Source organism: Podarcis pityusensis (assembly GCF_964106645.2).
Source record: "Podarcis pityusensis genome assembly, chromosome: 16".
NCBI classification, from domain to species: Eukaryota; Metazoa; Chordata; class Lepidosauria; order Squamata; family Lacertidae; genus Podarcis; species Podarcis pityusensis.
In genome coordinates this window covers 5787352-5848299 of record NC_138041.1, presented here as the reverse complement: position 1 = coordinate 5848299, position 60948 = coordinate 5787352, and the positions used below count along the sequence as shown (strand labels likewise).

Below are 60948 nucleotides of genomic sequence, written 5' to 3'. Positions count from 1 at the left end.
GCCTGGAGAGCGAGAGGGGTCAGTGCGCACTGACCCCTCTCGCTTTCCAGGCTTCAGCGAAAGCCTGCATTTGCCCCATAGGACGCACACACATTTCCCCTTCATTTTTGGAGAGGAAAAAGTGCGTCCTATAGGGCAAAAAATACGGTAAGTTTGAGAACCAAGGTACCACTGTATTAGCATTCTAAGCTGAACGTGATGTGACCCTTACATTTTAAAAAATCTTCCCTTGACCCCTTCTGAATGTTACAAACCATGAGTGTAGATCTGCCCCTGATTGCCTCACCTGGAGAAGAATACTGTGGAGTTGTAAAAGGATTAGAAAAAGGCAACCGATAGGATCGAGTGGGTGCAGGGCCTCTCTTGTCAGGAAAGATCGCAGAGACTGGGGTTGAGAAGAAGCAAATAGGAAGTGGCAGGATCAACCTCATAATGTGAAATACAAAGAAAATTTCTGGATAATGAAAATAACAAAAAGTAAAATGTACAATGTGATTAATGTAACCAATGGTAGTTGTAAATGAATATAGACAGACAATAAGAATTGCGTATACAAGAGGATTTATTTGACTATAGACACTATGGACAAATACAAAAGCAGAACAATAATACAGTCATACCTCGGGATAAATACGCTTCAGGTTGAGCGCATTCGGGTTGCGTTCCGCGGCGACCCGGAAGTAATGGAGCACATTACTTCCGAGTTTTGCCGCTCACGCATGCGCAGACAGTCAAAATGACGTCATGCGCGGAAGCAGCGAAACGCGATCCACGCGCAGACACGCTGTCGCGTCTTACGTTACGTTCAGGATGCGAACGGGGCTCCGGAATGGATCCTGTTTGCATCCCGAGGTACCACTGTATACAAAACAGATGAAGACAATGAGAAAAAGTTAGATGGGATATAAAAGGCCAGAAGAGGGAAGAAAGGAAGTCGGCTCTGGGGAGCAGGTGTAAATGTGAAATGCAATACAATATGTGTATGTGGAGTGCGCAAATGAAAACCGATAAAGAATATTATGAAAAGAAAAGAAAAAGAGAGAGAGGTGCATGATCAAAATTTATGAAATAATGCATTGAAGTGGAGCCAAGTTGAATAAAATATGAGGAATGATCACACACACACACCTGCCCTGCCCCTCCAGAAGGGCACTGGAAGGAGGGAGGAAGGCCAGAGTCAAGCACTTCTGAGGCCTGGGCAGCCCAGGCTCTGGGTGCGGGAGGTGGCGCTGAGCTGGCGGGGGATGTCAGGAGCTCGGCCTACACTCGAGTAGGACCCTGGTAGAGACGCATGCCCTACTGGCATGTTCCCTCCCTCCTGGTCGGTCGTTCGGGAGCTTCAAAAGCTTTCTTCTGCCCGAACATCACAGCGACCGATGCCAACCGACACCGGCACATTTAGGGATCCGCAGAGTCTTCGCAGCTTGTGTGACAGACCTTGGCAACTCAGCATTTTGGCTAATCTACTTTATTTACATATAAACACACACAGAGCACTGCAACATGGCTCCCTCTCTCTCTAGCATCAGACAACAAAGAGAAAGAACAAAGGACAATAGTCCCACTTCATGGAACACAGTAACACAAGCATCCTGTCTCCGTCACTCCCCACTCTGTGGAGTCAAGACAGATAGCGTCATGTGATAGAAAAAATCCCATGACTGCAATCTTGGAGCAGGAATTCTAACAGGGGACTGGCAAGGGCACAACGGCAGGCCCAGGCTGTGCACAGCCCCCACTTCTCCCTGCCTGGATGCCAGCAGGTGGCGGCGGGCAAGTCCCCTCCATGTTGAGGGATTTGTGGGGCACTGGGTCTAGACCAAGGTCATTGGAGGGGAGGACAGGGCAGGAGGGAGGGCTCCCCGGGAGAGTGGGAGGCACTCTCACATAGCGGTGGTGAAAAGGACTGGGGCAGCTCGCCACGGTCAATGGGGGGAGCAAATATTTTTGAAAGGCCAAGGGGTCTGGGCCCCTTAGAGTGCCCATGATGCACGGCATGGAGGAAATAGATAGATAATATCAGGATCGCAATACCTCAAGGACCGCCTCTTTCCATATGAACCCTGAGGCCCTCCTTCATATGCCTCCTTCTCAAGAGGTCCGGAGGGTGGCAACACGAGAACGGGGCCTTCTCTGCAGTGGCTCTCTGTCTGTGGAATGCTCTCCCCAGGGAAATTCACCTGGCGCCTTCATTATACACCTTTAGGCGCCAGGCAAAAACGTTCCTTTTTAACCAGGCCTTTGGTTAATCTGTTAAACCTAGTGTACCATTTTAAAATGTAGCTCTTGGGGGGTGCTGTTATTGGGTTATTGTTTTGATTTTGATTTTATATGCAGTCGTACCTTGGATCCCGAACGCCCTGGAACTCGGACGTTTTGGCTCCCGAACACCGCAAACCCAGAAGTGATTGTTCCGGTTTGCGAACGTTCTTTTCGAACCCAAATGTCCGACGGGGCTTCCGTGGCTTCTGATTGGCTGCAGGAGCCGCAATTTGGTTTTTGAACATTTTGGAAGTAAAACGGACTTCCAGAATGGATTCCATTCGACTTCCTAGGTATGACTGTATTGTGATCTTTTCTGTAAGCCGCTCTGAGACCCCTGAGTATAGGGCAATATATAAATGCTCCCCTTCTTCTTCTTCTTCTTCTTCTTCTTCTTCTTCTTCTTCTTCTTCTTCTTCTTCTTCTTCTTCCCCCCTTTCTCATAACACTAGAGCTCATGGAAATCCCACGAAGCTGAATGTGGGAAGATTCAGGACAGATAAAAGAATGTTTTTTCTTCACACAGCTTATCATTAAACTATGGCACTCTTCCCCATAAGAGACTCTTGATGACCACTAACCTGGATGGCTTTAAAAGAGGATTAAACAAAGTCACAAAAGGGAAGGTTAGCAGTATCAACAGGGCCTGATTTAGGTTTGATGAGGCCCTAAGCTATGGAAGGTCATGGGGCCCTTTATATGTCCAGCTGTCCTTTGTCAACAACAAATGGTCGCTGTTTATTTTGTGTGTTGATTATATGCTATATGGTAATTTATGGACCTAATAGGTATCTAAAGCCATTTGCGCATAAAAAAATATGTATTTTAGCATAATAATTGTTGAACTGAAATACAATTAAGAAGTATATTAGTAGTGAAATACAATTAAGAAGAAGAATATTGGGGGGGCAAGAAGGTGGGGCCCTAAACTATAGCTTGTTTAGCTTATATGTAAATCTGGCACTAAGGGACGCGGGTGGCACTGTGGGTTAAACCACAGAGCCTAGGACTTGCTGATCAGGTCAGCGGTTCAAATCCCCCCAACGGGGTGAGCTCCCGTTGCTCAGTCCCTGCTCCTGCCAACCGAGCAGTTTGAAAGCACGTCAAAGTGCAAGTAGATGAATAGGTACCGCTCCGGCGGGAAGGTAAACGGCATTTCTGTGCGCTGCTCTGGTTTGCCAGAAGTGGCTTAGTCATGCTGGCCACATGACCCAGAAAGCTGTCTGTGGACAAACGCCGGCTCTCTCGGCCAATAAAGTGAGATGATCGCCACAACCCCAGAGTCGGTCACGACTGGACCTAATGGTCAGGGGTCCCTTTACCTTTTATATGGGGGGGGCAAGAGAGTGGGGCCCTATGCTATAGCTTGTTTAGCTTATAGGTAAATCTGACGCTGAATATCAACGACTACTAACCTCACGGGTGAAGCTCTGCTTTCGTTGTCAGAGGCTAGAAACCACAGAAGGAGAGAATTGCTTTTTAGTTTGAGGATTTCCTACAAACACCTGGCTGACCATCAGGTTCTTCTCTTCTCATGTTCCTGGAGGGTGTGGCAGGCCGAGAGAGCATGCACAAGGTATTAATTGAGAATCGCAACAGCTATATTTTATCATCATCGTTTATCCATTGGAAGAAACAGGCTTGGTTGCAGTCACCCAGCTTTGGCAACCTCCAGATTAGATCATTACAACATGTTCTACAAGCGGCCGCCTTTGAAGACGGCTCGAAAACAGATTCGGAATGCAACCGCACGCCAGATGACAAGTGTGGGCTGATAAGCATGCAGGTGTCCCGTTCTGAAACATCTACATGGAGCCCAAGGCCAAGTGTTGTTTCCTTCCAGTGAAAGCACAAGGATGAGGCCCTTTTTCAGCTCGGGGAAGCACAACTGGCCCTGGGAACATCTCAGGGGTTGCATAGCAGTGGTGGATGAGGCCAAAGGAATTAAGTGGGTGGGTTCAAAGGTGAAAAGGCTGCGTCCCTGCCATGGAAAAGCTATAGTAGGAAGTTTCTGGCTCACAGGCCAATTTCGAACCACAAGTGGGATCCTAATTGGCCTGCAAAGCCGTTTCCCTCCAAATCACACCCATCAGATGGTAGCTGATTGACAGAAGCACAGGGTTCAGTTCTGAAACTGGCTGCAGACACCCCTTTCTAGGAGGGAACAGGCGTGTACAGCCAAGGCAGTTTTACTGAACATCCTCATCATGAGGATCATCTTCCATACCCTCCAACATTATTCCAATAAGGACATCTGTGGTCTAAACCACAGAGCCTAGGGCTTGCCAATCAGAAGGTCGGTGGTTCCAATCCCCACGACGGAGTGAGCTCCTGTTGCTCGGTCCCAGCTCCTGCCAACCTAGCAGTTCGAAAGCACGTCAAAGTGCAAGTAGATAAATAGGTACCACTCCGGCAGGAAGGTAAACGGCGTTTCCGTGCGCTGCTCTGGTTCACCAGAAGCGGCTAAATCATGCTGGCCACATGACCCAGAAGCTGTACGCTGGCTCCCTCAGCTAGTAAAGCGAGATGAGCGCCGCAACCCCAGAGTTGGTCGCGACTGGACCTAATGGTCAGGGGTCCCTTTACCTTTACTTTAAGGCAGGCATAGGTAAACTCGGCCCTCCAGATGTTTTGGGACTACAACTCCTATCATCCCTGACCACTGGTCCTGTTAGCCAGGGATGATGGGAGTTGTAGTCCCAAAACATCTGGAGGGCCAAGTTTGCCTATGCCTGTCCTAAGGAAAAGTGGGGCATTCTGGGATCAAATCAGAAACCAGGATGGCTTCTGTAAATCCAGGACTGTCCCTGAAAAACTGAGATACTTGGAAGGTCTGATCCTCTGATCTGTAGAGTAGCCAGCCTCACACAACCAGCATACTTGAGTCTAATAAATGCCTCAAGGGGTTAATGTCATAGAGTAAGCTGTCCTGCCAGCCTTGGCTTATGTCACTTCCCCTCACCTTGGGGGGAAATGGGCAAGCAAGCCTTTTGTCGTACTCACTCTATATGTGGGTTCAGTATGTGAGGAGGGCTGCACTGGTTGCTTCTGCTCAGCCGCATGGCTTTAACCAGCCGCTTTTGTTTCAGACGTGGATGGAATCTGAAACTAGGGCTTTTTGTATACCAATATTTTAGGGTCTTTTACCATTTTGTAACCAAGCAATGTTTTACTGTCTGGGCAGCTTTTTCTGACTGCTGTCTGGGTGTTCAGAAACCATTTCAATGTTCCCATGCTGGTCTGATAACTACTATAGAGACCTCCTCATCTGAAGGGAGCTAATTCAAATACTCATGGTGTTCCCAGGCCTTGAGGTGATCACACATGTGGCCAGTTCTGAAGTCCAGTGGACCAATGACATCTGAGACCAAACTGCTAGCGGACATGTGGGACATTTTAGGGCTAGCTATGAAACTTGACGAGGGACGTGGGTGGCGCTGTGGGTTAAACCACAGAGCCTAGGACTTGCTGATCAGAAGGTTGGTGGTTCGAATCCCCGTGACTGGGTGAGCTCCCGTTGCTCGGTCCCTGCTCCTGCCAACCTAGCAGTTCGAAAGCACGTCAAAGTGCATGTAGATAAATAGGTACCGCTCCGGCGGGAAGGTAAACGGTGTTTCCGTGTGCTGCTCTGGTTCGCCAGAAGTGGCTTAGTCATGCTGGCCACATGACCCAGAAGCTGTACGCTGGCTCCCTCAGCCAATAAAGCGAGATGAGCGCCGCAACCCCAGAGTCGGTCACGATTGGACCTAATGGTCAGGGGTCCCTTTACCTTTACCTTAACAAGAGACTTGGCCGCAGGAAACTAACCCCATGCATCTGTTTAGGGAAGTTTTAAATATTTGATGTTTTATTCTGTTTTTTAATCTGTTGGGTGCCACCCAGAGTGTCTGGGGAAACCCAGCCAGATGGGCGGGGTATAAATAAATTATTATTATTATTATTATTATTATTATTATTATTATTATTTACCAGTTTAGTCTCCCAGCAGTCAAGAAGTCTTTAAAGGGTGAAGAACGAGGGCCCTGACCATCTGATCTAGCTGGGGAAATTATTGTAGTAGAGTTTGGCTTGTTTTATAAATATTTCCTGCCATTGCAGTTTAGTGTAGTACCAGAAGGTTCATTTTTTCTGCATTAGCATTTGGTTGGATCTGACAAAACCTCTAGAACAGTTTATTGTGAAATGTCTGCTCAGATTTCAATGCCTGCATTGGAGGCAGCTCAGAGGGAATTACACTACCAGGGACAGGGGCCTGGCAAGGAGGAAATCTTCCTCTTCCCATGAACTTCTATGGACGAGAGAGTCAGTCATCAGGAACTGGAACTGCTGGAATGGGTCTTCCTGCACAAATTAGATAGATAGATAGATAGATAGATAGATAGATAGATAGATAGATAGATATAACAAAGATCATGGCCACTGGTCCCATCACCTCCTGGCAAATAGAAGGGGAAGAAATGGAGGCAGTGAGAAATTTTACTTTCTTGGGCTCCGTGATCACTGCAGATGGTGACAGCAGCCACAAAATTAAAAGACGCCTGCTTCTTGGGAGAAAAGCAATGACAAACCTAGACAGCATCTTAAAAAGCAGAGACATCACCTTGCCGACAAAGGTCCGTATAGTTAAAGCTATACTGGTTTTCCCAGTAGTGATGTATGGAGGTGAGAGCTGGACCATAAAGAAGGCTGATCACCAAAGAATTGAGGCTTTTGAATTCTGGTGCTGGAGGAGACTCTTGAGAGTCCCATGGACTGCAAGAAGATCAAACCTCTCCATTCTGAAGGAAATCAGCCCTGAGTGCTCACTGGAAGGACAGATCCTGAAGCTGAGACTCCAAGACTTTGGCCACCTCATGAGAAGAGAAGACTCCCTGGAAAAGACCCTGATGTTGGGAAAGATGGAGGGCACAAGGAGAAGGGGACGACAGAGGACGAGATGGTGGGACAGTGTTCTCGAAGCTTCCAGCATGAGTTTGACCAGACTGTGGGAGGCAGTGGAAGACAGGAGTGCCTGGCGTGCTCTGGTCCATGGGGTCACGAAGGGTCGGACACGACTAAACGACTAAACAACAACAAATATATATAAATTAATTGGGAGTCCAGATGACTCTTCTAACTGCCAGCTTACCTTTTTACAAAATAAGGGCGGAAGCGTCATAGACTACTTCGTTGTTTCGGCCTCGCTTTTCAACTTGGCAAAAACAGTTAATGCGCCGGTAAGAACAGAAAATGACCACTCCCTGTTTTCAGCGGCTACTTTAGCCTATTTCCTTGTCAATCCCTGGGTGTGACGAGAGTGAAACGGTCTCTGAACATGAACGATAAGATACACAGGATCCTGGCAGGTGTTCAAAGGATAAGATTGCAACACTATTTCATAAGCGATTTGTCCAATCCGCTGGTGGACTACATGCATATTACTACAGTTACCAGACCTCATCTGATCAATTCAAATGCTGCCAAGGGAATACAGGAGAACGAGAAAGTCTGGTTCTACGGGCAGTGCAGAAAAGCAAACAAGTGCCTGTTAAGGGCTATCAGGACTTTTCAGGGGGTAAACCCTTTGAAATTAACAAGATAAACATGAGTAGAGTCAGAGCAGTATAGAAGAAGTTCCTTAAGTTTCTTAAGTTCCTATAGTGAGAAGACAGTGGCAGTAGCTGATGCTAGTGGTGTCTGAGCAAAGGGAGGATAAATTTTGGGAACTGGTGTCCTGGGCCATGAACAACACAAGATCAACATTAGATGCCACCATAATGACGCAACATTGGGTGGATCACTTTGTAAAACTGCTGGGAGAGCAGGCCAGGCAGCCAGCAGTTGCTGAGATGACCACTGATTGGTGAAATTTACTGTGAGGGCAAGCGGAAACCCCCATGGAAATAAAAACTCTTATCAAAAGTCTCTTATCAAAGCACCAAGTGAAGACATGCTCCTTCTAGAACTTTTTAAGATACATACGGGTCGGTGGCAGCCCATCCTGAGTGGGCTTTTTACCCATATAAATGACACAGCAAAAAGTGCTAAAATCCTAGTCTAGTCTAGTCAAGTCAAGTAGCATGGGATCAATTCCAATCTGTTACCTCCGAGGATGTGGACAGGCTGCTTGGACGAGTGAAACCAACCACCTGTCTCCTTGATCCTTGCCCATCTTGGCTCATAAAAGCAAGCCGGGAAAGGCTAGACAATGGGATCTGCAGAGTGGTGAATGCTTCCCTCTGTGAGGGATCCTTCCCAGACCCACTGAAAGAGGCGGTCATTAAACTGCTTCTTAAAAAACCATTTTTGGACCAGTCTCAAATCTTCCATTCTTGGGCAAGGTGATTGAGCAGGTGGTTGCTGAACAACTCCAAGAACACCTGGAGGATGTGGACCATTTGGATCCCTTCCAGTCGGGATTCGGGCCTCATCATGGGACTGAAACTGCCTTGGTCGCGCTGGTTGATGATCTCTGGTGGGTTAGGGACAAAGGTGAGAGCTGTTTCCTAGTTCTGCTGGATCTCTCAGAGGCCTTTGATACCATCGACCACGACATCCTTCTGGACCGTCTAGAGGGGCCAGGAGCTGGGGGCACTGTTAAACAGTGGTTCTGCTCCTTCCTCCTGGGCCGTGTCCAGAACGTGGTGGAGGGTGTGTGTTGGAAAATTCCATTCCACCTTTAGTTGCAGACATGGAACTGTTGCATGTCACATGTCTGTTTACATACCAGCACAGCTTGCTGGGAACTTCCGTTGTGTGTATAGCTTCCACAAGCCTCACTCCTATTCTGTGTGCACAGTTTGATCTGCTGATATAGTGTGCCCTGGCTTTGAAGCCTGGTTCACTGATTTACGTCGGATTAGAAACCGATGGGTCTTTGCAGTGGGATGGCTGGAAGGAGGCGACCCAGCTGGGGCTAGCCAGCTGGCCTTGCAACCCTCTGCATGCCAACAGGGGGGTGAGTGTTCAGACCCCTGGGCTTTCACTTGTGGGGTGCCTCGGGGTTCCGTCCTCTCCCCCATGCTTTTTAACATCGATACGCAGCCACCGGGAGAGGTCATCTGGGGGTTTGGGCTGGGTATTCATCAGTATGTGGATGATACCCAGCTCTACCTCTCTTTCAAATCAGGACCAGTGAAGGCAGTGAATGTCCTGTGTCTGGAGGTGGTTGGAGGTTGGATGGCGGCTAACAGATTGAGGTTGAATCCTGACAAGACAGAAGAACTGTTTTGTGGGGACAGGGGACAGGCGGATGTGGGGGACTTCCTGGTCCTGAATCGGGTAACTGTGCCCCTGAAGGACCAGGTCTCCAGCCTGGGAGTCATTTTGGACTCACAGCTGTCGATGGAGGCGCAGGTCCAGGGCAGCTGTCTACCAGCTCCATCTAGTATGCAGGCTGAGACCCTCCCTGCCCACGGACTGTCTCGCCAGAGTGGTACATGCTCTGGTTATCTCCCGCTTGGACTACTGCAATGCGCTCTGCGTGGGGCTACCTTTGAAGGTGACTCAGAAACTGCAATGAATCCAGAATGCAGCAGCTAGACTGGTGACTGGGACCGGCCGCCGAAACCATATAACACCGGTCCTGAAAGACCTACATTGGCTCCCAGTACGTTTCCAAGCACAATTCAAAGTGTTGGTGCTGACCTTTAAAGCCCTAAAGGGCCTCAGCCCAGTATACCTGAAGGAGTGTCTCCATCCCCATCGTTCAGCCCAGACACTGAGGTCCAGCGCCGAGGGCCTTCTGGCGGTTCCCTCACTGCGAGAAGTGAGATTACAGGCAACCAGGCAGAGGGCCTTCTCAGTGATGGCGCCCTCCCTGTGGAATGCCCTCCCATCAGCTGTGTAGGAAATAAACAACTATCTGACTTTTTAGAAGACATCTGAAGGCAGTCCTGTTTAGGGAAGTTTGTGATGTTTAATGTTTTATCATGCTTTTAATGTTCTGTTGAGAGCTGCCCAGAGTGGCTGGGGAAACTCAGCCAGATGGGCGGGGTATAATATATTGTTATTTCATCCAGGAGGATGAAAATTGAATATTACCAGACAAGGCATCCCTGTACTGGGATGTTTTTTTATGTTTGACATTTTATTATATTTTCATATGTGCTGAAAGTCGCCCAGAGTAGCTTGGGAAACCCAGCCAGATGGATGGGGTATAAATATTATTATTGTTAATTACTACTACTACTATTGCCTACCCCTGATCCCCAGAATGTATCTAGAAATAATTTTGGTAATCAACCAGTTGTCTTTAGCACAGGTTCCCTTGTCAAAGAGCAAGGATAGTTTACATGGTGCCCTGCAGAAGTTGTGGCACACCAACCCTCACCACCTCTGACCATTGGCCATCTTGGGTGGGGCTGCTGTGAGGTGGACCCCAACCACATCCAGGGGCCCACCACTGAATATTCTTGTGATAGAAAATGAAGAGAAGTAGACAAAACCATTTTGCTCTATGAGATGCTGAAATTTTTATTGAGTATATAAAGGAAGGAGCCAGTGGAAATGACCTGTTGCAGTTGAAAAACATGCAGCCGTAACAGAGATATGAAACATCTTGTTTCTTGGAAAGCTGATATACATCATCATGGATTGAGGCAACAACAAAAAAGCAGAGTTGGTTGCTATTATGTGATGAGCCTCCTTCAGCCAAGCGTTGCTGAAACACATTTTGGTAGCGAATCCTAGCATAGCACCAACGGCTGGGATACAAGACGCCAGGAAACAGGGGAAACCAAAGGAATAAAGTCCAAGCATGAAGCGTTAACAGAAGTGCGGAGACCTCACAAATCCCACTGGCTGAACAGTAGGGCCTCTGGAGTGCTCAGCAATTCTGACTACTGTGTCCATTCATTCAGCTGCGGGTCAGAATCTTGCCTCTTCTTTCCTGGGTCATCAACGTTGCATCTGGACTTAACACGGCCACCTCTTGCCAGGGTAGTAACATGGCCAGCGACCGGGGCCATAATACTGTGGGGGGCAGTACTGTGGATATTGCCAAGTGTAGCCAGGACGCCACTTGGAACCATAGCCGCCGCCATAACCATAGCCATAGCCATAACCCCTAGGGTAGTAGCAGCTACGCTGACGTGGTCGGTAGCAGTACGGATACTGATAGAAGGAGTCCAGGCCTTCCATTTCTGGGTCATAGAAGTCCTCCATCAAGATACCATCGTTCAGCAGAGACATCTTGAAGCTGGTTGGGAAAGATCTGAAACGAGGTTTTTGCGGTATAATTTTGTTATTAACTTTTTCAAACATTTTCACAATCATCTTCGTATCAAGTGGCTACATCATTTCATAAATTGACTTCAACAATGTTTTCACTCAAACCTTTTCTACTGTGTTCTATCTTTATCTATTGAACAAAGTTTATTACAGTTATGAGGTTTATCACCAAGAATGAGGTTTTTGGAAGAGCGGGTATAATATGCAAAATTGGGTTAAAGCAGACGTAGGGAACCTCAGGCCAAGGAGCCAAATGCAGCCACTAAAGGTTCTCTTTCTGCCCTCAGAACTCTTCCTATTATTATTATTATTATTATTATTATTACTATTCCTAGATCAAACACCCCCTTGGCAGCCACGTCTCTTCTCTGCATCTCTCACAAAGCCCTGCTTCACGTCCCAAACCTTTTTTTGGTATGTGTGAAATGTGTCTTTCAACTCTGGTCATGCCTCTTGCATGCCTGGGTAGAGGACAGAGAGGGATTGTGTGAGTAGATACTAGACTACTGCATAAAGGTAATATTTGCACCTGTTGCTTCATCCACCTATTCCTCTCCCCGCCCCCTCTATCCACCCTGAGCTTCCAGCCCCCAGCCTCAATTTTCCCTCTGGTCCCAACCCACCACGGCCATGTGGCTTCCAGGAAGTTACCCAGAATGCAATGCACTATGTGTTAACTACTCTATTCCGAACTTAAAAATGGAAAGCGTAATGCTGGTGGTCATCAAAGGTGGTTTAAAGACCCTTTCAAGGCAAATCTAAAAAAATGTGGTATAAACACTGACAACTGGGAAACACTGGCCTGCGAGCACTTCAGTTGGAGAACAGCCTTTACCAAAAGTGTCATGGGCTTTGAAGACACTCGAACTAAGGACGCAAGGGAGAAACGTGCCAAGAGGAAGGCACGCTTGGCAAACCCTCACCGTGATCAACTCCTGCTGGGAAACCTATGTCCCCACTGTGGAAGGACGTGTGGATCCAGAATTGGCCTCCACATTCCCATGGGACTCATTGTTAAAACCGTGTTTATGGAAGACAATCTTACTCGGCTACGAGGGATTGCCAAAGAAGAAAAAGACACTATGTGTTACTTTCAGAGAAAGGGGTGGGGAGAGTGAAAATGGATATTTAAAAAAATTCTGGTCCTATGTTCCAAAACTACATTTCTGTTATAGCTTTTTGTTTTTAGCATATATATATATATACACACACACACACACACACACACACACACACACACACACCCCTTCTATGTTTTATCTGTGTTCTTTCAATTAAACTCAGCTGTCATTCAGTGCTGGCAGAACTTGAGCTAGATGCACCTGCAGTCTGAATCTAAAGAGGGCAGCTCCATATATTCCCCTAAAGGTAAAGATAAAGGGACCCCTGACCATTAGGTCCAGTCGTGGCCGACTCTGGGGTTGCGGTGCTCATCTCCCTTTATTGGCCGAGGGAGCCGGCGTACAGCTTCCAGGTTATATGGCCAGCAGGACTAAGCCGCTTCTGGCGAACCAGAGCAGCACACAGAAACGCCGTTTACCTTCCCGCCGGAGTGGTACCTATTTATCTACTTGCACTTTGACGTGCTTTCAAACTGCTAGGTTGGCAGGAGGTGGGACTGAGCAACGGAAGCTCACCCCGTTGCAGGGATTCGAACCGCCAACCTTCTGATCAGCAAGTCCTAGGCTCTGTGGTTTAACCCACAACGCCACCCGCGTCCCGTATATTCCCCTAGTGCGCTCCAAATCCACCAGAAGGTCCTCTTTAGGAAATGTTTGGTGCCAAGTTGAGTCCCCAAACATTATCAGTTACGCTAACTGGACAGACTCTTTTCTCCAGAAGATGTCCCCCGGGGACATTCGAAATCAGCGAGAAGCATCGGAACACCAAACCATAGCTCAACTGAAACACTCTTTATGACATTTCTCCAGAATTTTGCCCAGGGAGGAACTCAGAAATTTCCCTCAACATTTCACTTTGGGTAAAAGTTGGGTATGGAGGGGAGAGATCAAATCAGGTTAGTCTGATATTGAAGAACCTGCGGAGAAGAGAAGCATTTGCAGAACCATTTGCCCATTAAAAGGAAAGAAATTACCTGGTTTCCTACTGGATCCGAAGAGATGGTTTGAGAGGATTGGGTGCTTCTGGTGTAACCCATTGGGGGACAACCCTTTTTATACGGTTCGCTGGTGCGCATAGAGGAAATAATTATTGCTCAATTCTGGGAGCCTAAAATTAACAGTCAGCTGTTTAATTGTCAGCTGTTTAATAGGCGCTCTCTAATTATTTTCACTTCCTTGTTTCACAAGATGTTTTTCATCCCACCATCGCTTCACCTGAGGGTGGTAGCATGGGTGTGTGAAGATGCAGAGGCGGGGAGGAATAACTTAGGAAGGCTGACATTCTTTATCCTATTGTGTGCGGGTTTCACTGAACCCAATTAAGCTTACTTCCGAGCAGACATAATCTTAGAATAGTGCTGATAAAGGACTTTTTGCCGGAACCCCCCATCCTGCGCTGCTCTCTGGGAAGAGGCATTTGGTGATCCCAGGAGTGTACGGCCCTAGCTAAACCAATCTGAGTAATTAACTTGGTACTTAGACCCCCTAACTCCCCTCACCCACAGCCAGCATGGCCGAGACTCAAGACCAAGGGGTTCCCAAATGTGTTTGGCCTACTGCCCCCTTTTCTTTCTTTCTTTTTTCTTTTTTTAATATTTTATTCAATATTTTATTTTCAATGCAAAATTACAACAAAAATTACAAACATTGAATCCAAAATAAAACAGTAAAAACAAGAAAAAAACACAAACAAAAACAAAAAACAAAAACACACACCTACAAATAAAACCATATCATCATTCTAATCATTACGTACATATACACATATTGACTTCCTTCCTTTGTTCTAAGACCTCAAAATTTTTGTCGTTGTTGTTGTTTAGTCGTTTAGCTGTGTCCGCCTCTTCGTGACCCCCTGGACCAGAGCACGCCAGGCACTCCTGTCTTCCACTGCCTCCCACAGTTTGGTCAAACTCATGCTGGTAGCTTCGCGAACACTGTCCAACCATCTCGTCCTCTGTCATCCCCTTCTCCTTGTGCTCTCCATCTTTCCCAACATCAGGGTCTTTTCCAGGGAGTCTTCTCTTCTCATGAGGTGGCCAAAGTATTGGAGCCTCAGCTTCAGGATCTGTCCTTCCAGTGAGCACTCAGGTTTGATCTTCTTGCAGTCCATGGGACTCTCAAGAGTCTCCTCCATCACCATATTTCAAAAGCATCAATTCTTCCGCGATCAGCCTTCTTTATGGTCCAGCTCTCACTCAAAATTTTTACTCTTTCTAAATTGTTGTGTCTAATGTAGATTACCTATGTCTTTATACTGTTTGCACCATTTTTCTCTTTCTTTAACCCTGCAAAACTTCATTCGTCACATACCGATACACTTACTCCAGAACAATGTTTTTTAATATACTCTTTAGCACATCTCCATTCTTTTAATAATTTTTGGTGCAATTGTCCCCTTATGAATGCTGTGAGGCCTACTGCCCCCTTTTCAAGGGGGGGGGGGACTCAGTTTCCCCCTGGCTCAGTCCAATCAGTCCCAGGGGTGCAACTGGTGCTTGGGCCCGCCTGCCATCGGCCAAAGAAGCAGGCAAGCTAAGAGCCATTTCCCAGGCCTGGGTGAAGCTTAAAAGGGTTTGTCAAATCCCAGGAAAAACCCCTGCTTCTAGCACAACTGCCGGATCCACAGGAGACGTTGTTGCTGTCCCACAACAGCACCCGACCTGGTGGTAAGTGCAATTGCACAACAGATGAAACCTGTACGAATGGTTTTTCAAAAATCTCTTCTCTTCATTCTTTATGCTTCCCCTGCCCCCCTCCTTTTTTAAATCCAATGCCCTTCCAATTCCACCTGACACTACAGTGGAACCTTGTGTTACAGATGCTTCAGGTTACATACGCTTCAGGTTACAGACTCCGCTAACCCAGAAATAGTATCTCGGGTTAAGAACTTTGCTTCAGTATGAGAACAGAAATCGTGTTACGGTGGCGTGGCAGCAGCAGGAGGCCCCATTAGCTAAAGTGGTGCTTCAGGTTAAGAACAGATTCAGATTAAGAATGGACCTCCAGAACGAATTAAGTTCTTAACCCGAGGTACCACTGTACTACCACCCGATGATAATTCCAGTGCCGGGGATGATCTTGCCCACTTTGGGAAACACTGGTCAAGACTGATGGAAGTTGTAGTCTGGCAATTACAATAAAGCAACAGAACCTATGTCCAGACCCATGATTCTTGGAGCCTTACAGATTTTGCTGGAGTCCATGTTATGTATTGAAGTTCTCACCCTGGGCCAACAGGGGGATACTGTAGATCGTTCAGGTCCACATATGCAATTAAGGGATCAAAAGTGACATTCAGTGATTGAATAGTTACAGAAAATGGTTACTGTTGCGTTCTAGTGGAGCTCTATATAAACAGGCTGGCTGAACCCTTCAGTTCAGTTCTGTTCTGGCCTCTGAATAAACAAGAGCTGTTTGAAGAATCACTGTGTCGTCTGATACGTTCACCCACAACTTAACAGTCCACCTCCCCCTTGGCCGGCATGGGCAATGGCCAAGCATGGAAGCCTGTTCTCTAGCAATGTTGCATGTTTCCCATTCCTGGAGCAATGTCATTGCATAGTAAACTGGCCTCAATCTGTCAAGGGCTTTATATATATCAATAGTAAACCCATCAACTTGGTCTGGTAACAAATCAGTAGCCAGTGGAGATGTCTGAGCACAGGCTTAATGCAATGACAGGCTCCTACTCCTGGTTACAGTTGTGCTACAGTATTTTGTACTCATGGCAGTTTCCCAGCCAACCCCATGGAATCTAACAACATCTGGAGGGCCACAGATCCACCATCCCTTGCAGGTGTCCTTTTGCAGGTGTTAGCATCAAGAAGCATTTCAGGCTCTCAATCTGGATATTTACGGGATTCCTGCAGGGTGGTCTGCACCTCCTTGTGCTACATAAATGTTCTTCAATACTCCTGGAATAGTATCTCTACACTGGCCTCCTTTGACTCCTCCCAGGCCATAGTTTCCAAACCTGCCACTCACCCTTTCCCCTGTTTTAATAGCAAAAGTTTTGAAGGGACACAGTGGACCAGCCCCCTGCTGTAAAAGTTTCCTGACCTCTTGGGCTTGCCAATCAGAAGGTCAGCGGTTTGAATCCCTGCAACAGGATGAGCTCCTGTTGCTCTGTCCCAGCTCCTGCCAACCTAGCAGTTCGAAAGCATGCCAGTGCAAGTAGATAAATAAGTACCGCTGCAGCGGGAAGGTAAACAGTGTTTCCGTGCGCTCTGGTTTCCGTCACAGTGTCCTGTCGTGCCAGAAGCGGTTAAGTCATGCTGGCCACATGACCCAGAAAGCTGTCTGTGGACAAACGCCGGCTCCCTCGGCCTGAAAGCGAGATGAGCACCGCAACCCCATAGTCGCCTTTGACTGGACTTAACCATCCACCGTTTTGTTTTGTTTTTTAAAAAACCTAATAGCAAAAGTTAGCTGTGCTAGCTCTGTCCTGCAAAAGCCAATCTCTGAGCGAAACAAAATCCTGGGAACATTTGTGAATACCCTAATACTGTTCAGAACACAAACCATCCTGAATGTGCAATGGAATGTGCAATGTGCAATGAAAAAGAAGTCCATAGGGGCCCCAGATCACAGGGGGAAAAGACATCCCTTCTCTGTCCAGTCCATTAAGGAAGTAATGCCATTTCTTGGCAAGGAACCCAAATAGACATTCATAACAAGTGTTTCTGTTTTATTATTCTGGCACAGAGACTGGTTTACGACTTTGGGTGAAGCAACTGCTTCTTCACCCACATTTACTGGAAAGAAACAGAGCCGCAAAGGATTCCTTGTAACCACAATTGCAGCAGATTGCAAATAATTGCTGGGATGGTTGAGCTTATCAGGGGTGTTTCTCGCATGAAAGGAGGTGAGTGATGCCCTATGAAGCACACCTGGTTTGGGTCCTTTAATCAAGGCTCAGCTGGGTCACACATACACCTACATTGGAAGCACTTCAAACCTGCAAGCAATGTCTGAAGACGCGGAATCTCTGGAAAATCTCACTCATTACTAGAGTTATTATGTCCCTCCTTATGGTAGTCAGGGCCCTATCCAGTATTTGGAGTGGAACCAATCTTCGCTCATTACTAGAGTTATTATGTCCTTCCTTATGGTAGTCAGGGCCCTATCCAGTATTTGGAGTAGAACCAATCTTCGCTCATTACTAGAGTTATTATGTCCCTCCTTATGGTAGTCAGGGCCCTATGCAGTATTTGGAGTGGAACCAATCTGGCATGGGAAGATCTGGGCGCTAAATCCAGATTGGATGGTGGGGGGGATGCATACACATTTTAATTAGCGTTTATAACATTCTCTCTTTCTTCCCATGCTCCAACTGCATTGGGGAGTCCTACGTCTAGACTGGAGAAGACTGAGAGGTTGCATGAAACCCATCTTCAAATATCTTAAGGGCTGTCACCAGGAAGATGGAGCAACCTTGTTTTCTACTGGGTAGGACCCAAACTAATGGATTCAAATTATGTTGTTGTTTAGTCGTGTCCGACTCTTCGTGACCCCATGGACCAGAGCACGCCAGGCACTCCTGTCTTCCACTGCCTCCCGCAGTTTGGTCAAACTTCTGCTGGTAGCTTTGAGAACACTGTCCAACCATCTCGTCCTCTGTCGTCCCCTTCTCCTTGTGCCCTCCAGCTTTCCCAACATCAGGGTCTTTTCCAGGGAGTCTTCTCTTCTCATGAGGTGGCCAAAGTACTGGAGCCTCAGCTTCAGGATCTGTCCTTCCAGTGAGCACTCAGGTTTGATCTTCTTGCAGTCATGGGACTCTCAAGAGTCTCCTCCAGCACCATAATTCAAAAGCATCAATTCTTCGGTGATCAGCCTTCTTTGTGGTCCAGCTCTCACTCCCATACATCACTACTGGGAAGAATAGGCATATCAGTTCAATATCAGAGAGAACTTTCTGGGAGGCAAGAGCCATTTGACAATGGAATGGACAACCTCAGAAGGTGGCAGGCTCTCCTTCATTAGAGGTTTTTTAACAGAGGTTGAATGGGCATCTGCCAGGAGTTCTTTATATGTTATTCCTGCATTGGAGGGGTTTGGGCTAGCCGCTAGACGAGCCTTGGGGTCCCTTCCAATTCTACAATTCAATTATTCTATGATAATCAGGGTTTAAATTAGACATATGGTCAGGGTGTGATTGGCAGCAGTGCCCAGCAGGAAGTGGTGAGGTGGTTTAGGTGACTTTCCAATGCCACACATCACCACTGCTTACCAATCGGGCAGTGGTGAGGCAGAAGGAAGTTAGGCACATTGAAAGCTCGGCAGCAGGAGCACCAAATTGTAGCCAGGTATGCAATGCCACAGACACGGGTGGCGCTGTGGGTTAAACCACAGAGCCTAGGACTTGCCGATCAGAAGGTCTGTGGTTCAAATCCCCACGACAGGGTGAGCTCCCATTGCTCGGTCCCTGCTCCTGCCCACCTAGCAATTCGAAAGCATGTCAAAGTGCAAGTAGATAAATAGGTACCACTCTGGCAGGAAGATAAACGGCGTTTCCATGCGCTGCTCTGGTTCACCAGAAGCGGCTTAGTCATGCTGGCCACATAACCTGGAAGTTGTACGCCGGCTCCCTCGGCCAATAAAGCGAGATGAGCGCCACAACCCCAGAGTCGGCCACGACTGGACCTAATGGTCAGGGGTCCCTTTACCTTTTTATGCAATGCCACCCCACCAGTGGCTATGGAAAAGGAAATGATTTTGGGAAATGATATATAATGAATTGAAGAAAATGTTCAAAATGACATTTGCAAAAAAAAACAGAAGCATTTTTGTTAGGGATTGTAGGACAAGACCTGCCAAAGAAAACAAAGAATTTATCTACGTATGCAACAACAGCTGCAAGAGTCTTGACTGCACAAGGATGGAAGAATGAGGAAACCCCGACAAAAGAACAGTGGCCAGAGAAATGGATGAACTATGCAGAGTTGGCTAAATTGCATACAAATTCCGAGATAAGGACAACTGTGATTTCAAAGAAGAATGGGAATTTTTTACAAATTATTTTTAAAAAACAACAAAGTGAATTGGACTCCTTGGCAGGTTTTGAATAAACATACACAAATTTATTGATTGTTAAGATAGTAGAAAGATGATATAAGAATTTAGACAATTTTACAGTATGCAGAGAATAATATGTGCTGAGAAATCAGAGAGAGGAGCTGAGGGAAGTCTCTGGGGGAGGGGAGAGGGGTTTGGGGTGGGGGGGGGAATAATGGTTATGATATGTTTTGATAAGTTGTTATATTGAAATTGCTAATAAAAATATTTTTATTAAAAAAAGGAAAAGGAGGAGATGCACAAAGACAGCTCATTCATCTCCTCCACCAGCTTCATTAACGTGTGACCCCCATAACGATCCCTGTAAACGAGCCAGCTGACCAGCAGTAACAAGACTCCCGTCAGTTCAAGATAGTTTTATTTACAGAAGCAAACACCCGGAGCTTTGCACTCCCTCTCAGCAACGATAGATGCTCTAGTCTGAATCAGAACCCTGCCTCCAACAAGAGCGGCCCCAGAACCTCACTGTCAGGAGTGCGTGCAGGAGCCAGGCCCTGTGACCAATAGGACTTTACAGGACTGGGGCATATCCTACGTTTGTTCTGGAGAGGCAAGGCACGGCCACACAGGCTGGGCCGCTTGGTAACTCGCTGCACCTGGTGGCAAAAGCCGGGAAGGGATATAAGGTCAGCATTTCCCTTCAGCTCTTTGGCACAGCAATACGTTCCCTGCCTTGCTGCATTTGGCTCCTGGACTCCTTGTTTCTTGATCCTCGGACCTCTCGCTTCTTGATCCTTGGACACTTGACTTTGTGACTCCTTGCTTCCTGACCCTCGGACCCTTGGCTTCTTGACTCCCAACTCTCTGACCCTCAGACTCTTGGCTTCTTGACTCCCGGCTCTTTGACCCTTGGACCCTTGGCTTCTTGACTCCCAGCTCTCTGACCCTCGGATTCTTGGCCTCCTGGCTTCTGGACTCCCGTTCCTGCTCCCACCCCACCATCTTGCCCCCGGTCCTGGCGTCCCCAGCCGGGACTTCGATCACCCGTGAACCAGTGACACTCGCCTTTCTACCCCTCCTCTTCTCTGAGCCTTTCCCAGCACCGGGTGCAAGGACTGAGAGTCTGGATTGGCCCTTCCCCACTGTCAGTGGACAGAGTTTCCGAGCCTATCTTATCTGTTTGCAGCCCAGCTTCACCTTGGCTGCCTTCCAACTCTCTCTTTTCATCCAAGCTAGCAGTGTCTGGCCGGGAAAGGAGGAGTGGCAGGCTATCAGCTCTGAAACTGAACACCCCTGAAATTTCAGACCCCACCCTGCAAAAAAAAACAAAAAAAAACCTGATGCCAAAGTTCAGCGCTAGTTTTGTGCTGTTTTGCGCCACAAGCCCCACGTTTTGTGCCACCCCCCCCGAGCTAGGTAATTGTCACTTGAACCGGGGTCACAAGCAGATGAGAGAGCAGCGCTTGAGTGGGGAGGAAGGGAAAGCCCTCTGCACATGCCCAGGGGCACTTTTCACAAAGTTCTTAATGATGGTGATCAGCTGGAATCTTGAAGCTTCTGATCGGCAAGTCCTAGGCTCTGTGGTTTAACCCACAGCGTCACCTGCGTCCCCTTAATGGTGGTGATCAGCTGGAATTTTGAACCTTTACATCAGCCCTGGAAAGTGAAAGGAAGTTTTGAAAGTGGAGCCAGAGAAAGAAGGCAGGAGCCTGGTCAGCTTAAGGCAGGGATGGGAAACTTTGTTCAACTTGAGGACCACATGCACCCGGTGGTGGGTGAGAAGAGAGGCAAAACAGGCTGGAGAATGAATGTGAATTTGGCCTTTGCAAACGAGGGAGTTTCTCTACACACAAAGCAGGTCTGGGAATGGGTGTGACATGAAGAGAGGCTCATGGGGTCTGAGAGAAATGCATTTTTCTCCATGTCTGGTGAAGACAGAGGGCAGGAACTCCAAGAGACTTGAAGGGAGATACCTCTCATTTTGGCACTAGAGCTGGACTGTTGGGGTCTCTCCCGGTGCTTACAGTTCTATTATTCTGTGCATCGGCAGACTCTGCTAAGAAGGAGCTAAGACCAGCTGGGGGTCGGAAAAAAGGGGATGGCTGCCAGCTGGTAACCACACCTCTTCTCTCCATAAACGCCCCCACCTTCCTCTTTTCGGCACACAGAGAAAATGAGCTTCTCAATTTTTCTCCTCCTAAAAATGCTCAACCTCTCATCACTTCACACAGCTTTCAGACCCATCCTCTGAATGGATTTACGATGAACGACCAATGTCTGTGTGTCTTGAAGAGGAGTCCTCCACGCAGCAGGCAAAAGGGGGCTGCGAATGGCTGCAAACGAAGCCTGGAGCTCTTTCTTCTGACTCTGTCTTTGCTTTCTTCTTCCTCTGGTAAGTCCTCCAAAGGCTTGATAAGGTGATATGCGCGTGTTTTTGCAGGAAAAGACGTTTGTGTCGAAGGGCTCTCTGTCTGTTGAAGCGGCCTCACAATCCCTTCATGGCTCTGTTATTTGGTAACATCTAAAATAAGCTACATTACGCGCAGAGCGCAAACAACAGAGGGGATGCAGCCAGGAGACTCCCTGTGCTGTAATGGATGGATGCAGAGGCCGCCGACTATAAAATCGTTTGAAACAGTACTGCTTCCTTTTCAAGCGAGAGCATTTTAGGGTTGGAACAGAGTGAGATGCCTCAGTTTTCTTCCTCTCAAAATGGAGGGATTCTTCTTTGCCGGAAACTTCATTTCAGTTTTAGCTGAGGAAAGCTGGATCCTTCAAAGACTCAGTCCTGGAATATCTGGCTGCTTTGTGTTCAGAAAGGCAGTTTGCAATGATGTGTCTGCAGTCTGACAAAGCACCTTTCAGAATTGAATAATGATATCCAATGCACTCTGATTGGGTCTCCTTTTGGGCTTGAATTAAAAGCTGCAGTTAGTGTATAATTGCTGGTATGAGTAAGACCCTGTCCACATTTAACACCTCTCCTCAGAGATCTGCATTGGCTGGTGTTATGTTATAGGGCTAAATTTAAGACATTACTACTGGTACATAAAGCCCTCAGTAGCTTGAGACCAGTTTATTTCAAGGATCACCTTAATCCGTATAAGCTCTTGAATTGGTACTACTTACAAGTGCCACATAATATTCATTTCAAACCTGCAAGAAATCAATCTTTTAATTTAACAGAACCTAGACTTTGAAACTCCCTGCCTCTTGGCACCAGGCAGATTAATGCACTCTTTTTGGCACCTGTTAAAACCTCTCCGTCCAGGCAACCCTTCCCAGAATTTGGCACGTGCTTTAATCGGGGCTCCCAGGATTCAGAAACCATTTCATTTTTTTTATTGGTGCTTGTCCACAGAAACTTACAAAGAGAATAACTTAAAAGCTTGAGTAAAGGTCAATTCCTGAAATTAATAGGCAAGCAGAAATCAAAAAGCTTTAAATCGGTGATTCTGAGAGACTTTTCCAACCATTGTCCCTTTCTTTGACTTTGTTTCTCCCTTTTCCTTCCTTCTTTTCCATCTCCCTGAACTTTTTAAGGTACTGCAAGTATCAGAGTACAGAATCCCCACAAGGAGAAGTTGAACGGGATCCTGGGAGGCTGTGTGTTGCTCCCTGTAAGTATCCCCCCTGCGAAAAAACTGAGGACGATTGAGTGGGGTTTCCAGTGGAAAAATGGTTCAGGAATTCAGCTGGCTGAATTGAGGGATGGAAAACTGGAGAGGCTCGATCCAGGGGACAGGTTTGGGCCAAGATTGGAGATGGCCAATGATACCACCATGAAGATCAAAGACTTGGAAATGGATGACAGTGGCATATATTCCATTAGAGTGAGGTTTATTTCGACACAGTATGAAGATTACACCTTCCACCTCTCTGTGTATGGTAAGCAATTCTTTATTCATCTGTGTACATTTATTGTGGAATAGAGCCTGGAAAAAGAGCCAAGCTTTTTCTCCTTCAGCAGTGATGTTGCTGGGCAGTGGCTGACACCCACGGTGGGCACAGATAATAGTAATAATAATAATAATAATAATAATAATAATAATAATAATAATTTATTATTTATACCATGCCCATCTGGCTGGGTTTCCCCAGCCACTCTGAGGGGCTCCAAACAGAATATTAAAACCACGATGCAAGATCAAACATTAAATCTTCCCTGAACAGGGCTGCCTTCAGATGTTTTCTAAATGTCAGGTATTTATCTTTTTGACATCTGATGGGAGGGCGTTCCACAGGGCAGGCGCCACTACCGAGAAGGCCCTCTGCCTGGTTCCCTGTAGCTTTGCTTCTCACAATGAGGGAACCGCCAGAAGGCCCTCGGAGCTGGACCTCAGTGTCCGGGCTGAATGATGGGGGTGGAGACGCTCCTTCAGGTATACTGGGCCAAGGTCATTTAGGCCTTTAAAGGTCAGCACCAACATTTTGAATTGTGCTGGGAAACGTATGAGCCTTTCATATGTTATTCCACAGAACCAGTCCCAGAACCAAAAATCCTCTCCCAAGTTGTCTCCAAGAGCCCAGATGGCTGCAATGTGACCCTGCAGTGTCAGGTGCCTGGAAAGGGGGAATTCAACATCTCCTGGAAAGGAGGAGATGCCTTCAGGGACTTAGAAGATGGTTCAAAGTCATATCACCTCTCTGGCAATGGCAAAAATCTCCACTTGTTCTGGAAGCTCAGCTCCTCAGAGCCCAACATCACCTGCCTGGTCACCAATCCAGCAGATCAGAAAAGCATCTCCTCCAACTTGCTGCACATCTGCCAAACTGAAGGTGAGCAACTCTCTATTTTATTTAGAAAACTGCAGAAACCACTTAATTAAAAAATCATTGATTTAATCTTTAAAAGTGCATAAAACACAGTGAAAGCTGAACAGTTATTTGTCCTCCTCCCCTTCCTCATTATGCATTAGCTGGGTAGTTGATTGGGGTGCTGAACACCCAACACTTCCCTTCCATTTTAATTTCAAAATGAGCCTTATCATGGGGTCAGTGAATTGGAAAGATTTTAAATTTTTCAAATGGAAATCTAGACAGATTCATGAACCGTTGCAAACTTAGGAATCGGTCCTCATAACCAGCTTGCAAAATTCAAACAGAATTCTAACAAATCAGTAAGCCTATAATTGGATTCAAGAAGGCCACAGAGAACTGAGAAGGAGGTGGAAGGTGAGGTCAGTTGGGGACATATACACAATTCTTGCAGAAAGCCAACAGGTGAAGTTCCGGGTGTTGTCTTATCTGTTTCTTCTCTCTCTCTCTCTTTATTGAACAATGCTAGTGGTTTACAAAGGAATCTAGAATATTCATCAAAACATAACTTTTAAAAGCAACCCTCAAAAGCAAGTTAAATTTTTTATCTGAAAATTGCAGCTTTCACAAGCTTCAAAAGCTATAACAGACGCTGTAAAACACAGGCCTCTTTGCCTGTGCCATCATTTATGTGGCTCTTTTCATCCTGATAACAGCATTATATTTAAAAGCATATTTATAAAAGTTGTTATCTGAAAGTCTTCCTAGATATCTATATATATATATATTACACCCAGAGATAGTGTATCCCAACAAGCCTGCTGTGGGATAGATTTTTTCACAAAGTCCAAAACATTCAACCTCTTTTCTACTTCACAGACCCAGCTGTGTTTTTGTCTAACCAATATTTGAGCTTGCATTCTCAGAGCAGCAAGAAGGCCAGTCATTGGCAGCCATCAAGCCAACATCTGGCATGAGAAAACATCTGGGGATTATGACATGTGGGTTTTCTTTCCATGGAAAACAGCAGCTTTGGCAATGAATGGAGTTCTCTAACAATGAAAGGATTTCACAGCCATTCAAGCACTCTCAGCATAGCTTATAAACCACATAATAATGGTAATAATAATGATTAACCTCTAAGTACATAAAAATCGGGACACGGGAGGCACTGTGGGTTAAACCACAGAGCCTAGGGCTTGCTGATCAGAAGGTCGGTGGTTCGAATCCCCGTGACGGAGTGAGCTCCCATTGTTTGGTCCCTGCTCCTGTCCACCTAGCAGTTTGAAAGCACGTCAAAGTGCAAGTAGATCAATAGGTACTGCTCTGGCAGGAAGGTAAACGGCATTTCCGTGCGCTGCTCTGGTTCGCCAGAAGCAGCTTAGTCATGCTAGCCACATGACCCGGAAGCTGTACGCCGGCTCCCTCAGCCAATAAAGCGAGATGAGCGCCGCAACCCCAGAATCGGTCACGACTGGACCTAATGGTCAGGGGTTCCTTTACCTTACCTACATATAATAATGAGAAAACAGCAAGGAAAGAAATAGGAACCAGGTGAAGTGATCAGTAATGGGAGATGGATTACTGTAGATAACCACTGGGTGAATCTGGGAGGGTTTTCTTAACCATTTACCCTTTGGTGAATTTTTCAACTAAAACTCCAACAAACACCTTTTTTTTCTTTTTACACCACAATATTCATTTTATTCCTCTATATCTGTTTTTAAAACTGCAAGTTTTTACAGTAATCCTGATAATGTCTTAATCTGTTTGCAATTTGTTCAATAAACCATTTCTGTTCCTTAATAAAAAGTTTGTTTCCTAATTCGTCCATTAAGTTTCTCCATTTCTGCTCATTCCATTGTTTTCTGTGACCATTCTTCTCTCGTCGGAACATCTTCTTCTTTCCATTTTTGGGCAAAGATCTTTATTGCGACTGTAGTCGTATACATAATAAGTTTCTGTATTGCTGAGGTAGCTCTGATCCCATCAGATAAGTGGAGGCTTTCAAGAAGCTGGTTGCGCACAGCTCTAGCCGAGACCCTTGTCCATGCAACATGTGTGCTCTGCCAATGAGCGTTGCGCAACATTTTAGTGGTCTTCCAATATCTTGCACCTTTTTTGAAAAAAAACAAAAAGAAAATTATTCTTTATCCAGTCTTTACAGGTGACCGTCAACTCATACAGCATTGGAGGTGGGGTTTTCTCATCATTTTGCTCCTCTTCTTGGCTGTATTTGGGATTATGACCAGGAAGACATGAAGGAAGATGCCACCCTAAGGAGGTAGGAAGCTTTTTGTAAGAGCAGAAGGAAAGTCTTGAGGGAACCGACCAAAGCATCCGTTCCTCCAAAGCTGAGAATGAAGCTATCTCAGTACTGAAACCCTGGTCCTTCCCTGGGTGTCTGCACTTGCAGTATGTCCCCCCAAAATAAGAATTTGTTTCCCCAATTCGTTGAATCACGGGATGGGAATCTACTGGCTCTTTCAGTCTTCTGTACCTTATTTCTTTCTGTCGGGAAGGTTCTTCTGAATAGAGAGCAGGAGGTTTCCACGCTAGCTTGGCCAAAAAGCAGGGGATGAGCCTGAGCACACTTACTCGAGCACTGAAGCCCTGTCTTGGCAATTTGTCTAAGCTATTCCTCTCTGAATCTTTTATCATACTTATTTTACTAAGCACTCCATTTTCTTGATTCAAAAGTTCCATAAACCTTTGTTTAAATTAGAAACTTTGCAGTTGATGCTATCAGGGAAACTCTGAACTGTGGTCAGAAATGGTCCGGAAGTTGGTGCAATTGCTTAAGAAGCTGTTCTATTTTGCACCCGACCGTAATTTCTGAAACAGTCCTCCGAGACAGCTCTGTGTTGCGTGCCCTGCTGAATTATTTTCCACTACATTCAGAAAGATTTGACTCTCAAGTGATTTCCCATATCTTCGGTTACTTTTCAAGACAATGCGGTGCTCAGATCAGCTGTTAGCTTTAGAAATTTAAAGAAAAACCTGTCTCACAAGATCTTGTTATTTACATGTGGGGAATTGGATCATGGAGAACAATGAAATTAGAAATAAAATGTGCAAGATCAAACGCTTGTGTTGTTTTGGTCACAAAGCAGTCCTTCCTCCCTCTCTCTCTGCCGTGTTTCATCTCTGATATCTTCCAGAAAAAACAAATTGTGCTTTTATTGAAGCAGCTTTTGTCATGATTTTCATTTTTTACATTGTGAGGATCCTACCATTTTAAGGGTCAGTGCAGATCTGCTGACTAGAATTTTAGAAGGGGCCCCCTTTTGCCTTTTGAAATATAACAAGATTACCTGAGATTGAATCAAAATCTTCATTAATTTAATTCCATTCATTTAAATTTGGATGGCTAAATATCTGCAAAATGGCAAGAACCAGGAGCCGATTGATAAACCTGTTGCACAGTGGAAACACATTTGTAGGACAAACAACTCACCATAGCAAGGAGTATGTCTGTTAACTGTTGGTTTGTTCCTAATGTTTTGTTTGTTCCTATGCTGGGAAGATTTTTACAGGGGGTTTTCAGACTGGGTTTTCTCTGCATCTGATGGCCAATGAGTCTTTTAGAAATGTGCTGCAATTTTGTGTCAAAGTTTAGTCCTATAGTGGTGGGAGAAGCACTTGATGGTGTTCAGAATATCTAACTCCAAACATTTTATTTCAATAATGCTAGAGCTCTAACATCCTGAAAATTGTTATAAAATAGGCAGTAACAATTATTTAAGGCACATACCAGCAGATACTATTTAGGTAAAGATAAGGTAAAGGGTGGGATGCGGGTGGTGCTGTGGGTTAAACCTCAGAGCCTAGGACTTGCCGATCAGAAGGTTGGCGGTTCAAATCCCCGTGATGGGGTGAGCTCCCGTTGCTCGGTCCCTGCTCCTGCCAACCTAGCAGTTCGAAAGCATATCAAACAGCGTTTCCGTGCGCTGCTCTGGTTCGCCAGAAATTGCTTAGTCCTGCTGGCCACATGACCCGGAAGCTGTAGGCTGGTTCCCTCGGCCAGTAAAGCGAGATGAGCGCCGCAACCCCAGAGTCAGTCACGACTGGACCTAATCGTCAGGGGTCCCTTTACCTTAAGGTAAAGGGTAAAGGACCCCTGGATGGTTAAGTCCAGTCAGAGGCGACTATGGGTTTGCGGAGCTCATCTCGCTTTCAGGCCGAAGGAGACGGCATTTATCCACGGACAGTTTACCGGGTCATGTGGCCAGCATCACTAAACCACTACTGGTACAACAGAACACCGTGATGGGAACCAGAGCGCACATAAATGCCGTTTAGCTTCCCACCAGAGCGGTACCTGTTTATCTACTTGGACTTTGACATGCTTTCAAACTGCTAGGTTGGCAGGAGCTGGGACCGAGCAACGGGAGCTCACCCCGTCGTGGGGATTAAAACCGCCAAACTTCCAAGTGGCAAGCTCAAAAGGCTCAGTGGTTTAGACCACAGCATCACTATTTATCAGCTGACAAAATACTCTTTTTAAAATAATGTTTTCTATTTGTTTTCAATTACAATCCAATAATGGCCTCATTATAACCAATTTATAATACTATTATTAATACCAATCATTCAAATACCGAATTATATAATTTAGATAAGGTGGTCCCCCGCATGCTAGAATTGATGGCATGATTATTTGCTTTATTTCTGTGTTCCAAACTCTTATTAATTAATTAAATGTGTTTTATGTGCAATATACAATGTGACACTAGATGGCTTTATGTAAAATTCAATGTATTTTTTTAAAACTGCATTTTTTTATTTTTTTTAAAAAAACATTTTCAGAACGTGTAGATTCCGCCTAGGTGTCTAGGTTGGCATCTGTCTGCCTCGAGAGAAAATGGCGTGTTCCTCTGGGGATGAAGCCAAACCACAGTGTTTGCAGCACCAAAGTGACCTTCCTGTGGGGCAAGACTGACCCCCTCTCGGCCTGGCTGATGTGGTCCAAAGGAAAGCAGAGCAAGACATTTGGCACTAGCTTGGCTGCAGAAGTTGCCAGAAGGAGGCATATAAGGCGCCATCCAACCGTCTTAGGGACTCCACTCTGGATTTGTCTAGACTTTATTCCTTGCTTTATTCTGGTCCCGAATATATCCTGGCGTAAAATAAATGATATATCAGTCTCTTCCATGTCTGAACTCCCAAGGGAAACATGACCACTCAGCAGAGATCAGGGGATGGCTCCATCCTGTTCAGTATTGCACACCCTGGCAATGGAGGCAGGGGTAAATTGCTGAAATGTAAAATTTGCAGCATGTTATGCTTTGAAAGAAAAATTTGTGGAAATGATTTATAGATGGTATCTGACACTGAATAAGCTAGCGGAAATGTACAAATCAGTCAGGTATATGCTGGAAATCTACAGAACCAGAAGGTACTTTTTACCATATGTGGTGGACATGTAAAGTGGCAAAGGGTTTTTCGGAGATGACTTATTATAGTGAGGTAAAAAAAATAATACTTAAAGTGACACTCCGCCACCCCCCCCCCACAGTCCGCAACCCGAAAACACGTAACCCGAAGCGTCCGTAACATGAAGTATGAGTGTAGTATGGAAAAACTTAAGGTGCAGGATTGTTGTAAGCCAGAAAATAGCTTACCGTATTTTTCGCTCCATAAGATGCACCTGACCATAAGACGCACCTAGTTTTTAGAGGGGGAAAGCAAGAAAAAAAATATATTCTGCACAGAGCATGTAAGCGGGTCTCGCTTTTCTTGCTTTAAACCCTTCCGTCCCTCCTCCCGCTTTGCTGAGAAGCCAGCAGAGCAAACTGCACAGCTCTCGCTGAAGCCATCAAAATTAGAGCGATAGTTGCACAGCGCCTCTTCTGCTGGCTTCCCAGCAAAGCAGGATGAGGGACGAAAGGGAGCCCTTACAAGGGAGCGCTGAGCAGAGCCTGGCAACGGCTCTTGCTGGCTTTTCCGGGAGGTGTGGGAAGGGACAGAGGGCAGCCCTTCTCCCTCCTCGGGGAAAAGCCCCCAACAGCCACACACATGCTCCATGTGGCTCTTTAAAGGGAGCGCTGAGCAGAGCCTCCCACCTGCATTCGCTCCATAAGACGCACACACATTTCCCCTTACTTTTTAGGAGGGGAAAAGTGCGTCTTATGGAGTGAAATACAGTATCTCCTGGGTTTACGCCAATAAAACTCAGAAATGAGAGGAGATAGGAGTCCAATGTTGTTTATTGCAAAACAATAGGTTACAGTCGGATCGTTCCCCAAAACTGCAATGCCGCCCAGTGGTCCAAGCAGTGGTATTTATAAAATTTCAAACAAAGCATTTCAGTTTCCACCAATCATACACATCATTACCTCATTTCATGTTTAATACACATGTGCAGTAAGCACTGGCAATTTCTGCTGATTAAGTTCTGGTTCCCACCAGGTTCTGATACACATTATTTTGCAGAGGAGGGGTTTTTCCTTCTGTGCCAGCATTGCATTTCAGATCAGGAATACTGGAAGGAGAAGTTTCACTTCCAAAGGATTCTCCACAGGCTTCTCCACCCACTGAACAGAACACAAGCGCACACTGTCTCTGGTACACGTGTGGAAGGGTGTGCGCATAGCTCAGTTGGTAAAGCAGGAGATTCCTAATCCCAGAATTGTGGGTTCAAGTTCCACATTGGGTGAAAGATTCCTGCATTGCAGGGGGTTGGACTAGATGACCCTCATGGTCCCTTCCCACTCTACAACTCTATGATTCTATGTTGATTCTTTCTTTTTTGCTCCAGATCTTTCCCTGCAAAAATCTGCTCTTTAAAGCTCAGTCAGAGCAAACATCGGTCCTTGGAAGACCTGGATTGACATTAGCTCTGATTCAGCTTCAGAGAGTGGGTTTTCACGGTGAAAGCTTGTGAAGGGGTGGAAATGCTTTTAAAAGTGTGGATTTCTGGAAAGTGTAGGTGTGGATAAGCTCTAAGTGAACATCACAAGTGAATCACTTTTGTGTGTTTCACCTAAGGATGGAGCAGAGGTCTGAGGGATGATGGCTGGTTTTTGGATTTTAGGGGCAGAGAAATAGCTTCTGTGTGTGTGTGTGTGTGTGTGTGAGAGAGAGAGAGAGAGAGAGAGAGAGAGAGAGAGAGAGAGAGAGAGATTGCTACTTCCTAAGAGGCCTGAGGGGACACAGATGGTGCTGTGGGTTAAACCACAGAGCCTAGAACTTGCTGATCAGAAGGTCGGCGGTTCGAATCCCCGCGACGGGGTGAGCTCCCATTGCTCGGTCCCTGCTCCTGCCAACCTAGCAGTTCAAAAGCATGTCAAAGTGCCAGTAGATAAATAGGTACCGCTCCGGCGGGAAGGTAAACGGCATTTCTGTGCACTGCTCTGGTTTGCCAGAAGCGGCTTAGTCATGCTGGCCACATAACCCGGAAGCTGTACGCCGGCTCCCTCGGCCAATAAAGCGAGATGAGCACCGCAACCCCAGAGTCAGCCACGACTGGACCTAATGGTCAGGGGTCCCTTTACCTTTTTAAGAGGCCTGAGTGCAAACTGATATCTGAAGGATGCTTCATGCAGCCTCATTTGAATGCCTGCCTGCTCCTCCCTCCTTAATCTTTTGCAACATGTAAACAGAGATGGCTACACCTGCAGGCAAATTTCTCCCACCCACCAGCTGTCCTTTGCTTGATGCTGGAGTACCTGGAAACCTGCACACCTGTTTCTCATCTTTCAGCTGCCCAGATGAAAAGCATTAGCACCCTATTGTGGGTTTCTAATTTTTTAAAATATAGCTACCTTGAGTGCAGAGATAGATAAGGCAGATTCAGCAGGGGAACCAGCTTGGATGGCTGTAAAAGTGGATTAGACAAATCTATGGAGGAGAAGGTTCTCTGTGGCTGCCAGCCACAATGGTTATGTTCTCCCTCCGCTGTTCAAGGTAGGATGCCTCTGAATACAGGTCATCCTGGGATGGAAGTGTCCATGGCAGCCAGATCCTGGCATGTCCTCAGCTGCCCCCGGAGAACCACAGAAGGTGATCCATGAAGGGTGAACTCAGGTACCACTGTTATAAGAAAAACCTGCTCCTTTTCCCTTATGGGGTATCCAAGAGCCTGTATAGAGTCCTTAAGTGGGTTCCCTATCAGTAGGAGAAAATAACAGAGGCCAACCAGAGAATATTGAGAAGCAAAGCAGCTAGTAAGCCTGATCTTTATTCGTCTGTTGCAACATGGTCCTCACTCAGCACATGCAGGAAGGAGGAGGAAGCCCTTATATAGACTTTTGAAATTGCCACCCTGTAGCTCAAGACCACCTCACAATACATCATATATACGTCACTGAAGGGGCGGTCTACAGCAGAAAACCTGTCTGCCAGGGTACCTGATAATGGTCAATGATTGAATTACATCGGCAGTCTGGCCATTCTTTTGTGATGGTAAATACTCAGTTCCTGAATCCAAGCCACAAGCTCACACTATTCATACACAGACATGCCCTTAAGACAGGATTTGTGAGCAAAGGGACAATGGGTAGGTTTTCCCATTTCCTTTGTCCTTGCAGAGAAACATTTGAGGTCAATTTGGGAGAGTCAAAATGGTTTCAGGACTTCTTTCCTGTTCTGTTTCAGACATGTGGTTTATATATTTATGTATGTGTTTGCCTGGTACATTTATGAACATTTATTATATAACTTAGACCTTATAATTCTCATAACACTACTTAATAGCTCATGCTTTGCTAGTTTACTTTCCTCCTTGCTTTGCTGCTACTTTCTTCCCTTCTGATGATGTTGGACTACAACTCCCATCAGCCCTGGCTCAGTCATGGGTGCTGGTGGGGGCTGATGGGAGCTGTAGTCCAGCCACATCCATCCTCCAGATGTGACTGGACTGCAGCTCCCACGCTGCTGTTTTAATTCTGCAGCTTCTAGGGAATGTCGATTTTAAAGCACCTCAAGATCTTTTACAGTGGCAAATAGAAGGGGAAGAAATGGAGGCAGGGAGATATTTTTCTTTCTTGGGCTCCATGATCACTGCAGATGGTGACAGCAGCCACGAAATTAAAAGACGCCTGCTTCTTGGGAGGAAAGCAATGACAAACCTAGACAGCATCTTAAAAAGCAGAGACATCACCTTGCCGACTAAGGTCCGTATAGCTAAATCTATGGTTTTCCCAGTAGTGATGTATGGAAGTGAGAGCCGGACCATAAAGAAGGCTGATCGCCGAAGAATGGATGCTTTTGAATTCTGGTGCTGGAGGAGACTCTTGAGAGTCCCATGGACTGCAAGAAGATCAAACCTCTCCATTCTGAAGGAAACCAGCCCTGAGTGCTCACTGGAAGGACAGATCCTGAAGCTGAGACTCCAAGACTTTGGCCACCTCATGAGAAGAGAAGACTCCCTGGGAAAGACCCTGATGTAGGGAAAGATGAAGGGCACAAAGAGAAGGGGACGACAGAGGACGAGGTGATTGGACAGTGTTCTCGAAGCTACCGGCATGAGTTTGACCAAACTGCGGGAGGCAGTGGAAGACAGGAGTGCCTGGCGGGCTCTGGTCCATGGGGTCATGAAGAGTTGGACACGACTAAACAACTAAACAGCAACAACAATACATGGAAATAATAATAATCATCATCATCATATCAATAAACTATATCAATCATTGCTGTCCTTTTTATTTAAAAAAATCCATGTTATTCTAAATCAGGTTTATATTATCACTGTGCCTTTTGAGGTTTGTTGGCTGGGCTGCTGTTTATATGTGTGTCCATTTTTAATCAAAATGATATGCTTCTTGTTCGTAGGTTTCATTTATGTGGATAAGCTGAAAGGCAGCTCAGAAATCTTTAGGAAACATGTCAAAGGAACTGCCCGTTTTTTATGTTTGTGTGGTATTCATTGTTAAAAAGAAAAAGAAAACTGTTTGTATTAATAATAACAATGTATTATTCATACCCCGCCCATCTGTCTGGGTTTCCCCGGCCGCTCCGGGCGGCTCCCAACAGAATATTAAAAGCACAATAAAACAGCAAACATTAAAAACTTCCCTAAACAGGGCTGCCTTCAGAGGTCTACTAAAAGTCAGATCGTTGTTTATTTCATTGAAATCTGATGGGAGGGTGTTCCATAGGGCGGAATCTTTTGCAGTCATGCAAGTATGGGACAAATGAAGGCAGCCAAGAACGCCCTGCTACACATTCTTCTCTCTGCCTGCTTTTCATCATTTTGCAAAGGCGGCTCTCTCTCCCAGAGGACTGACAGCATTGATGGAAGGAGCATCATACTCCATCTTCAGCCTTGAGATAAATTGAAGTTCCAAAACTCTGCCTGGGGATCCAGTTGCCCAGCTTTACGCCTGGAGAGAGCAGCGCTTGAGTGGTGAGGAGGGACAGACCTCTGCACATGCCCAGGGGCACTTTTCACAGAGTTCTTAATGGCGGTGATCAGCTGGAATTTTGAAGCTTTACATCAGCCCTGGAAGGTGAAGGGAAGTTTTGAAAGTGGAGCCAGAGAAAGAAGGCAGGAGCCTAGTTGGCTTAAGGCAGGGATGAGAAACGTTGTTCAACTTGAGGACCACATGCCGGTGGTGGGCGAGAAGAGAGGCAAAACAGGCTGGGGAATGAATGTGAATTTGGCCTTTGCAAATGAGGGAGTTTCTCTACACACAAAGCAGGTCTGGGAATGGGTGTGACATGCAGAGAGGCTCATGGGGTCTGAGAGAAATGCATTTTTCTCCATGTCTGGTGAAGACAGAGGGCAGGAACTCCAAGAGACTTGAAGGGAGATACCTCTCATTTTGGCACTAGAGCTGGACTGTTGGGGTCTCTCCCGGTGCTTACAGTTCTATGATACTGTGCATCGGCAGACTCTGCTAAGAAGGAGCTAAGACCAGCTGGGGGTCGGAAAAAAGGGGATGGCTGCCAGCTGGTAACCACACCTCTTCTCTCCATAAACGCCCCCACCTTCCTCTTTTCGGCACACAGAGAAAATGAGCTTCTCAATTTTTCTCCTCCTAAAAATGCTCAACCTCTCATCACTTCACACAGCTTTCAGACCCATCCTCTGAATGGATTTACGATGAACGACCAATGTCTGTGTGTCTTGAAGAGGAGTCCTCCACGCAGCAGGCAAAAGGGAGCTGCGAATGGCTGCAAACGAAGCCTGGAGCTCTTTCTTCTGACTCTGTCTTTGCTTTCTTCTTCCTCTGGTAAGTCCTCCAAAGGCTTGATAAGGTGATATGCGCGTGTTTTTGCAGGAAAAGACGTTTGTGTCGAAGGGCTCTCTGTCTGCTGAAGCGGCCTCACAATCCCTTCATGGTTCTGTTATTTGGTAACATCTAAAATAAGCTACATTACGCGCAGAGCGCAAACAACAGAGGGGATGCAGCCAGGAGACTCCCTGTGCTGTAATGGATGGATGCAGAGGCCGCCGACTATAAAATCGTTTGAAACAATACTGCTTCCTTCTCAAGCAAGTGCATTTTAGGGTTGGAACAGAGTGAGATGCCTCAGTTTTCTTCCTCTCAAAATGGAGGGATTCTTCTTTGCAGGAAATTTCATTTCAGCTTTAGCTGGGGAAAGCGGGTCCCGCAAGCGATCTTTCAAAGACTCAGTCCTGGGTTTATTCTTGAAGGCAAATATCAGGCTGATTTGTGTTTAAAAAGGCAGTTAGCAATGATGCTTCTGCAGTCTGACAAAGCACCTTTCAGAATTGAATAATGATATCCAGTGCACTCTGAGTGGGTCTCCTCTTGCGCTTGAACTAAAAGCTGCAGTTAGTGTATAGCTGCTGATATGAGTGAGACCCTGGCCACATTTAATACCTCTCCTCAGAGATCTGCATTGGCTGGCGTTATGTTATGGGACTAAATTTAAGGCATTACTACTGGTACATAAAGCCCGCAAAATAGCTTGAGACCAGTTTATGTGAAGGATTACCTTGCCCCATACAGGCTCTTGAATTGGTACTACTTACTGGTGCCACATAATATTCATTTCACACCTGCAAGAAATCAAAATTTTAATGTGGCAGAACCTAGACTTTGGAACTCCCTGCTATTTTGCATCAGACAGGTGTCCTTAATGCTTAAAACCTCTCCATCCAGGCAACCTTACCCAGACATACAGAATTTGGCATGTGTTTTAATCGAGGGCGGGGCTCCCAGAAACCTTTTTATTTTTTTATCTTTTTTATCCACAGAAACGTACAAAGAGCATAACTTAAAAGCTTGAGTAAAGGTCAGTTCCTGAAATTAATAGGCAAGCAGAAATCACAAAAGATATTGTGCAATATTATGTTTTAATGTTAATGTGTTTTAATCATTGTCAGTCACCCTGGGACCTTAGAGCGAAGGGTGGGCAATATATTGCAATCAAGTAATTAATTAAACGATAATGAGTTTGTTCAATTAAAGTTGCAGACTAAGATGGTGACATTACATCTCTCACTCTCCTATTCATATAAATTACAGAATCAAACTATTCTGATCCAAAACATACCCTCTGTTTAGCCCTCCTAGCAAATTTCAATTTATTGATCAACCTTTCAACTGAAGCTGTCTCCTCAACCTTTTAATATACCAATATTCTGGTGTAGCTCCTTCTAAGACCTCCAAAAACAGGTAGTTCTTCACTTTGCCTTCCCTTAAAAGATGACCGATCAACACTTTACTTTTCACATATTATTGCTGTTTGAGAAACTGCTTAACAAAGCTAAATGACAATCCATTTCAATATCTTGATTGGTTATATTCTCAATTTCATGAAATACTACACTCCTGCAATCTTTTTCAAACTGTTGTTAGCTTGTCTTTGTTGGGTTTTTTGCTAATAATTTTTATTAGTTTTCAATTACAATCCAGTAATAGCCTCAATAAAATGCAATACAGATTTATAATACAATTATTAATACCAATTATTCAAATACCAAATTATATAATTTAGATAAGGTGCCCCCCCCACGTGCTAGAATTGATGACTTGATTATTTGCTTTATTTCTCCGTTCCAAAATCTTATTAATTTCCATTACATTCCAATCATAATAATAATCCCTTATAGAACAACTGCAGTATTAATAACTTCTATTCGTGTTGACACATTAAATATTTATAAAATTACAAGTGAGGAACGCAAACTATATCCTCCTCCTTCCTGTGTGTGGCAATTATTCTGTCCTCGGTGTTTCTTCGTTTCCTCATAAGATGTTTCTCTGTCTTTCCCCGGGTTGTTGCTGTTATCCATCATGCCTTAGGCGAAGCTGATATCCCATTGTTGTTCCAGAAAATTCTCCATTTCTCCATCCCGTGCTTCGTTATTTCGCATCTTTCTCAGGCTGGGTAGAAGTTGTTGAACTGCAGATGACTCAATAATGAACCTTATTTAATTCCAAGTCCTCTTAGCGTTATTCAGTTCATTCCATAAACAATAAAGGATGGGGAAGAGTCAGCTCTAGTTTTTCATCGTAATTCTTTTGCAAAATAGAGTTTCCCTCCCTTTTTCCTTTTTTTTACACACGCAGTTCCGTTTAATGTTATATTCCATATCTATAATACAATTTCTTCCATCCTCACTGGTACAAATATAATTTGAACTAACATTCAGAGGAGGGTTGCAGAATCATAAATGTAGAGCAGAAAATTTTATATAAAGAAACCATAGGCTCCCTTCCCCTACACACGTCTTTTGCACCGAATGAAGTCTTCTCTCAAGTTCAAACCTTAAAGACCTTGCGGTTGGTTTTGTTCCACAGTTTTTGATCTCATCTTTTCTAGTACTTTAGTCCAAATTAAGCCGTAATTAACAGGAGTGCCTCTGCTTCTTAATGGTGGCATAGGAGGGTTTTCAGCAAACAAAGTGCTTTTGTACACCGCGCCTCCCTGCCTCCCACAATCCGTTCCGGAATGAGAGCCAGGTACCGAGATAAACTGCAAGGGAAGCCCGCTCCTCCCTGTCCCTGGGGGGAACTTGCAATGATAATTACCCTTAATCATCCTTGTTTTTCCTTAACCAGCAATCTCCCACTGTTGTGGGGTCTTCCTCCATTAAGGCAGAGTGGAACCGGAAGCCCCAGCTTGCATTTGTTTTAATTATATCTTGACTTTTAAAAATACCTATTTTTAACTTTGTTATTTTTAAAAGGGTTTTTCTATTTAAAATCAAGTGGTTTATACATTTTGTTAGGTAAAAATAACGAATAAATCCACACATTCGGCAAAGCTTTAAATCGGTGATTCTGAGAGACATTGTCCCTTTCTTTGACTTTGACCGTTTTCCTTCCTTCTTTTCCAACTCCTTGAACTTTTTAAGGTACTGCAAGTATCGGAGTACAGAATCCCCACAAGGAGAAGTTGAACGGGATCCTGGGAGGCTGTGTGTTGCTCCCTGTAAGTATCCCCCCTGCGAAAAAACTGAGGACGATTGAGTGGGGTTTCCAGTGGAAAAATGGTTCAGGAATTCAGCTGGCTGAATTGAGGGATGGAAAACTGGAGAGGCTGAATCCCAAGGACAGGTTTGGGCCAAGATTGGAGATGGCCAATGAGACCACCATGAAGATCAAAGACTTGGAAATGGATGACAGTGGCATATATTCCATTAGAGTGAAGTTTAGTTCGACAGAGTATAAAGATTACACTTTCCATCTCTCTGTGTATGGTAAGTAGTTCTTTATTCACCTGTGTCTATTTATTGTGGAATAGAACCTGGAAAAAGAGCCTGCCTTTTTCTCCTTCAGCAGTGATGTCGGTGACAGCCATGGAGGACACACATTATTTTTATTTATTTATTTATTCATTCATTCATTCATTCCCCACCCATCTGACTGGGTTTCCCCAGCCACTCTGAGCGGCTCCCAACAGAATATTAAAACCACCATGCAAAATCAAACATTAAATCTTCCCTTGACTTCAGATGTCTTCTAAAAGTCAGATAGTTGTTTATTTCCTTGACAACTGATGGGAGGGCGTTCCATAGTGCGGGCACCACTACTGAGAAGGCCCTCTGCCAGGTTCCCTGTAACCTCACTTCTCACAGGGAGGGAAACGCTAGAAGGCCCTCGGAGCTGGACCTCAGTGCCCGGGCTGAATAATGGGGGTGGAGATGTTCCTTCAGGTATATTGGGCCGAGGCCATTTAGGGCTTTAAAGGTCAGCACCAACACTTTGAATTGTGCTTGGAAACATATGAGCTTTTCATATGTTTTTCCACAGAACCAGTCCCAGAACCAAAAATCCTCTCCCAAGTTGTCTCCAAGAGCCCAGATGGCTGCAATGTGACCCTGCAGTGTCAGGTGCCTGGAAAGGGGGAATTCAACATCTCCTGGAAAGGAGGAGATGCCTTCAGGGACTTAGAAGATGGTTCAAAGTCATATCACCTCTCTGGCAATGGCAAAAATCTCCACTTGTTCTGGAAGCTCAACTCCTCAGAGCCCAACATCACCTGCCTGGTCACCAATCCAGCAGATCAGAAAAGCATCTCCTCCAACTTGCTGCACATCTGCCAAACTGAAGGTGAGCAACTCTCTATTTTATTTAGAAAACTGCAGAAACCACTTAATTAAAAAATCATTGATTTAATCTTTAAAAGCGCATAAAACACAGTGAAAGCTGAACAGTTATTTGTCCTCCTCCCCTTCCTCATTATGCATTAGCTGGGTAGTTGATTGGGGTGCTGAACACCCAACACTTCCCTTCCATGTTAATTTCAAAATGAGCCTTATCATGGGGTCAATGAAATGGAAAGATTTTAATTTTTTCAAATGGAAATCTAGACAGATTCATGAGCCGGTGCAAACTTAGGAATCAGTCCTCGTAACTAGCCGAGGATGGCTGGGGACGATTGCACGATTCCTGCCAAAAGCAAACGGGTGGAATTCAGGGCGTTGTCTTATCCGTTTCTTCTCTCTCTCTCTCTCTCTCTCTCTCTGCTAGTGGTTTACAAAGGAATCTAGAATATTCATTAAACATACTTTTAAAAGCAGCCCTCAAAAGCACGTTACATAAACTTTTGAGATAGAATTGAAATCAGTACAGTAGTACTTTGAATCTCAAACGCCTTGGCTCCTTAACCAATCAGCTCCCGAACGATCGAAACCCGGAAGTGACTGTTCCTGTTTTCAAACGATTTTTGGAACCTGAATATCTGACAGTACTTCCGCGGCTTCCAGTTGACTGCAGGAGCTTCCCACAGCCAATCAGAAGCCGCACTTTGGTTTCCGAAAGTTTTGGAAGTCGAACGGACTTCCAGAACAGATTCTGTTCGACTTCCAAGGTACGACTGTAATTTGAAAATAATCGTTCTTACTAAAATCACATGTTAAAAAGTGCATGCTCTGGTGATTTAAAATTATCTGGCAGCCTTTTCTTTTCTATCCAGCCTTTTCTTTTCTTTCTTTCTTTCTTTCTTTCTTTCTTTCTTTCTTTCTTTCTTTCTTTCTTTCTTTTTTACCTTACTTTCTTTTTACCTTACAACATTTCCCCACCCAAAAATATGGACAGGTGGTTCAGTATCTCTCCGTTTAAGCCTTGGACATTTTTTAACAGAGAAACTTGTGGGAAAAGACTCCCCTCTCCAGCTGCCTTTTAGCATCTGAAAACTGCAGCTTTCACAAGCTTCAAAAGCTATAACAGATGCCATAAACACAGGCCTCTTTGTCTGCGCCATAATTTATGTGGCTCTTATCATCCAAATAACGGCATTATATTTTAAAGCACATTTATAACAGTGCTTATCTGAAAGTCTCCCTAGATACGTATATATTAAATCCAAAGACAGTGTAGCCTGCTACGGGACAGATTTTCTCACAAAGTCCAAAATATTCCACCTCTTTTCCACTTCACAGACCCAATTGTATTTTTGTATTTTTGTCTCCAAGTCTAAAACACACATTGTTGGGACTAACCATTATTTGAAATTGCTTTCTTAGAGCAGCAAGAAGGCCATTCATTGGCAGCCATCAAGCCAACATCTGGCATCAGAAAACATCTGGGGATTATGACATGTGGGTTTTCTTTCCATGGAAAACAACAGCTTTGGCAATGAATGGAGTTCTCTAACAATGAAAGGATTTCACAGCCATTCGATCACTCTCAGCATAGCTTATAAACCACATAATAATCGTAAGAATAATAATAATTTACCTCTAAGTACATACAATAATGAGAAAACAGCAAGGAAAGAAATAGGAACCAGGTGAAGTGATCAGGAATAGGAGATGGATCACTGCAGATAACCACTGGGTGAAACTTTTTTACCCCGCATTATTCTTTTTATTCTTCTATATCTGTTTTAAAAACCACAAGTTTTCACAGTAGTCCTGCTAACGTCTTAATGATCTGTTTGCGATTTGTTTGTAAATATTCAATAAACCACTTCCGTTCCTTAATAAAAAAAAAAGGTTGTCTTGATTTCTAATTCTTCTAGTAAGTTTTGCCATTTCTGCATATCCCATTATTTTCTGTAACCATTCTTTTCTCATCGGAACTTCTTCTATCCATTTTTGGGCAAATATCTTCCTGTGGCTGTAGCTGTATACATAAATAAGTTTCTATATTGCTGAGGTAGCTCTGATCCCATCAGATAAGTGGAGGCTTTCAAGAAGCTGTTTGTGCACAGCTCTAGCCGAGGCCCTTGTCCATGCCATAGCTGTCAACTTTTCCCTTTTCTTGCGAGGAATCCTATTCAGAATAAGGGAATTTCCCTGTAAAAAAGGAAAATGTTGACAGCTATGGTCCACGCAACCCACCAATGAGCTGTGGGGTCTCCCTTCAGAGCTCATATTGCCCAACATTTTAGAGGTCTTCCAATATCTTGCACGAAAAACTATTATTTATCCAATCTTTACAGGTGGCAATCAACCCGGACTGCATTGGAGCTGGAGCTGGACTTTTCTCATCATTTTCTTCGTAATTTTGCTCCTCTTGGCTGGACTTGGGCTAAAGACCTGGAAGAAAAGAAGGAAGATGCCACCCAACAGAGGTAGGAAGCTTTTCATAAGAGCAGAAGGAAAGTCTTGAGGGAACCGACCGAAGAATCTGTTGGGATGACCATCCTGCCCCCCACAGCTTATCTCTGTGAAACTTGAGTCCCTTTCAGTGGGGGTTTAGGGTTCCTATACATAGTTCTGTACCCTTAAGTAAAGGGACCCCTGACCATTAGGTCCAGTCATGGCCAACTCTGGGGTTGCGGCGCTCATCTCGCTTTATTGGCCAAGGGAGCCGGCGTACAGCTTCCGGGTCATGTGGCCAGCATGACTAAGCTGCTTTGGGCGAACCAGAGCAGTGCACGGAAACACTGTGTGTGTAATTAGCATATGTAATGAGACATATTTAGCATATTTGGCATATGTAATGAGACGTTACATCACATATGCTAAAGCTATTTTTGGACATCTGCATACTATCCCTTGCTTTTTCTTATAGGACTAATTGCAGTTGCTAACAGTCGTCAACAGGTTTACCATACCCATTGGGTCAATCGCCCATCTCCTACTACCCTCCTGAGAAAAACCCCACCCCACCCTCCCACTATATATCAGGGTCTGGTGACTTCTGTTTTAGTGTATCTGAAGAAGTGTGCATGCACACGAAAGCTTATACCCAGAACAAACTTGATTGGTCCCTAAGGTGCTACTGGATTTAAAAAAAAAAAAAAATTATTTCGACTGTGTCAAACCAACACGGCTACCTACCTGAATCTGCTAGGCAGGTGTGGGTGACCCAATAGAGTAAATGTCTTATGTTCCCCTCTGCAGCTACCTCCATGATGCCACGGGAGGAGCCACTTCCTGAGCTTCAGTACTCAGAGATTGCAAAGAGAAGCCCCCCAGAAGGCGATGATGACCAGGTGAGAACTTCTTGCAGAACAGAATGGTGGGGGTGGTGGAAATTGCGGTGGTGATGGAGATGATTGTGGCAATCCCAGTGGTGGTGGTGGTGATATGGCCTAGTTCGTAAGACCCCCTGTAAGCCCTTACCATCTTCACTATTGGAAGGGAAATATTTACACTCAACATCTATGTGTCTGCTCTGCATTAAAACACTTGAGCATGTATTACTGTACTGTTCATATTATAGGGCATTCACGCCTTATATAAGGCACCCATTTTAATTAATGTTTGGGGCAGATCTGGGCTGGATCTAGACACATAAAAAAAAGTTTCAGGAAAATGTGTTGTAAACCTCATAAGAGGAAACCACGTTGCCTAAAGATGGAACTCTACACTGCCATCTGGTGTCAGAATGTTATAATGCATTTAAAAACTTTTTTTTTTTTTTACCAATGTAGATGAGTCCCTGGTGACTATACATATACATAGCTATATATCTATACATCGATATTGATATCGAGATATCGAGATAGGTAGATATTTATATCTATTTTTTTTTAATTGAATTTTCTGTTTCACACTTTAGAATATTCATTCAAACAACCTTAAAATGTCAGTGACTTCCCCTCTTCTTTTTCCATGGTTCATTTTGCATATCATAAATCCCTTCATATTTTACATAAGCTAAACCACTCAGTATTTCATTATTACATCCATCAAAACTTGTTTACACTGTTGGATTTATCTTAATGCTGCCAACATTCTCAAGTGCACACAATTTCCCCCCCATATATTCAATAAACGTTTTCCAATCTTCTTTAAACGTGTGTTCTTCTTGTTCTGTTATACTATGCATTAGTTCCACAAGCTGCGCATGTTCCATCAGTTTATGTTGCCATTCTTCTTTAGTTGGGACCTCGCTCATTTTCCATCTGGGGGCTAACGAAACACCGGCCGCAGTGGTGGCATACATAAATAATCTTTTTTGACACCTGGGAAAGTCCTAGTCCCTGGTAACTTTTACAGTTCTCCCTCATTTCACCAGGCTCCACTAGTGAAGTCACAATTGAAGTGGCAAAATTATGTACGTTTAAATATCCTTACCAAATATGCTCGTATTCAGCAAGCCATTCTACACTCTGCACTTCCACCTGCCCCAGCTGAGTCCTCCCCCACAAGCAGTTCATCAGCTCTCTTATTATTTATACCTCGCCCATCTGGCTGAGTTTCCCCAGCCACTCTAGGGTGGCTTGCAAAGATAGCAGCAGCAAATGCAAAGCAGAAATAGATGGCAAATGTCATTTCTGCTGTGTGGGTGTTCTGGCTTCTGCTCCTCTTTCAAGAGGTCCAGAGATCTGAACCAGAGCCCTTTGCTTTACACCCCTGCCTCCCCACCCCTTTTCAACCTGCTCTGTACACTGGTCATCAGGAGAGATGCTTGTTTTAATACGCCTGTTCTGAGGTTGCAGGTGGTAAAGGTAAAGGGACCCCTGACCATTAGGTCCAGTCGTGACCAACTCTGGGGTTGCGGCGCTCATCTCGCTTTATTGGCCAAGGGGGCCGGCGTACAGCTTCCGGGTCATGTGGCCAGCATGACTAAGCTGCTTCTGGCGAACCAGAGCAATGCACGGAAACGCTGTTTACCTTCCCACCTGAGTGGTACCTATTTATCTACTTGCACTTTGACGTGCTTTCGAACTGCTAGGTTGGCAGGAGCAGGGACCGAGCAACGGGAGCTCACCCCATCACGGGGATTCGAACTGCCAACCTTCTGATCGGCAAGTCCTAGGCTCTGTGGTTTAACCCACAGCACACCCGCGTCCCAGGCGTTGCAGGTGGTAGCTGAGGATGAAGCTGTCTCAGTACTGGAAACCTACTTGTTCTCTAGCTCTCTGCACCCACAGTCTGTCCACATGAACGCAGGTTGGCAAACGAAAATACGGTTTCCTTTCCCCATTTTGTTGAATCACAGAACAGGAATCAGCTGGCTCTTTCAGTCTGTTCTTGTTCTACAGTTGCTTAGAATAAATGTTTCTGTTTATAGTTGTTGTCTTTTCTCTCTTCCTTCGTTTGTAATTTGCATGTTTGTTTCTCTTTTGGAAGTGAGGGCTGCCTCGAAAACAATGCTATTCAGAGGAAGTTTCCACAAATTTACTGTATTGCATAAAACAAATAACCGCAGCACTTACCCACCTCCTAAAATGTTGTTCAGAGCTCAGAGAAAACCCACAGGAAATCCAGTCTCTTGGAATAAAAGACTGCTTCCTTCTTGAACAAACACGTTAACCCAAGCACCTGTACACGCTCATTCACAGATGCTGAGAGTGTCGTGTCAGCTTAGGTTAACTTTTGCATGTCGAGGTCCCCAGGCCACCCCAAATAACTCACACATCACACAGAATTTTTGTTTAAGGTTTTTGGCATAAATTTGGCCACAACTTTATTAAAATACAAAAAATGTGAGTGGTTGCTTAGGCATTGGTTGCAACTATCTGCCCCCACCATGGGGGACAGACTGACATTCCGCACGATGCGAAAGTCAGAAAAGGGGAATACACTTGGGGGTAGCGTCGGAGCAGGGAACCTGCCCTCAGCCTTCCCCAAATGCAACCAGGGGCTCTTGCATGGCCCTAGCCCCTTGACAGGGTTTGGACAAAAGCAATAGTGAGCCCCTGTAGTCCTTTAACGGAATCCCTTGCAGCAGCAGCATTAGAGGGGCAGGCACAGCCAATCCATGCCCCTCAACCAACCAAACCATAAACCAATGCCTAACCGCAAGTTGTGACGATTTGCTACACAGTAGGCAAAAACCAAATGGCCCCCAGCCAATCAGCCAGATGGACAAAATTCCTACCGGGCCCCTGCCCCAAGAGCAGACGATCCCATGACAGGCATAGCAAGGTCAAAGTGAACAACCCTAAATATGGGGGGGGGGGGGAGACGGGCAATCCGATGCATAGAGCGAAAAGAGGAAGCTCTACGCCTCGTGCAGGGAATTTTAACATTTCTGGCTGTCAGTCATCAAATGGCAACATTAACTTCTTCCCAACAACAAGGGAAGCCCAATCACAACAGTGGCGAAAGATCAATTAGCCCGCCTCACAACTTTGGAGTGTCCTGTCGGCCCCCACCGCGACACGTGCTCTCCATGAAGGAGAACACGCTTTCTTAAAATATAGGTGGAGTCAAACATGGGGCCTACTGTTAATATCTTCTTCCATATGCTTTTAAGTGAGTTTAAAGGCAAGCATCAAAAAATTAAGCGGGAACATATATCTAACTTTAACTTTGACCCCTAATAAAGCTAGAGTTGGGATGTATCTTGCAAACTTTGCACTAGAAATTTGCAGGGGATACATCAAATTCTGTTTGTTTCGATTTCTGATTTTGCCAATCCCAAGGTTATTTCAACACATTTCTGCATCCACTCGTGATTTTGTTTTGTTTTTTAAGTCCCCATGAAAATTAATCACGATCTTAGTACACATTTCTCCTAATAAATGCTTCTCAGGGTATGTATTTGTTGTATATAATCTAGAATCCTGCTAAGCAGCCTATAACTTTTCAGGTTTCTCCAAGCCTTAAAGGTAAAGGGACCCCTGACCATTAGGTCCAGTTGTGGCCGACTCTGGGGTTGGGGCGCTCATCTCGCTTTATTGGCTGAGGGAGCCGGCGTACAGCTTCCGGGTCATGCAGATCCCTTTGCCTTGCACGTCTGCCTCCCCACCCCATTTCAACCTTCTTTGTACACTGGTCATCAGGAGAGATGCTTGTTTTAATAACCCTGTTCTGAGGTTGCAAGTGGTAAAGGTAAAGGGACCCCTGACCATTAAGTCCAGTCGTGACCGACTCTGGGGTTGCAGCGCTCATCTCACTTTCTTGGCCGAGGGAGCTGGCGTACAGCTTCTGGGTCATATGGCCAGCAGGACTACGCCACTTCTGGCGAACCAGAGCAGCACATGGAAACGCCGTTTACCTTCCCGCCGGAGCGGTACCTATTTATCTACTTGCACTTGGACGTGCTTTCGAACTGCTAGGTTGGCAGGAGCAGGGACCGAGCAACGGGAGCTCACCCCGTCGCGGGGATTCGAACTGCCGACCTTCTGATCGGCAAGTCCTAGGCTCTGTGGTTTAACCCACAGTGCCACTCATGTCCCCCTCCAAGCCTTAGGCAACACATAATTTATAAGCTATTTTTTCAGCTAATGCTAAACTGCACATCTATTTATACAAAAGTGAAAGCTGCAAATCCTGCAAGGCTTTCCATTTAGGGGGCATTGAGGTTGTAGCAGATGTTTGGTGCTTCTGCAAAAGAAATAGGGGAAATATATTCGTTGTTGTGAAAATAAAGTAACGAGGAAGTAACGAGATAACAGCTGGTTATTTCTAAGTCGGTAAATTCCACCTTATGGAACACACTTTGCTTATTTATGATGCAAATCGATAGGCAGATGGGAAACATTCAACTTCCTCTAGGCAACCATGTTTGTGCAGGGAAAATGATATTTGCACAGTGCCCTAATAGCCCTAAAGATATCTTGGAAATGACCCCTTAGCAGCTGCTAGATATAAATCCATTGTTAGGCATACACAGAGCAGCACTCGCTGGGTTGCATCACACCTTTTAATTTCAGTGGGTCTACTTTGAGTAGAACCAACATTGGATACAACCCATTTTTTAAGTTATGTACAATGAACACTAGGATGAGAAAACATCTGGGTAGATGACTAGTAGGGTGAGTCTTGAAGATGTTGCATGCATCCCAGTCTCCAAACAGGTGAGGGAGATTTCAGGGGTTCGGTTTCCTTGCAAATGAAGGTGAATGGAGACTATGCAGTCTTTGGGATGCATGATTTTATTTACACATACAGTGGTACCTTGGGTTACATATGCTTCAGGTTACATACGCTTCAGGTTACATACGCTTCAGGTTACAGACTCCACTAACCCAGAAATATTACCTCTGGTTAAGAACTTTGCTTCAGGATGAGAACAGAAATCGTGCTCTGGCGGTGTGGCAGCAGCAGGAGGCCCCATTGGCTAAAGTGGTGGTTCAGGTTAAGAACAGTTTCAGGTTAAGAACGGACCTCCAGAACAAATTAAGTTCTTAACCCGAGGTACCACTGTATATGCAACCTGAGGGTATTAGGGGAGAGGTAGTACTTCTGGTGGGGGATACGTCATACTTTATCCTGCACTCAGCTCTCACCTGTGGCTCCAGCTCCCAGCAGCCTGCCGAGAGGGAGGGGGGTCGGGTTCCCTGAAGCCTGACACCTGACCATTGGCCGTGCCAGCAGCTGAGGCTACTGGGAGTTGTGGCTCAGCAATGCCGGGGGGGGGACACTAGGACCCCATCGCTGATCCAGGCAGTGAAGCATGAATGGGGAACATCTGTGGGTGTCCAAATGCTACTGGGAGCTATCCAACAACATCTGGAAGGCCACCAGTTCCCCATCCCTCCTTTATTCCTGAAACCTCTGGTCCCCCAGGTGTTGCAGCTCCTGTCACCCGAGACTAGCGGTCAGGGAGGATGAGGGGTCTCGTTCAACAACTTCTATAGGGGCACAGGTTGCCCAACCCCGATTCAACACTTTCCCCTGTTTGGTTCCTCAATATAAACCCCTTGCTCTCTCTCTGGAAGCTGCTATATGAGATCCTCATAACAGAGGGTCCTGGTTGCGCGCGGGACCCAAGAGCTCACCTGATAGGGTTAAAATGGGGGGGAGGAGCAAGAAGCCCTGGCCATTCCCCTGGGATCACACCAGGCAATTTTAGCCAATAGCCAGTGGGTGGCATGATCCTTGGGGCTTTAAAAACAGCAGTGTGATGCAAGGAAGGGCACTTGTTTCGCACCCTCCCTAGTTTCGCCCACCCTCCCTAGTTTAGGTAGAGTCACTTGGCCTTGCTTTGGTTTGGGTCACCTGTTTTGGAACAAGGGCTGGGTATGAATTTTTCCATTTGGCAGATTGGCTTTAGCCATTTGGTTTTTGCCTACCCCTTAGCAAATCATCACAACTTGTAAGGTGGCGGTTAGGCATTGGCTCAGTTGGATTGTGGGGAGGGGAGGTGCGGCCATCACCTGCCCCTCCAGGAACTGGGTATTCCGTTAAAGGAATCTGGGGGTCCTGGATCTTGTCTGAAGTCCACTTGAGGGGCTAGGGCCATGCCAGGACCACAGGAACCCCGGGGTGAGCTTAGGTTGGTCCTCATCGACCTAGCTCCCTTGTTTGGTTTACCCCATTTGACGATCACCCTGAGAGGTGGAGCCAGTTATAGTGGGGAGTCAATGCCTAAGCCAATACCGCTCACGTGATTGTATCTCAAGAAAGTTGTGGCCAAAAATTTTGCCCAAAAACTTAAACTAATATAAGTGTGTATTTATTTTGGGGGTGGGTCGTGGGGCCTCGAGACGCAACGACAAGCCGGTTTTCTTCCTGTCCATCATCTGTTCATCCTTGCTTTTGTAGGCCTCTTTGCTTTTTGCACTCCACCTCGCCTAGAATTTTCTGCCTCTCCTTTCTTGGTTTAGAGCATCTGAGATGACTACAGCCGTGTTTTCAGGGGACATACCTGAATAGCAGAGCCCGCACGTTGCCTGAAAGAAGGTCCCAAGTCCACTCCTCAAAATCTCCCGCAAGATTTTGGGAAAGATGAGCAGCGTTTGCAAGATCCAAAGTCTTGTGTAGCCCCCACACCTCCGTTCTCAGTGGCTCCCAAAGGCCACCATAAATGATATAAGAGAATCACACATGCAGCTCGGCTAATCTCAGCCATTCACAGCGCATCATCCAAGTGCAGGAGTTCAGATGGTTTTAGCTCAGGGTCTGTAAAGGATATCATTTTGTTTCCCTCTTTCAGGAACAGACTCGTCTCCAAGATACCCCAAGGTCACTTTCAACAGTGTATGCGGAGCTCCAACCACCCGCACGTCATTCTGAACAGGTCACGTGAGCAAGGTGAGTCTGCAATTCGGAACAGGGGGAATTCATGCTAACAGACCCTCTAAGTGTCCCTATTTTCCAGGGATGTCCATGATTTAGAGAAGCAGCCCTGGTTTCTGATTTGATCCCGGAATGCCCCGCTTTCCCTTAGGACATCTCTGTTTTCACTGGAGAAATGTTGGAGGGTATGGAGTTATCTGACCCCTGAGCCGTCTGAAAGCAATCCTATACAGTCGTACATTGGATCCTGAACACCTTGGTACTCGGACGTTTTGGCTCCCGAATGCCGCAAACCCGGATGTGAGTGTTCCGGTTTGCAAACGTTTTTTGGAACCCGAATGTCTGACGGGGCTTCTGCAGCTTCTGATTTTATGGGCTACAATAGACAACAACCCCGAAACCATACGTCTCTCAGCAAAACACACATTTTTCCAACCTTGATGAGCAAAGATGAAAATACTCCAAGCATCTTCAGTTTTGACTTTTAAGCTCACTTTCACTTAACTGATCAGATATCACTCCCTGCCCCACCTTCCACTTCCTTTTAGCTCCTTCACATTTGTGAAAGAATGAATGAGTCGCTGTCAAATTCAAGAGTGAGAACTGCTCTTTGTCATATAAAAAAAGGACAGTCTCTCTGACCAAAGCCAGGAGAAAAAAAGTGTGCTTTAAAAAGGGGACCAAACAGGTCACCAGGACAAAATGTTCTGTTGCTCTTGCACGAAGCCAAGAACAAACACTCCACAAAACAAATTACAAATTACCGTGTGTGTGTGTGGTCAACCACAGCAGAACTGCAAACTGTGACAGCCAGCTGTTGTGCAAAATTCAATGCAAAGGGCACAGGCAACTTCCCAGACATTCTTTCTCAGAAAAGAAGTGCTACAAACCTGAGGGGTGCAAAGTGAGCTGCCTGCTTCCGAGATGATGGTCTCTCTTAAGGTGTTTTATCTGGGTCTTGACTTACACTGGGGTTGGGAAGGGTTGAACCAAGTGATGACCTCATAAAAGCGAAGGCAGAGGCAGCGACGGGGCAGAGCCGCTCGGGTGCGCGGAGCGGCGCACACACCCTGCAGCCAGGGGAGCAGCAAGCCGCCAATGGTGGACATTCAGCGCACCGCGTGCCCATGACCCCCAAGCCTCCCCCAGCTGTCGAAACAAAGGGGGAAAGGAGGAATGCAGCTGGCAAAGGGTCACAGCTCCCCGTCCCCCCCCCCAGCTCGGGGTAGGCTAGGGAGCCACAGGCAGGCTGCGTGCCAAAAGTCTCCCCCCCCTCAGTGAAGCACCTGGGGCAGACCACCCCCACTGCACACCCCTTCCTCTGCCCCTGGACAGAGGAGCTTTAGAGGAAAAGGATATTGGCTGGGTGGGAGATGGTGAGTTCTTTCTAAGTTCAGACTGGCTTAGGAAACAAGCTTGGGTTATTTCCACCAAGTCAGTCCAGTTCAGACTGGAAAAGGGAGTGGCAATTTCTTGAAACTGGTGCCCCCTGCAATTAAAAAAAAAAAAACCCATAGATTGTACATTTCTTTCTGTTTCCCTTTTCCCTGCAGGTCTGATGAAACGGGCAATTCCAAATTTTCAAGGCATCTTTCCATTACCACGGAAGCCTGGGCTGCTGAAATCTCAGGAATCGCTGCTGTATACATTCCACTTCCTGCCAAGTACATGAATGCAATTGGTTAAATAGTTTCCTTGCTTACTTTTCCCACCGTCTGTAGAATCCAGCCCCAATCAAAGCATCTTACTCTGTTTTAAATTTGGTCAGTTTGCAGTCTTGAATCAAATACGTATTTGCAGAAATTCAGAATTACTTGCTTATTTATTTTTAAAACAGCGCACTAGGTGTGCTGGGCCAAGAGGAAGTCTGTGCAAAGGCAATTTCTGGTCCCCACCGCGAAAAAAGAAAAGGAAAAAGGAACCATTAGTGAATTGTCTGAAAGGCAGACATGCAGGCACCATATGGAGCTTATAAACCACTTAGAGTTCCATTTTGACATTATGCACACTCATTATGTTAGTACTGGAGATTTCAAGGGAAGATGCAGATATAAATTATATCTATCTAATTCTTATTCCCTTTTGAGAACAAGTCAATGCTTTTGTTTTCTTTCTTTTTTTTTGAAGTAACTTCCCTTTTCTGTTTCCCTTTTTTATTTTATTGCCAATACATTATCAGACCTTCTATCACAGCATATGATTTATAATTAGAAATGTACTTCGCTAAGAACGAAAGAGAATTGTTCCTACTTCCTCTGCCAGAGAGGGTCAGTCTAGGGGGAACAGTTTCTGCAACAGAAGTTCAATTCACAGAGGCATTTTACTGGGGGAGACGACGACAAAAACCAAGCGGATTTGCCCATGGTGACAGAGCCTCATGAATAGTCCCACACATAGCAAAGCCACCATTCTTGTGGTAGTTTTGCAGATCAAGGCATCGCAAGGCGTGTCTGAGGTCCGGAAGTGCTGACAGCTTGGGGGCCTCTGAAGTTCCAGGGAAACTTTTACTCAGAAAAAGCCCTCAGTCACCTGGCAGTGATAAGATCAGCCCCAAACCCTCAAAGCCACCAAATTTCTATAGAACTTCTGAAGGGCTCTGAGAATCAGGAAGAAAAATGGAAGCCTCTTTGATTGCAAGAGGAGGAAGCTTTTGAGAAGAGCCCTGCTAATAGCTGCTTTACCTTCCGATTCTCTGTTTTCGCAAAAAGAAAAAAAAAAATCTCTTCTTTCGAACAGCTATCGACTTAGGCCTTGTCAGGAGGTGTCACGGTTCGGTCTACGGGCGATCGAAGTCCTAGCTGAGGACGTCAGGACCAGGGGCAAGATGGCGGGGTGGGAGCAGGAACGAGAGTCCAGAAGCCAGGGGTCCAAGGGTCAGGAAGCAAGGAGTCACGAAGTCAAGGGTTTGAGGGTTGAGAAGCAAGGAGTTAAGAAGCCGAGGTCCGAGGATCAGGAAGCAAGAAGCCAAACGCAGCAAGGCAGGAAACGTGTTGCTGTGTTGCTGTGGCAAAGAGCCTCACCTGTGCGGCCACGCCTTGCCTCTCCAGAACAAACTTAGGAAGGCCCCAGTCCTGTGAAGCCCTACTGGTCACAGGGCCTGGCTCCTGCATGCACTCCTGACAGGAGGACTGTGGACCACGAGATTGCTTTTCCATGCTACTGTTTCTCCTCCTTTTCTCCATTTTTAATACACAGACATCGTAATGAGTGGCTTCTGCTGTAACCACGCCAAAGATGCACAGCTGGGTTAGGGGGAACCAAAGTTCACAGAACAGACAGACAGAAAGACAGACAGACAGACAGACACAGTTGTACCTTGGTTGTCAAACACCCTGGAACTCGGATGTTTTGGCTCCCAAACGCTGCAACCCTGGAAGTGATTGTTCGGGTTTGCGGACGTTCTTTGGAACCTGAACGTCCGACATGGCTTCCAGCAGCCAATCAGAAGCCCCAATTTGGTTTTCAAACGTTTTGGAAGTCGAACGGACTTCCGGAACGGATTTCGTTCAACTTTCAAGGTACAACTGTAGATACATAGGTAGGTAGATAGGTAGATGATGGATAGATATAGGGAAAGTAGCTGATTTAGGGGCCTGGGTGTGTTCAGTGGCACAGTATTCTACACGAAAGTTGGAGTTGGGGGCCTCTGAAATGGACTTGTTGGACACGAAGACGGGACCACTTCTGCAACATATTGTTCCATTTCTCACTTTTGTTTATGATTTGCTGTTGTTTTGGGTGTTACATGACCATATTTTATACTATAGTTTGTGTTCCCATTTTTCAAAGCGAGTGTGATGTATGTATTTATTCTTGCAAAGCTGCCTTAATGCCATTGGTCCACCTCTGTAAGTATCTGTAGATGGGGGGGGGCAAGGATTAACCCCTTCAAAGGAACAGGGGCAGATTTAGGTTTGATGAGGCCCTAAGCTACTGAAGGTAGTGGGGCCCTTTATCTGTCCAGCTGTCCTTTGTCAACCACAAATTGTCGCTAGTTTTTGTGTTGAATATATGCTGCATGGTAATTTATGGACCTAATAGGTATCTAAAGCCATTTGCACATAACAAAATATGTATTTTATCAAAGTACTATATTTTTCGCACCATAGGACGCACCGGACAATAGGACGCACTTTGTTTTAGAGGGGGGAGAACAAGAAAAAAAAAATTTCCCCCCTCTCTGCCCAGCGCCCCTTCAGTGAAGCAGCAGGAGGCGCTGCACAGAGAGGGGGAGAACTTTCCCCCTCTTGTTTTCCCGCTCTAAAACAAGGTGCCGTTTAAGGTGCGTTCAGGCGGCTACCTTGGAAGCCTGGAGAGCGAGAGGGGTCGGTGTGCACTGACCCCTCTCGCTCTCCAGGCTTCAGGTTCCTTTCGACCTGCTCTTTGGGGCTGGCGGGGGGAAGCCCACCACCAGCCCCAAAGAGCAGGTCAGGGAGCAGCGGAAAGGCGTAGCGGAGAGGCTCCTGCCATAGCCGCGCGTCACCTCTCCAGCCGGGAGAGGGTCGCAGGGCTATGGCTTCTTTAGCCCCGCGCGCGCTCTCCTGGCTGGGGAGGTGACGCGCGGCTATAGAGGCTCCTGCCATAGCCGCGCGTCACCTTTCCAGCCGGGAGAGGGTCGCGGGGGGCTATAGAGGCCATAGCCGCGCGTCACCTCTCCAGTCGGGAGAGGGTCGCGGGGGGCTGCTTTAGCCCCGCGCGTGCTCTCCCGGCTGGAGAGGTGACGCGCGGCTATGGCAGGAGCCTCAATAGCCGCGCGTCACCTCTCCAGCCGGGAGAGGGTCGCGGGGGGCTGCTTTAGCCCCGCGCGCGCACTCTCCCGTCTGGAGAGGTGACATGGGGCTGTAGAGGTTCCTGCCATAGCCGCGCGTCACCTCTCCAGCCGGGAGTGGGTCGCGGGGCTATGGCATCTTCGCTCCATAGGACGCACACACATTTCCCCTTCACTTTGAAGGGGGAAAAGTGCGTCCTATAGAGCGAAAAATACGGTAATTGTTGAACTGAAATACAATTAAGAAGAAGTATATTAACAGTGAAATAATTATTAAGCTCTAACTTAAAATGATGTAGGTTTTATTTTATTTGTTTTTTATCTTATATTTTAGAAATGGACATCCAGTTTTTTTCCCCTTTAAATTTTTTTGAGGGCCCTAAGCTATAGCTTGTTTATCTTATACGTAAATCCGGCACTGCTAAGAAAGCAAACATGCATGTGGGCATCAGGTTCACCATTGTCACCTTCTGACTGTTGTGGTTAAGAGCGGTAGTCACGTAATCTGGGGAACTGGGTTCGCGTCTCCGCTCCTCCACATGCAGCTGCTGGGTGACCTTGGGCCAGTCACACTTCTCTGAAGTCTCTCAGCCCCACTCACCTCACAGGGTGTTTGTTGTGGGGGAGGAAGGGAAAGGGGAATGTTAGCCGCTTTGAGACTCCTTCGGGTAGTGATAAAGCAGGATACCAAATCCAAACTCTTCTTCTTCTTCTTCTACCTACATCCTCAAGCAAGGTTGTGCTCTTGTGTTAATGTTGGAGGCGAGTTCAGGAGACAGTCTTCAGTCCAGCAGATACAGAGGCTGCCAAAGAGGGGAGAAGAGAGAACCTTTACCCTAAGAGAGAATATTATGAAAATGATATACAGGTGGTACATAACCCCAGTCAAGCTTGCAAAAATCTACCATTTGCCTGATAATAAATGTTGGAAATGTAAAGAAACTGAAGATACATTTTTTCACCTTTGGTGGACGTGCCCAAAGATTAAGGCTTTCTGGGAGATGATATATAATGAATTAAAAAAGGTATTTAAATATACCTTCTTGAAGAAACCAGAGGCCTTTCTCCTGGGCATAGTCGGCCAATCGGTGTTAAAAAAGGATAGAACTTTCTTTATGTATGCTACAACAGCAGCAAGAATACTCATCGCAAAGTATTGGAAGACACAAGAGCTACCCACACTGGAGGAATGGCAGATGAAAATGATGGACTACATGGAATTGGCGGAAATGACTGGCAGAATCCGTGACCAGGGAGAAGAGTCGGTGGAAGAAGATTGGAAGAAATTTAAAGATTATTTACAGAAATATTGCAAAATTAATGAATGTTAGAGTGATGTTGGATTGAAGTTAAGTGGCTTCTAGCTGTACAGGCTTTAAAGTTATAAATATATCAAGATTAAGGATTAGGATTAAAAAGGTTAAAAGAATGGAAAAATTGGTTTTTAATAGGTAAAAACTTAATGTTATAATATATTAAGATTAAGGATTGGGATTGGGATTAAAAAGGAGGGAAAGAAATTGCTGGACTAACAAACTGAATTGGAATACAAAAGAGGGAGGTATGAGGAGGTCCGGGAAACAAGTAAATGTAAAAGAAGTCATGAAAAGACGGAATTCTTTTTAACTGTTTTTTCTTTTTTCCTTTTGTATTTTGTATTGTGTATTTTTCTTTTTATTCTTAAATTTCTCTTTTTTATTAATGTGATTCTTTCTTTGTGAAACTTTAATGAATATTTAAAAAAAAAAAAAAGAGAGAGAAGCTTTTGGCTTCTGAGTCAAAATTACTGCCTTTTGCTGTGGGTCTCTCTAACCACATAAACGGGGCAGGTGATATGTTGCCCTGCCCTCCAGATGTTAGGCTGACCATCCCATTATCCCTGGCCAAACTGGCTCCTGAGTCTAATGGGAGGAGTTGCTCTTATTGTTATCTGCTGCGATACTATCTCACCCTTCCTCCCAAAGGAGCCCAGGATGGCAGACAACAACATAGCAAAACAATTCATTTTTTATTCAAAATGAAAAGCGTATTTAAAGCATTGCGATCATTCAGTAATATCTGGACAGAATCACATTGACGACCCAAGCCATGCAAAATATAACCTACCTGAAACATGAACCAAGTGTTTTGCTTTTTTTATTTATGTTCAAATGCAATGCTGTTGTACTTTGTATTGGTGAATAAACTCATTTGTTTAATTATCTGGTGCCTTCTGATCTGGGGGGGGGGGGGGACTCTGCCAAGCTGCACCTCATTCCAGGCCTGCGTGGTCCCCAGTTTACTGAAAGGGTAGATTTCATCCTGGAGGCGACTTGGGTGGGCAGACATTAGACGCTAGAAGAGTTGCAATAGCAGCCTGCTAAAATAGCCTCCTTTCTCTTTGATGCTCAGCAGCTGTATATTTTGCCTCCAACGTTGGAGGCAGCTATCCGGTCATTAGGATATTTTATGGCATATGCCAGCTGAAGCAATCAGACAACCATCTAATACGGTGATTGCCCTGTGGCTCTCTCCGGAAGGACTCAGGGGGCATCAAAGTTCAGTTGTTGACTTTTGGGCAACAGTATCCCCCAGATTAGGGATGCAGGTGGCGCTGTGGGTAAAACCTCAGCGCCTAGGACTTGCTGATCGTATGGTCGGCGATTCGAATCCCCGCGGCGGGGTGAGCTCCTGTCATTCGGTCCCAGCTCCTGCCCACCTAGCAGTTCGAAAGCACTCTTAAGTGCAAGTAGATAAATAGGTACCGCTTTATAGCGGGAAGGTAAACGGCGTTTCCGTGTGCTGCGCTGGTGCCGGCTTGCCAGAGCAGCTTCGTCACACTGGCCACGTGACCCGGAAGTGTCTCCGGACAGCACTGGCCCCCAGCCTCTTAAGTGAGATGGGCGCACAACTCTAGAGTCGGACACGACTGGCCCGTACGGGCAGGGGTACCTTTACCTTTACTTTATCCCCCAAATTAATTGAAATTATTGAAATTGAAATACTTTATTGTCACTTGTACAACTTGTATACAGTGAGATTATACGAGCACCCCCCACTCAGCTCTCTTAGTCTTAATCCCCCTCGTTTACTGACGCACACCCACCAAACCCGAAAGTCAGTTGCCCTGTTGTTATCTTTTCATTCAGCAGCCTAACAGCCCACAGATAGAAACTGTGCTTTTCCCTGTTGGTGTGACTAATTGTGCTTCTATATCTTCTGCCTGAGGGCAGGAGATCAAGAAAGTGCCGGCCGGGTGTGAATCATCCCTGAGAATTTTCCTCACTCTCCTAAGGCAACGTTCTTCTGCTCTTTCATCCAGCAGATTCACGGGACAGCCCATAATATCTTATGCTGCATTCACCTCTGTAGGCACTTCCTATCAGATGATGTCAAACCAGCGTATCACACCGTGATGCAGTATGAAAGGACACTTTCTATTAGCCAATAAAAGTGTCCCGCCTAGTCCAGCATCCTGTTCTCACAGTGGCCAACCAGTTGCCCAAAAGGGAAAGCTTTAAGCAGGACCTGAGCACAAGAGCAGGTCTCCCCATCCTGTCCAGCAATTGGTATTCAGAATGCATTACTGCCTCTGGCTGTGGAGACAGAGTTTAGCCATCGTGGCTGGTAGCCATTAATAGCCTTCTCCTACATTAAAATACTGCATCTCTCTTTGTGTTTCTCACACAGTGGCGGCAGCCACACAACCTGTTATGTACTGAAGTTCTCAACCTGGGCCAGCAGGGGGATACTGTAGATAGTTTTCACTCAGGTCCACATATGCAAATAAGGGATTGAAAGTGACATTCAGTGATTGGATAGTTACAGAAAGTGTTACAGTTGCATTGTAGTGGAGCTCTATATAAGCAGGCTGGCTGAACCCTCAGTTCAGTTCTGTTCTGGCCTGTGAATAAACAAGAGCTGTTTGAAGAATCGCTGTGTCGTCTGATATGTTCACCCACAACTTAACACAATCATTTTGGGCAGCAAAAAAAATGCCACGCTGCTGCTGGATTCTCCTTACGCAAATTGAACATGCCAAACCCACCTCTGAATTTTAAGAAGCTTAATTTTGCTGAATTCCTGCTGGCTCCCACCTTGGCGGGAAGACCTGTCTTTTCCACCCCCTGTGCTACTGCTGGAGCAATTCTCTTTTTGTAAGAAATGCATAGTTGCTGCTTACACACGGTGTATTTTATGGGGGAGTGGCCCTGCTTTGCTGGGTCACATATTTATGTTGTTATGAGAATTATCAGGGATAAGATATAAAATAAATGTTCATAAATGTACCAAACGCATACATATATAAACCTCATGTCTGAAACAGTACAGGAAAACAGTCCTGAAACCATTTTGACTCTCCCAAATTGACCTCATGTTTCTCTGCAAGGAGGGAGGAAATGGGAAAGCCTCCCCATTGCCTCTTTGCTCACAAATCCTGTCTTAAGAGCGTATCTGTGTGTGAGTAGGGTGAGCCTGTGACCTGAGTATTTACCATCACAATAGAATGGCCAGGATGCCCAGGTAAAAGCAATCAGTGACCATTATCAGGTATCCTGGCAGACAGGTTTTCTGCTGTAGACCGCATCCTTCTGTGATGGATGTATGATATATTGGGGGGGGGGGAGGTGGCCTTGAGCTACAGGGTGGCAATTTCAAAAGCCTACATAAGAGCTTGCACACCATTGTTCTGGGTTCCTCCTCCCTCCTACATGTGGTGACCCTGTTGCAACAGATCAATAAAGATCAGGCTTACTAGCTGCTTTGCTTCGAAATATTGTCTGCTTGGCCTCTGTTATTTTCTCCTACCGATAGAGAACCTACATAAGGACTCTATACTGGGTCTTGGGTACCCCATAAGGGGAAAGGGAGCAGTTTTTTCTTATAACAATGTGCACCATGAGCAAAACCTCTTCCTCTTTTCCCCATTCAGCTTCTTCACCCAAATTTAGAAAAGCTGACCTTTTTTTGGATGGGGACTAGTTTCAGTCTGAATAGATGAGCAAAACCTTTCGCTCTCTCCCTCTCGCCCCAACCCATCCAGCTTCTTCCTTTTTTTTTTTTTCAGAACCCAGAACACCTAAGTTTCTTTTTAGCAAAGCAAAACAGCTGTGCAATCTCCCCTCGTGTTTATGACACATGGAGCAGCTTCTCAGTAGGGTTTTTTTTGGCTTGTTTTAGCCCAAATTGATTCACTCTATCTGCCTCTGTGTACTTCCTCTCTGCTGTTTTTTAGTCATTTAGTCGTGTCCGACTCTTCGTGACCCCATGGACCAGAGCACGCCAGGCACTCCTGTCTTCCACTGCCTCCCACAGTCTGGTCAAACTCATGCTGGAAGCTTCGAGAACACTGTCCCACCATCTCGTCCTCTGTCGTCCCCTTCTCCTTGTGCCCTCCATCTTTCCCAACATCAGGGTCTTTTCCAGGGAGTTTTCTCTTCTCATGAGGTGGCCAAAGTACTGGAGCCTCAGCTTCAGGATCTGTCCTTCCAGTGAGCACTCAGGGCTGATTTCCTTCAGAATGGAGAGGTTTGATCTTCTTGCAGTCCATGGGACTCTCAAGAGTCTCCTCCAGCACCAGAATTCAAAAGCATCAATTCTTCGGCGATCAGCCTTCTTTATGGTCCAGCTTTCACTTCCATACATCACTACTGGGAAAACCATAGCTTTCACTATACGGACCTTTGTTGGCAAGGTGATGTCTCTGCTTTTTAAGATGCTGTCTAGGTTTGTCATTGCTTTTCTCCCAAGAAGCAGGCGTCTTTTAATTTTGTGACTGCTGTCACCATCTGCAGTGATCCTCTCTAGGAGTCAAATTATATGACTTTAAGCCTTCTCTTTCCAAACAGCATCGCCTTGACATCGGTTTCCCCAGCCCCCTCAAATTGTAGTTGCAGAGACACAATCAGAAGGTCAGCTAGCGGCGTGTTTAAATCTTTCTCTCCAGCCCCATAACCCAGATGGACGGTCTTTTTGAAATTTCCCCCACTTCCAGATTGTGACAGGAGAGGGAGGAGATTTCCACCCTGTGGATCTGGATTGTCCAGCGACTTCCTTCTTTTAACAAACCTAAGTCAAGATATATAATTATCTTAAAATTT

General features: G+C 45.7%; 2 protein-coding genes and 1 long non-coding RNA gene across 8 annotated transcripts; 2 read left to right on the top strand and 1 right to left on the bottom strand.

Annotated features, from left to right (window-relative positions):
* Nucleotides 1–10690: 10690 nt before the first annotated feature.
* LOC308465116 lies at nucleotides 10691–13701 on the bottom strand. The gene is made up of 2 exons (XR_013980246.1): nucleotides 13568–13701; nucleotides 10691–11455 (listed from the first exon to the last, which is right to left on the bottom strand). It is a non-coding gene; the product is annotated as an uncharacterized lncRNA (long non-coding RNA).
* Nucleotides 13702–21750: 8049 nt separating this feature from the next.
* Nucleotides 21751–29517, top strand: LOC308465034 (SLAM family member 6-like). Of its 4 annotated transcripts, none has more exons than XM_080984841.1 (5): nucleotides 21751–22002; nucleotides 23154–23498; nucleotides 24090–24389; nucleotides 26527–26652; nucleotides 29187–29517. In XM_080984841.1, the coding sequence occupies exons 1-4, from the start codon at nucleotides 21873–21875 to the stop codon at nucleotides 26628–26630; spliced, it is 879 nt and encodes a 292-aa protein (XP_080840967.1). In that variant the 5' UTR covers nucleotides 21751–21872; the 3' UTR covers nucleotides 26631–26652; nucleotides 29187–29517. The 4 variants fall into 4 exon arrangements, with proteins under 4 accessions (XP_080840967.1, XP_080840966.1, XP_080840969.1 ...); XM_080984840.1 differs by having other exon boundaries at nucleotides 21752–22002; nucleotides 29178–29517; XM_080984843.1 differs by lacking the exon at nucleotides 26527–26652 and having other exon boundaries at nucleotides 21754–22002.
* A 2847-nt stretch (nucleotides 29518–32364) lies between these two features.
* Nucleotides 32365–52287, top strand: LOC308465000 (SLAM family member 6-like). Of its 3 annotated transcripts, none has more exons than XM_080984772.1 (8): nucleotides 32365–32396; nucleotides 35385–35545; nucleotides 38644–38988; nucleotides 39542–39841; nucleotides 42177–42308; nucleotides 43084–43175; nucleotides 50018–50115; nucleotides 51654–52287. In XM_080984772.1, the coding sequence occupies exons 1-7, from the start codon at nucleotides 32380–32382 to the stop codon at nucleotides 50108–50110; spliced, it is 1140 nt and encodes a 379-aa protein (XP_080840898.1). In that variant the 5' UTR covers nucleotides 32365–32379; the 3' UTR covers nucleotides 50111–50115; nucleotides 51654–52287. The 3 variants fall into 3 exon arrangements, with proteins under 3 accessions (XP_080840898.1, XP_080840899.1, XP_080840900.1); XM_080984773.1 differs by lacking the exon at nucleotides 51654–52287 and adding an exon at nucleotides 50252–51621; XM_080984774.1 differs by lacking the exon at nucleotides 32365–32396 and adding an exon at nucleotides 34587–34716.
* Nucleotides 52288–60948: the final 8661 nt, after the last annotated feature.

Bases quoted from the DNA above. Each gene is read 5' to 3' on its own strand.
- LOC308465034 (XM_080984841.1), top strand. From the start codon at position 21,873: ATGAACGACCAATGTCTGTGTGTCTTGAAGAGGAGTCCTCCACGCAGC. The intron at 22,003-23,153 runs GTAAGTCCTCCA...GAACTTTTTAAG, and splicing joins TTTGCTTTCTTCTTCCTCTG to GTACTGCAAGTATCAGAGTA. The intron at 23,499-24,089 runs GTAAGCAATTCT...GTTATTCCACAG, and splicing joins CTTCCACCTCTCTGTGTATG to AACCAGTCCCAGAACCAAAA.
- LOC308465000 (XM_080984772.1), top strand. The intron at 38,989-39,541 runs GTAAGTAGTTCT...GTTTTTCCACAG, and splicing joins TTTCCATCTCTCTGTGTATG to AACCAGTCCCAGAACCAAAA. The intron at 39,842-42,176 runs GTGAGCAACTCT...CAATCTTTACAG, and splicing joins GCACATCTGCCAAACTGAAG to GTGGCAATCAACCCGGACTG.